Source organism: Phaethon aethereus, assembly GCF_964289735.1.
Source record: "Phaethon aethereus genome assembly, chromosome: 5".
Taxonomy (NCBI): domain Eukaryota; kingdom Metazoa; phylum Chordata; class Aves; order Phaethontiformes; family Phaethontidae; genus Phaethon; species Phaethon aethereus.
In genome coordinates, this window is record NC_138579.1 from 49742735 (window position 1) to 49814823 (window position 72089).

Sequence of the window (72089 nt, forward strand, 5' to 3'; positions counted from 1 at the left end):
ATTAATGAACAGCTCTATTTCTGACAGGATTTTAAAAAATAAACTTATTAAACTGTGCACTGTATGTTGCATCTTTATTCATATGGAGGGCTATACACAAGGATTAACTGATACAAGGACTGCTGTGGTAGTTTCTCTGTCTTACGGGTTTCAGAGTTGTCTCGTTTTTAATGAGGGGACACCATGTATCATATAGTCTCAAGAAGGCAAAGAACATATTTCAAGATAAAACTTCTGTTATTTATAGAGGGCAGTAATAGTTTTATTCATTAGTAGAAGACAGAGCTAGTGTAATCAGTAATAAACTTAAGTGTTCTCATGATCATCCTGTAATTTAAGACACAGCTTTGAAAAATACTGCACCCTCTCACCTTGCTGGCCACATCCTGCTTGCTTGTTGTGTTTGTCATGGCTTCAAACCCATAGTTTTTTGTTGTGAGATGATCAGAAACAAAAGCAGTTGCTCTTGCAGTAGGAGTATTAAGTGTTTACTTCATGTGAATCTGCTAATTTATGTCAGCCACAGAAGACATTCTGGCTCTTGTTTATTTTTAACAGTGTCTGCAGGAAGGGAACGCTTGATCTCTGACTCCATGCCCTATAGAGTGTGTAATGTTCAAGACCTTCAAATTCTTCTGAGGAAGCTTAGTGGTATTAGACATATCCAAACAGACTACAGTTACTGTCAAGTTAATTATGACTTTGTCTTTCATCCAAGTTGATTGTAATAGATAGGAAAGCATGCTCAGTTCTGTTAATCCATTTTTAATACTCCAAATTAAGTGCACTAAAATCTTCTTTTGATGAGATGAAGTAATAATGGCCATTTTTAAACAGGAAAAATAGGAATATGCAGCTGTATCTATGAAGGGAAAAAAATCAACATGCAGAAATAGAAGATGCCAGTAATATAAAAGTATGTTCATACCCATGTAAATACAAGTGTCTAATGTACCTGTGTATTTCTGAAAAAAATTGGCTTTGTACTGCTAAGCTAGGTGTGGACCAGGATATTCTAACTAAGTATTTTATTGGACAAATACCAGCTCATTGAAGTGACTTGACAGGAAGAACAGGTTTGCTTTAGCTGAAATCCTTACTAGTGTAAAACCAGTTGCTCTGCTGCCTTACTCATCCCCAAAAAGCCCCAAATAACCCAGTACTAAGGCTGTTCCATCTGGAAAGAGGAAACTCCTTGTGCAATTCCTTACTATACTGTCCTGGGCTAGATTTCAGCTCTTCCATGCTGCATCTCTCATTTAGATGCTGTGACTATTTAGCCTCTTCCAAGACAGCATATACAGAAGTCAACAAAACTTACTTACCAAATGAGCCCCAATGAGGGCCGAGTATGCTATTAACATGTGCAATAAATGCAAGGCAATAGTATGGGAGGCTAATGGACCAAAAGTAGTGAGTAGGGAAACTAGGCCTGTCTGGATGGAATGAGTTGATGAACTCTGTTGTACATTTTGGCTTAAAAAAACCAAAACCCCACCAAAATACCCAAAACCTACAACCAAACCACCCCATACCTCAAACCCACACTCATGCCTCTCGGGAAATTGTTGTGCTAGGAGGAAAAGTTACCAAAGCAAACACGCTTCATTGTCACCACTGTCTCACCCTCATCATTTTCCTACCACTGAGCCTTTGTCCACTCTATCTGGAAGGGGTGGCTTGACCAGGCTGGACTGAGTGGACCCTGGTGCCACCACCAGCCTTACAAAATCTGAGAGTCTTAGATCCTGAAATGTTGTATTCCAGGCCACTGCGGCCTTCATGTCTTTTTCCTTTAGTGGTTTTAATATTTTTTTTTTTTCAATTAAACCTAACCTCCTGGATAAAAATAAATGGCTGCCTCTGTGCTCAGAGACATCTGTTACTTTAAGCTTTCCACAGCTCAGAAAGTATGGAGTTCATGTGATTCCTGCAGTCTTTTTCAGTTCACAAACAACAAAAAAAAAAGCCAAACCACAGACGGAGCTGTGCTTGTTTCTCCTATTTTTCATTTCCTCTTGCCTGCAAGGAAGCAGGAAGAGATGCTGTAGTAGTAGTAGTCATAGCTTGAGTCCACCCTCGCTAATATTTTATCCCAAGCAGAACTGTTACTATCACCACTTCTCATCCCCTCTAAAAGACTGCAATTTTCTCTATTTGAAAAAAAAAAATTATATTGTAAAAATGAATTTACCTTGCTATTTGGAGGAGGAACAGATAAAGCCTGAGGTACAGCATCAGGAAGCTAATCTTTCTGCTCAAAACCTGGGGTTCTGCTTCACTATCTAGTCTTTTGGCAATCATATTGTTTGAACCAGTTGTTCCACTGAAAAAAGCACTTGGGTTTCACAGCTCTGAAAGGCTGTGTTTGGTTGGGTTTTTTCCTCTCAGATGGAATAGGAGAATTTCTGAAGCTCTGTGAGAGGAGGAGACCATGAAAGAGGAAGATAATTTCCCCATCAGCTGTAGTCCCAGCCTTGATCGATGAGCCTCCTTTTCCTTTCAGTTTGTGCTGACCAATCTCTGAGGCAATACAGCCCATGAAGTGTTCCCAAGTTTAGTTATTTGCATCCTGCTCCTTTGTCCCAATCAGCTCTTCATTGCCTCCTGGAGCTAGCTGCTCTCCCAGGTGATGTGGATGGTTATTTCAGCTGGCACACAGCCCCTGTGGAGCCAGTCACCCTGTGCTGAAACAGGGGGAAAGCCCTGGTCTACTCACAGTCACAAAGATCCTAGCTGGTAGTTTCTCACCAAGGTACCAGTGGGTTTGATTAGGCTCAGCCAGAGCTGACAGGTGCCAGCCTGTAGCAAGATTAATTCATAGGCCATACATATGTTTTCTGGTGTCTTTTGTCCAAGAGACTTATCCCACTCAACAATGAAGGGCCCAAGGCATAAATGGAGCAGTGTTTCAGCAGTTAGGTACTGGCAATTTTGGAAAAAAAAAGACTCCCGCATTCTTTCAGCTTATTAAAAGGTGAAGCGATAGCTTGCTAAAAAACTTGTGATGAACTGGCAAAAAAATTATGAATTTTCAGTTTCTTGCCCCTCCCTGATTTCCATGAAACACAGCTGATAATTGACACACTAAAAAAAAAAAAACAAAACCCACACCACAAAGACCAAAGCAACAAGATAAATCTTACTTTATCTCACCTGATCTGTGGAGAAGATGATTGTTTTCTGCAGAGTCCTGACAGTTCTCCTATAGGCCAGCACTAGTTACTTGTTGGTTTTCTCTTCTGTCTTCATCAGCAGATACTCCTCTCGCTGACTGCTCGCACAGCGGCATGGCGTCAGGCAAAGATGTCATATGCAAAGTCCATGAGTTTGGCTTTTCAAGTCCTGCAACAGTATGCCTAAGCTTAGCATTTTTGTTTCCGTATTGGTATTTATTCATGCATGCATGGACTTGTTTCTTTCCAAGATTTAACTTTGTTCCTATTACTGCCTTTAATAAAGTGGTAGTTCAGCCAGTGTAGAGTTTAGACTTACCCAAGCGTGTGCCTCCAGTGTGATTCACCCTCCTAGAAACAGCTCCTCAGGCTAACACTTAGGTTTCTTCGTGCCAAAGTCCTTTATATAGGCATGTGCCTGTCCTCAAACTTCTAGTTAAAATTCAGGAAGTGAATCAATATTTAAATTTTAACTCAGTGATCTGCTTTTTTTGCTTTGCTTCAGATATGGTGCCTAGACTTTAAAATAAAAAGTAGGTACAGAGTGTCATTTTGGATCTCCTGGAAATGGAAGAGATTTATACTTTAATGGTAGAAAACACAACGATCTCGAAAGGCAAGTCAGTACTGTTGGGAAAGGGAAGGTCAGACCACTGAACACCATGACTAAACAATTAAATAGCAGGACAGAGATGAATGCCCGCAGCAGATTCCTTGGTTCCTTGCACACTGCTTTCAGACAGCAGTGGGAGCCAGTTTGTGAATGCAAAGGAGCCATATTTTAACCTCTGCCTATTTCTGACTTTCAAATATTCTCAGTCCAGCTGTAATAGTCTCAGATAAAGATAATAAACTCAATATAAAAATAAAATCTAAATATATAAAATTAATTAAAATTGATAAAAGTATGTAATATTGATATAACATATTCAGCATATAAAAGTACAATGTACAATACAAATAGGTCATATATAACTATACAAAAGTATATATAAAAATAATTAAAAAAACAAATTATAATAAAGACACTCTCAGTCCAACTGCCCCCAGGACTATCCCTCTTTGAGGCAGAACTGCAAGTCCAACACCTTCACATGTCCTTATCAAAATCAGAAAGGCTAAAAGCAAGGGTAAGCCCTTTTGATCCATTTCTAACAGCCCAAGTAACATACTTTGTTGCAATAACAGAGCCAGACTGCTGGTGAGCATCAAAATGCATTTAAAGGTCCTGCACCTAAACTTTCCTCAATTTAATCGTAACCACTGGACAAGGCTTATTTTTCCTTGAAAATAGAGGTGAATAGGGCACCACCAGATCACACAAAGTGGGGATGATGCCCTTGAAAGAGGCCACCACAAGATACCCCTATGTGTGGGGTGCCAGAACTCACCCTCTTGCTCAGTCCCTCCTTCAATGAAAAGTTTTTGTCAGGGTACTACCTTTACACCCATTTTGGTCTAGGATTCCTATTGCAAAATTAAATTTAACTCTCAAAACTCAAGGAATGATAACAAAAAGCCAGAGCAATGAGGTCTTTTCAGAGAGAAGGCATCCTGGCATGCACATTGGTGTAGCAAGCTCCTAGGGTTCACTTGGAACAAACAATTATTTGTAACAGGCCAAGGACACCCAGCTCATGAACAGTTTTCTTTAGGATTAGACACAACATAACCCACAAAGCACAAGCTAACAGGTATTCATCCAGTTATTCACACAGAAAGCACAGCTGACCACTCCAGCTGCTGCTGACTGAATCATCAGTGCTTTTTTTATACTTATTTTTGCTGGGCAGTGGCGGGGGGTGGAACATGGCACAGGACAGGGAGGACACACACTATTTTTCAAACAAAATTTATGGCTGGGGTCTTCCAAAGTCAAGTGTCCTGCCCTCAGACCACTGTAATTCATACTGAACATCTATCTCTTTGGAAGACTATTTACACAAGCCTAATTTAAGGACACCTAAAACTTCCCTGTCTTAAGGGATCATAACAGGCCTGGCAAGCTCACCAATAGCTCCAGCAGCACTTTCAGAGGAGCAGGGATGACACCAGGAGTGCATGGCATAACCTCTCCCACCTGCCCTTATCTCCACTGATGTCAGAGAGCAAACAGAGACCTTCACTACTCCAGCTCATTTACCATGAAGTGAGTTACCACACCCAGGAATAGCCTCATCCAGCAGATGAGAGCAGGACAACCTGCTGGGAGCAGAAGCTTGTCCTGTGGTCACACCTAGCTAGAGAGGGGACATTTATTCATGGCCTTAAGCCAATTACGAAGCACCAGAACAGTGCATGTGGACCCAGTGCAGAAGATGTGGGGGGCTTTGCGCTGAATAACAGTGGGAGGTTCAAGTGCCTGGCCAAAACAAGAAGATCCCTTTACTGCAAAGCCACAGCTGACTTCAGACACAAGGAGTCTGTCAGCAACTCCAGGGCAGGCTGATGAACTGTGGAAGTTTTCACTTGTTCCTAAATTAAAGTTTCTGAAAAAACACAGAAACTAGTATTCAGGCAAAGACAAGTTAAAGCCTGAATTAATCTGAATTAACTATAAGCAACAAACTCATGCTCAAGATACTGAAATTCAGTAGCAAAATTAAGAGTCTTCATCGTAATCAGAACATAAAGCAGGTGAATCCTTTATATTTTGTATTAATGAAATTAAAAGGGCCAGCCAGACCAGCAGGTTTCCCCACAGAAAAAGTGGGGAAAATATCATCCCCAGTCCTTCTACCCACTCATTTAACAGGACTTCAGCAATCACCAATACTTCTGATGCAGACTTCAAAGAAGGGGTTCATGAATATGAATTATTTATTAAACCTCATGAGGTTGTAAGGTTCAACAAGGTCAAGTGCAGCATCCTGCACCTGGGTCGGGGCAACCCCCAGTATCAACACAGGCTGGGGGATGAAGGGATTGAGAGCAGCCCTGCCAAGAACGACTTGGGGGTACTGGTGGATGAAGAGCTGGACATGAGCCAGCAATGTGCTCTTGTAGCCCAGAAGGCCAACCGTATCCTGGGCTGCATCCAAAGCAGCGTGGCCAGCAGGTCGAGGGAGGGGGTTATGCCCCTCTGCTCTGATGAGACACCCCCCTGCGCCGCTGCATCCAGCTCTGGAGCCCTCAGCACAGGAAAGACGTGGACCTGTTGGAACAGGTCCAGAGGAGGCCACAAAGATGATCAGAGGGCTGGAACACCTCTCCTGTGAGGACAGACAGAGAGTTGGGGTTGCTCAGCCTGGAGAAGAGAAGACTCCAGGGAGACCTTATTGCAGCCTGCCAGGACTTAAAGGGGGCTTATAAGAAAGATGGGGACAGACTTTTTAGCAGGGCAATAGGACAAGGAGTAATGGTTTTAAACCAAAAGAGAGTAGATTGAGACTAGATACAAGGAAGACATTTTTCACAATGAGGGTAGTGAAGCACAGGCACAGGTTTCCCAGAGAGGTGGTAGATGTCCCATCCTTGGAAACATGTCAGGTCAGGTTAGATGGGGCTCTGAGCAACCTGATCTAGTTGAAGATGTCCCTGCTCACTGCAGGGGGGTTGGACTAGATGACCTTTATAGGTCCCTTCCAACCCAAACCATTCTGATTCTATGATCATTTTCTTGCAAGTCATTTCCAAAATTGAGAGGGTTTGATCCTTGCTTAATTTGTTGAAAGTTCTCTTACTAGCCTACAAAGATTACTTTCCTTTTCATTTAGGACTCAAACTTCATGTGAGGTCTTATATGTGGAGTTTTTATTTTGGTCTCAGCTGTTTGGTGTCCACCATAACAAATCTGTTTTCAGCTGAGACCTTCCATCCCAGCCTACCTCAGCTCACTGCACTGCTCCACATCTGCTGTGGCTGCAATGCCATGTGCTGAGCTCTCATCACACATTGCTTCTCCTGCAAGCTGGCACCCAGCAGGAAGATCCTTTTGTCTTCACAGAATTTCTTCAGAGTCAAGGCTTTCCACAGACAAAACCACACATTTTCCTCCCCACCTCTTTTTAAAAGTGGTGTGATTCTGCTCTGGAAAATAAAAGCCACAAACTTGGGCTTCATTCCTGTCACTTTTGATCCATCAGAAGGGTGATGTGGATGCACCTTCACACCTTTATTTTTAATCCCAGAGCATACAGCAACATAAACATGTACAAGCTCTATCCTTCCCCCTAGCCTTTGATCTCCCTCTACCCACAAACTCTGTGTCTCAGGGTGGGGGGAACATCTATTCTCCCAGACTTTCACTTGATGACTTTACTAATTCATTTGCTTGTCCAATTTCCCAGACACCATTTCTCAGACCAGGACTCCAACACCACAGCTCATCACTGAATGACGGTAAGTAGCACAGGAAGGAATGTCTCTCAACAAGCCATTCAGATACAAAGTAAGATAGAAATTGTTGGGTTTTTTCCCCTTCACAGTGTGACCCTCAACCCTTAGAGCTATCTATGCTTGTTGTTACACTCTATTGATTGTCATTCAGACATGCAAGCTGACCTGTTACACTTCATTTAAGCATCCTATTTACTTGCTTCCCTTCAAGGTCACAAGATAAACTTGCATCCAGCTGCATGCCAAATCCCTGAAAGGCCAATGGATAGTTTTCCCTCACAACAAAGTCCCTTGCTGTCCAGTGACCTAAATAATTGGCCTCCCCATCCAAGCCTTTAACAGTATGTTTCTCATGAGTGGCTTGCTAACAGAGCTGCAGGTTTTGGTATCCATCATCTGTGTCTGAAGCAAAAGAAGATTCCAGCATTAATGGCAGGACCACATTAGTCCCACTTCCATAGGTAGCTGCCCCCTTCACTAAGGGCTGCCCTGCCTGTTAGATGCAAGCCTGCTTTGGTGCTACAGAAACCACAGCTCAGCCAGCATTTTGGCACAGTTGTCTGTTTTACAAAGGTATGATTGCAGAGCCTGCTGGTAGCATTGGTAGCCATGATTTCTCAGGATTTAAAGGCACACCCAAAAAAACCTGAACTGCTTTAGGTTTCCCAGTTCAGACTTCACACACCCCTGCAGTTGGAGAAAAACTGCACGCTGGCAGTGAGCCCCATAGGGCAGCCATGAACCTGTTCATTGGTTTCCATGGCTACATTTACAGATACTTGGCTGGATAGAGCAGATCTGCAATATTGAGATAAATACAGCTTTATCAACTTCAGCAAGAAAGAGGACACCTGTTAGCAGTCTCAGGAAGGTGGAGGATAGGAGACAAGTTGAAAGGACATACTGAGTATTGGCATGGCTGTTACTAACCCAAAGGCTTCATCTCCTGCACACACACCTCGCTTTCACTACAAGCAGTGCCAGAGGCTGTTTGTAGTGCCAAGCACCTGGAGCCTTTCCAGGCTTGGCCCATAGGTTCTCCCTTCCTCCTCCTCAAAACACATCTTCTGCAGTAATAGCTCTCTTTTACTCCATACACCCTATCCAGCATTAACAAAATGAACTTACCTGCTTTCAGAGCCACTTCGCATCTCTGTGTGCAGCACAGCCTGGGCACAGCTCCTGAGCTAGATACACCACTGCACACCAACGCATACACAGAGGGTACAGGAGGTGAGGGGTGCCAGCTGTCCCAGGCACAGCCAAGGGGAAGGGAGGGCTGGTTTGCAAATAGGGTAAGAGACAGGAGACATAACAAAGGACAAGTTTCCTTACCTCTCATACTCTCAAACACCCATTTGAGCCTCCCCCTTAGGGTGCAACCCCAAAAAAGCAATGTAGGAACAACGCATCTGTAAAGTAAATATCCACTCCCTCAAAGGCCAAATTCTGCTCCACTTAGCCCTCCACAGCTCCTGCAAACAGGAAAAACTGCTGGTGAATGTACCCTCACTTTTTCTTTTATAGAGAATTGAGTCTTTGCAACCCCTGCCAAGCCAGAGGAGGTGTGGATAGAGGGCTGCTGCTGCCCTCTGAAGGCATCACTGTCTCTCCAGGTGAATCAGCTAATCATGACAATTAGGAAAAGAAAAAGGAGGGGTGCATATCTTAATCAATTTCCACTCCACATGCAGAGGAGGATGGCAATAATGATGCAGACAGCCAGTGGATTAGATTAAGCATTGGGGAAAGTTAAAGAAGTAAGCTTTTGAAGATGGGCTTTTTTGTTTGCTTGGCTGACAAGTGTGTGTGTCTTGCTCACACCAGCTTATACATTTTAATAAGCTAGGAGGGGGCTCGTGGCAAATGCTGTCAGGTCTCATTTACTTTAGCTTTTATTTTCATTTCAAAGAGCTGGACTTCTAAAAACTAGGGGACACTCTCTTTGATGGCGGAATGACTGGATGGTGGCAGTCGCTTTTTGCTGCAGTGCTGTTAAGGATGAGCCACTGCTTTTAACCAGGACTATGGGTCCAGTGGGCAGCACGCCTCCAGTCTGCCACTGGGCTTTCAAGGAAGAAAGATGTCTAACACTTAAGAGCCGGAAGAGAGAATGATGATATCCAGCTAAAGAAGAGCTAAAGAAGAGCACTGGATAAGCTTGGACGAGCACTATCTGCAGTATCAAATGCAGTGATGCTCAAGCTGTAATAGCTACCCACCACTATCTTATGAGAAAAAAATGAGGATTTTTTTCCTCCAATCAAAAATTTGATTTTTCCAAAATCACAGGAAACCCCCTCTTCTCTTGCCTCCCTAGCACTCACTCAAACTTGTAAAGGAGAGTAATTCTGAATCCCTGAGATTCAAAGTCCCAAATGCACATCGGAGCTCTTCTCACATCCCCACCAAAGGGGAAAAAAAAAAAAAAAAGGATTAGAGCAGGATGTTTCTTGTAAATAAAGTGCATATACCACCGAAGGGGTACTTTTCACAGGTATCATCAGTCCCCTCATTCACAGCAGCCTCTCTGACCCTCTCATCCCTTATATCCAACCACACAGCAAATAAATGATAATTCATTGGCCTGAGATGAGCCTGAAGAAAGACAGCAGGCTTAGCACTTGTAATAGTATCTTAGAGATAGATATGCAGGAGATAAGGGATGGCTTCTTGTTTCTGCTTCAAGAACCATTGATGTATGTTAGTTAATAAGTGTTTAGTGTGAAATGGATTAAAAACCCACACTGGAAAAGAGGGCTTGCTTACCAATAATGGATGTAAATCAGTCTAAGGACTAGAGGGAAGGTGATATATGTCACAGATTCTGTGGTTTCCCAATGACACTTAATATATATAAATTCTGTTACTTTCCAGCTAGTCATGGTGTAATACTGAATTGAAAGCTCAGCATCTCATAACTTGCCTGTCTGCTCTTTGAGGAGCCCAAGCAATTCTGATAGAACTCGCACTTTTGGGTAAAAAAAAAAGGGGAGGGGATAATTTTCAATGATGATAGCAACTGCAGAAAACTCCTGGGTGTGAGCCAATGCAGCTGTCTTCCTAAATTTCAAGATCAGAAAGAATGGTTCTGTGACTCCAATCTATTTTCCAAGGTAACACAGGTTGTTACTGCACAGTCTATAATGATTATGCCACAAGAATTACAAACTAGCCCTTGGCATAAGTGGGAGTTAGTTCTGAAGCCTAATGACAGACACTTCAAACAGTGACTCCCTGAATATTGCTGCAGTTCATAGCTACTGCAAAGCTGCTCTGTACTATGGTAGGAGTTTAGGGTAGGTGAAACCCTTCAAGCCATTGTATTTTTGAGGGTTTTTTTAAGGAGTTTGCTTTCCTTTTGTTCATTGAAAAGTCTGATGACCAAACTGTAATTAAGCCTCTACCTCACCTTCTGTTATACCAATTATCTGGGAAAAGATTAATCTAGTCAGCTATTTCCTTTACCTGCATATATTTCTTCTCCATTGTCCTCTCCCATACGTTCTTCCATACAGGTGTATCTCCTACATATGCACCCATGTTTGTGGCCCAGAGAGTGTGCTGGCCATATGCAACTACTGATTAATAATTACATTTTCAGTTCACTTATTTCCTTGCTGGAATTGCTATTTCTTTTTATCATTTGGACTGGAGACATGCAGCCCAAACTACTAAAACACCCTGAGTTGCCACTCCTTGTGTACTTAGAGCAGCTTTCACTAAACCTGGAGAAGTGCTTGGAGCAGGATTCGTCCCCTGGAAGGGATGAACTTAACTTACACAAAGGGGAGAGGTAAACTGGCACACAGCACTTGCTCTCACAGGTGGGAATAATGATTGGATATAACTAACATTGGTACTCAAGGTATCTTCAGGTGCAAGTAATGATCTTTCGGGTGGGAAGTGGCAGCTATTTTACTGCATGCAGTTTGAGCACTGTGTTAATGAGAATATGCTGTTCCTTTGCTGCTAAGCTGCTGTAAAAGCTGGCATTTCAGTTTTGAAGCTTTTATTTAGTTAAGTAAGTGCTCAGTGTCCTCACTGGGAGCTGTTGGGATAGCAAGGGGGACAGTAAGCACTCTCCAAATGAGTGGATAAGTAACAAAATCCCATTTAAGCTGTTGTTGTGCTGCCAGATCCACCTTCCACATTTGAAAAATGAATAGGATGACTAATTATCTCCTCTTTGCTCAGAGAGATACCAAATACTAGCCATGCTCTTCTCACTTTGAATTAAGAAGAAAATTTGCGGTGACTGTCTATGGAGCTGGAGTGTTTGTGAGAGAGAAACAAGCTGACTGCAGGCTGAATTTCCAGCTCGTGTTCCCCTGGGAAACTCCCTAGGCACCATGGAGCATCCATGCCAGGGCAAGTCTTGCTTTCTCATCCACATTCCTGAGCTCCACTGCCAGGCTGATCCCTGCGGGAAGCAGTGCTGGCTCTGTGAAGACCCATCCCACGTTGGGGAAGGGGGCAGCCGGTGAGCGCGGACAGCCTGGCCGCCTGCCTCTTTTGGGAGTTTAGACACCCAATTCACGTCTCGATATAACGTGTCCATTTCTTTCAGGAGCGGGTGGTTTACCACAAAGGGCAGGCTAACAGGAGGATGCGTTCTCCCAGCCTTCTCCCAGCCTGTCGAAGAGATGCCGCTAACCAAACCTCACGTGAGATTTGCAGGGCTGTGGAAGGGCCTGCCTCTGATTCAGTGAGGAGGTGTCCCAGCCTCATGTCACAGATAGGTGCCTGCTGCACTAAAATCACTGGATAAAACACAAGCACTCGCTTCTGCTGGCTGCAGTTTCCACAGCTGAATAGATCTTTATCTGCCTCTAAATTTCTGTTGTGACTGGAGAGAAGAGCTTGCTTCAACTTGTACAGCACCAGTACTTAAAAATCACCCTTCTTCAGCCTTTCCTAAGTATGAGAAAGACCCTCAGAGCATGGGAGTATGAACATGAGTCTGAGTGTCATGGCAGGGCCCTGCCTGCAGCCCTCTGCACAGGCAGCATCCTTTGCTCTTAGCACAGAACTCGCAGTTCTGGCTCTGGCAACTCGGTGCAAGTCAGTGCCATCAACTTTGCCTGAGTTTCTACACCGCTCAACTCCCCTTTCTCTTGCTGGAACCCCCCACACACAATAGAAGCTGCGTGCCTGGCCCAGGAGCCGTGCTGGCATGGGGAAGGAGCCAGGTCGGGAAAGAACAGGGAATCCCATTAGGGAAAATGGCTACTCTGGGTCCACAGCAGAATTAAGAAGTTCACATAACTAAGTACACCATAAACACTGCAATTTGTCCCTCGCTAGACACTCACTTTCTGCTCTCTGGAACACACAGGCTGCCTGTAAGTGCCAAGAGTTTTCCATTTGTTGACTCAGTGTTGCAAGCGTCAAAAGACCGTTCCTTCCAGATGAACCCATTGCCGTTTGGACCTAAAAAGGAAGGGCAATACCCTACCTAAGCATCAATCCAAATCCTGCAGCGCTCCCCCTGCTGCCACCAGTGCCAGCACCAAGATCTACTGCATTTCTCCAGACAGATGGAAAAAAAAAACAGGAAAACAAATGAGGTTGCTGCCCACCCAGCTGGGGACTGAAGAAGCTCCGCCTGCTGGCAATGAAACCATGCTGCTTGCATACAGGGAATGTCAGGAAAAAGGCCAGCTGTACTAAGAATAGCTTTCTGCTGAGGCCCCCTCAGTACGTTTATGACAGAATTGTATGGACATGGTGAATAAATCACTTACCTTAAGAAGAGGAGACAGAGTAAAATGAGAAGACAGATTTGGTGTGATGAGCAGTGATTTAATCTAGGTAATTATCCAGATAGAAGGTAACAGACTTCAGGAGGTCGTGAGAGAAATCCCTTCTTCCCGTTCTGATAAGCTCTCCCAGGAGGTTTTCTCAAGTGGATACCATGAGGGTAGAAAAGACCTGCCCTGTACCCCTGTCACGGCTGTGTGACATGGTGAGCAGCAAAGTGTAACCCCTGACCAGAACCTTGTATCCAAAATGCCAGTGTTTCTCACGCCGCGGCTCTGGCCCGGGGGCAGAGTCTTTGCTCTTCGCTTCCAGGGAGCTGAGCCTCCGCAAGCTGAAAGCACCTTCAGCAGAGAGTGGCCACTCAGCGCTGCCCCCCAGCTCTGCCCCCGCAGCCCCTCAGTGCCGGCCCCACGCTGCCGTCACCGCAGCTGCAGGGCACAGCTTGCCGAGCCCTTCGGGCTTTGCCCACTCTGCCTGTAAAAGGTATGGCCTTGCAGCAGCTTGCGCATCTCACACGTCTGTAAAAGTGATGCTCATGACCAGACCCTCGTTGTGGTTTACAGAACAAGTTTTGTTTACTTCAGTTTACAAAGTAAAGCCACCAGCTAAAAACCGGAACGACTGGGGAATCGCACAATTCAGAGTGGCTTGGTGCAAATTTTCGCAAAGTGACAGACAAAATCAAAATAATTCAAATTATACATAAATGTAAAACAAAAAATTCAAGTTAAAACCAGGTCTGGATTCCTGTTAGCCCTAGAGATGATCCAAGAATATGTCAGGAAATAAATAAATCATTCCCATTTTCACCAAAAAAGAGGGTGCTGCTCACTAATCCAAATGGTTTGGGTATTTACAGAAGGATGGGTTAGAGGAGAAATAGAAAGAAGAAAAGCATTCATAAGAGTGAACTGAATTGCTGCAGGGTGATCATTTCCTCACATGCCCCACTGTGACTAAAAGAAGGCTTTAAATCATTGCAAGGAGCTAAGAAATTCCTTTTGAGCAGGATACCATCATCTGCCCCACGCTGGGGGGATCATGCCAAGGTAAGACCAGCACAGTCTACTGGGTTTGGCTGTCACCACAGAGATTCTGAAGCTCCACAACAGCCCATGGCCACCCTAGGGCAGATGACAACAAATAAGTTGGCCTGGTCAGTCATGAATATTTATGGATAGGAAGGCAATTTATGCAAGAATCCATCTGAAGGGAAGACTGCTTAAAGCCACATCTTCCTGGCCTCTGCTGGACTGTCCATGCTCCAAGGAGGGAGGAGGCAGACAGAACAGCTAAATCTCTGTTCTTCAACATGTAAGCAAAGCTGGTGATCAGAACACTCAGCATTTCCGCAAAGGCAAATAGCTAGGGTGCCTTAGGTGACTGCAAGAAAAAGCAGGCCCTTTCAAGTATCTCTTTCAATATTTGCAAACCAGCGGAGCAGAAGATGCTTTTATGCCCAACAGAGGCAGGGCAAATTCTGCAGTTAATGTCACAGCCTGCAAAAAAACATCCTGAAGGCCCATCCTAACCTTCTGTTTCCTTGTCAAGACCGATTTATTTATAGTCAGTACCACAGGGACTAGATTCAAGCGGCAGTGGTGTTATATCCATATTTTTAATGGGATTTGACATTTAAGGCAGCATTTCAGTTCACCTCTAAGCCTGTAATTACACTTGCAAATCTGCTTAGCAAGACATCAGGAGAGTATCCCAGGGGACTGCTCGAACAGATTGGTTCTGTTCTCATAGAAGCAGCATTTGAGTACCAAGTGATGCTACAAAGCAGACACTGCAGACATGCCTGACACAGACACTTGCAAACTGGACCCACTCCTCAGCTTCAAAATAAAAACAAAAATGAAGACTGCAAAGAGCCCTGGCTTTATCTTAAAAGCAACACTGTGCTGAGTCAGATACCACTGGAGGTCAGGAGCACTTCATGAATACACTACCAAGCCAGGACTCCTTTCTACACCCCGCTGGCTCTCTTTGGTCTCATGAAATCTGCAAGTGCTGAAAGTACCAGAGCAGCCCAAGGATGAAATCCTATTTGTCACCTCCTGGTCTAGAATCACGATGGCCCAGTGCTGAGAAGCACCTTTATGTCTCACACACAACACAAGTGCAGACTCTGCCCAGTGTCTCCTTCCTGGAGGAATGCATTTAGATTTCTCCTTTCATTGTAGCCCTACCACCACTGAAATTTTGCGAGCAAATTGATGCCAAATGCCAGGATGCTTAGGACTATATTTTGCCCCCAATTTATACATCCCCCCTCCTTTACACCCAAAGATATGACTGGAACCAAATAAAGTACATATGAAGTACTCAGCTGGGCCTACATGTATACTCAGTTCTCTTCATGTCTGTGGAAAAAGTAGTCTGATTTTTTCAGATTTGGACTTTACATCCATGCCCATGGGAGGCAAAATGAAGGATCTCCTTTCACAAGCCACCTGAGCAGATCTTTCTGCACAATGCAAATGGTTTCATCCCTGAGTTCAACTTTAAAAGAGAAAAGTGCAGTCCTCAGTCATCACCACCCTAGCACAAGAAGCAAAGAGAACATTTAGCGTAGAGCTGTCTGCTGCAGGAGCAAAAAGCAAACAAGCAGCACAAAGCTGGGGAAGATGGAGAAAAGCAGAAAAAGGCTAATTTGTATCATACCAAAGAAACACAAACAAACCTGAGACCAAAGGGTTTGGACTAGTAAAGGAAGAAAGATTACAGAAGGTAGACTGCACTTGTTCAACAGCAAAACCTTTGCAGCCCAGAGTGCTCATTTGGGAGCAGCCTGGTACCTCCGTCAACAGGCAAGAAAAACAAATCTAGAGAGCATTCCCAAAGAGACACAAGATCTCTCAAGGACATTTCAATGACATGAGCAAAACTCAAATTTTCCTCTTTTTGCTCAGCAGGGATTACATGACACTGTCCAGCTTAGTGCATACAGTTCTCCTCTCCACAGCAAGACTTCTTCTAGCTGACCGACGTGCAGTTCAGCTCTGCAGGGTCCTGCCTACCTGCTGCCATGACTCCCTCTGGCCCATCCGCAATACTGGGTTCACTGGAGCACTGCCTGTGGCTGAAACTGGGCTGCAGGAGGCGGCATTTGTCGGTACTGTCTGACTCCTCGATCACCATTCCTGTGTGCATCATGGAGGCCATTGCCAGGAGCTGAATATCTGAGTGAGCATTGGCAACGGTGTGGCGACGGATGCTACCACATTTCTCCAGGTAAGCCTCACCCTCCTGCTCCGTCAGTGGGGTCAGGACCATCTCACTGGGCTGCCGGCTCGTCACCACATGAGATGAATAATTCGGTACACCAGTCTTAGGACGGGATCTGGAGTACCGTCTCTCTGGAAGAAAACAAGGAAGCAGGAACGGTCAATAGGGCACAAACAAATCATGACCCCAGCTGCTAGGCTGGCCTCAGGGGAACAGAGAGGACTCAGCATGCAGCCACAGAACATCCCACTGTTACCACTGGGGAACGGTAAGGTGGTCATTAGTTCATACTGCTGAGGGTTCAGAAAGGAGGTCTGCCTCTCCACTGGTAAGGAGACACCTCCCATGGTGCTCTAAGGCAAGGATGCTGCTGCCTGCAAAAGAAGTGAGCCAAAAAATAACAAGTGCAGCAAAGGGACTTTCTTCAGCATCCTGATAGTCTCGTCTTTTACCCAGGGGGTAATCAGTGACACCAAAGTGGCACAAGTCCCCAAAGAAACATTCAGTGAGGACCTCAGTTGCCATCCCTTTCTCTGGAAAATTTCTCTCAGGAGATGCTGTTAGCTGGTGTCAACATGAAATTCCTGATGCTTATGTTGCACTGCCCCTCCAGCTTCCTAGGGAAAGGCGGTTCTGCCAGTATCATCCCACTGTATTTTTTAAAGATTATGCAAGAAAATGAACATTTCATCCACTTTAAAACATGCCTGGTTTTGGGACCAGACACTGAAAACGTCTAGCTGCACAGCAACAGTCCACAACAGCCCACAACAGCCCGGGGGGAAAGGCGCGGAAGAGGAAGGCAGTACCTGCGGAGCGTGGGTGTAGGCGGTGACAAGAGAATTGACGGGTGCAGGGTCTACAATCTGCTGGGCAAAAACATTCAGGGGAGAAAATGCCTGGTTTAAAACTCAAGCCCATGGCACAGTCCCCAGCCCTGTATCATGAAGCACCATTTCAATTCTATCACTGAAAGCTTTAAGAAAAGCAGGGGTCTGAGTTTGTGCCTTGCCTCACCGTAATTCACTCCCCTCGCAGGCTGAATCAGACTATTACTTTTCACCTGCTGCCTTCCACTGCCGTGCAGCATTGCCATGTGGTGTTAAACAACTCATGTGGTCTGTCCCCGAAGCAGCTGATAAAGCTATTCCCTACCTCTATCTCTGTTTCTCACCAGCTTCCTTGAAGTGAAAGGTCTCGTTTCATAAAGCTGGAAGCCTTTAAACCATATAAAATACTTCCACCAAGACTGCAGAGTGCAAGAGACAACAGAAGTTAAGATAACAAAAGTTCTTGTTACTGCAAGAGTAACAAAATGACAAGTAAAGCACTTGTCACTGAAGGTTTGAAAGAGTTTTGGAAGCTTACATCAGGAAGAAAGGCAGAAAATAAACTCTTTGTCACAGGGAGGAATGGGTGAGCAGCCAAAACTCCACCACTGGCAGCAGTCAAGCTATGACAACACTTCACCCTGCTGCTGCCAGTAATACATTCATTCAAAATGGTTCATTTTGTGCAAATAACTTTTGAGGCTGGTTATGGTAAGTATACTCTTTAGGTGTCATCTGCAGCTCCAGCCACAGCAAGCTGTAGTGTTGGAGGGCACTGTGAAAAAGTAATTTAAGGGGGAAGCACGGAAGCATCCCTCGGCCCTCCACCCCTCCTTGCAGCTCTGTCGGCAGTGGTAGGCAGGGCAGCAGTGGGCAAGCATCCTAGTACAGCACTGGCATCACCAAACCCCATGCACCTTATTAGTGTTCTGCTGCTGCCTGCTCCTGGGTCTTGGAAAGTTACCCTGGCATAGACAAGACTGAAGTAACACCAGTGGCATTAGCAGTAGCTGCTTCTCTACCTTCACCAGTACTTATCAGGGCTTCTTCATTTCTGACTTCCGTGAACAAAGTGATACCAAAAGAGTGACACCAGTGTTGGGGACAGTTATATACTTGCAATGTGACTGACCCAGGCTGAGATCTTTAAACACATTTAGGTGCCCATCTCTTGTCTATGTTAGGAAGTCAGACAACTTTAAGAGCTGCTCAAGTCTTGGGCTGAGAGGAGAAAGAGAGCTCAGTAGCCTCTTGAGGTAATGGTTCATTGCACTCCCCCATCCCATGACTTAATATTTACACTATGTTTGTCCTGCGATGGCTTCAGTTATGCAGAAGTGTCAGCTAACTAGAGAGGTCTGAGGAGATTAAGCTGAGATTAAGCTGAACTGAGCCATGCAAAACACTGCCAATTTTCCAGACTCCACAGCTGCAGATTTTGTAGGCAGGGGCTGAATCTTTTTTCTTCTCTATTCCTATACAACACATTCAAAATGAAAACATGCTTCATTTAAACAGGGACAGATTGCAGCTTTCCCCAAAAGTATACACAGGAAAAAGAAAAATCATGGCCATGGCCTGATGTTCACTTAAATAGATAAACAAAAATATTCCCATGAGAAAAAAGAGCCAGTTTTGTATGTAAACTTTTAGTGATGCTGAAAGAGCCAAGCCTGATGACCTGAGAGATTAAAGTCCACTAAGAGCAAACATAATATAGGAAGCAATGATATAAAATTATTCCTGCCCAGCCTGGCGACCCTGCCTACACATGAATTGGCAAAGAGATCCTGAGATCCTTTTCTGTCACATCTTCAGCTGCTGTGGTAACGAGTGTCATTAGTTCCATCAGCTACCATGGTAGTTTGCAATCCAGGCAGTCTGTATTCATCATTTCACAGGTTTATACACAATGTATGTACTTGCATACATGTTTGCACGGGTGTGTACGTACACACACTCACTGACTAGCAGACTGCACAGAGCTGATGTATGTGCCAGTATTTCAAAGTCTGACATCATTCAGCTTTTGAATATAATCAGAACCTGGATGGGCAGATTGTAAAAACCTGCTGGTATTGAAGGAAACACCGACAGCAATTCAGAAGACCATACTCTTCCCCTCAGACCTGTATCAGCATGGGAACAAGAGCATTGCATCGCCTCCTGCATGCACAAATAAAGCAAAGGTTTGACTATACTGAAGCAACTACTGTACCCCAGACACCCTGCAATGCCCTGAGCCCAGAATTGAGCAGAGGTTGCTAACCCACCCAGGAATCTGGATGGACACGCAGGCAGTGTATGCCTGGGGCTCATGCTGCTGCAGCACAGCTGCTGTTTGCCTAAACCACGCAGCTGGTTACCAGCATGAGCATATTTATGCTAAAAGTAGACCTACATTTAGTCAGCATTTGCATGGCATGTTTTTTAAGTAGGCAAGCAGTCGATAGCAGTTTATCCCCAGTGCATACTTTAGTGTGGAGAAACCAAACTTTAACTCTTCTCCATTCTATTCTGTTACAGGCAAGATGCTGCTTTCTGTCCCAGAAATAGCAGCATTTCACCATACTCTTCTTGTCACCATGATCTTTTGAGATGATAAGGGTGCTGCTCAAACAGACACTGTGCTTCAGATACAGCTGGATGTGAAACACTGTAGCAGATAGCAGAAGAGTTAACCAAGTGACAGAAAAGGCCAGTTTTGAAAACTGCCAAAACTCCCCTCCACTTCCTCTTAACGCAGTCTTACCCCTCAACCAGGACAACACTAACACTTCACTGGTGGACTTGGAAACCCAACTGTCTTAAGTATCTGCATGCCTTTGATAACCTAGACCTTCATCTGTGTCAATCCCTGACCATAAATATTTCACAAAAGTTGGGACAGAGGAGGGAGGAGGAAGGTGGGGATGGTGTGAAATAAACTAAAGAGGTTAAAGGACAAAGTGCTCAAACTTTATCTGATGTAGCCACAGGAATTATTCAGCTTCACAGCAGCACAGGAATGATCCAGTAACCTGCTGTCACAGCCAAATGGGTAGGACTGCAGTGAAACGTGTATTGGAAGTACACATGACAACGCTGGTAGGGCTCAATGTAAGAAGTTAGAAGAATTCTTTGTTCTCCCCACTGCCAGCAAATGTTTTTCCTGAAGCTGTAGCTGTAAAAGCTGGGAAGGCTTGCCTGTGCAGTTACAGGAGGCCAGATGCTGTGTAACAAGCACAAGAAGAGGACAGGCAGTTTGGTCGCCATCTACTAAGGCTCGTTAGTCTTCAGCTTGACTGAGGAAGCAGGCCTGGCTTTTGACTTCTGAATTTGCTAATCCAGTTAAGACCTGATAGGTCTCTGTTTTGATTTTCTTCTTAAGACATTAAGCAATGATTTCTAATGCCAAAGGTGAGGGCTGCAAGAAACTGCACAGAGGAATTGAGGAGCTTCCCTCAGTGGAGGTTTTAAAGAGCAGGTTAGCTGTAGAAGTGGCTTACATATGACTGACCAGGTAGTGAAAAAGAGAGATGGACAATGAGAAATTTCTCAGTGTTTATTCTCTTCAAGTGAGGGACGACCTGACTTTTACAAGGAAAAAATATTCATAGATTATTGTGCAGCAAAAATAAAATCCTTTATGATGAGAATCGGGTAAAAATTAGGCTAAACTCTGAACACTCATTTATTGCTTTACTTTTCCCCCTTTACTTTCTTGGCCACAAAGACAGTGTCTTAAGGGAGTTTTCATGCATAGTTTAACTAGAAATTTTACTTGTATTTTGGTGCATTATGGCCAGGAACATGATCTGGGAGGAGTTTTTAAGGGATTTTTTGCAAGCAAAATCAAATCTTCAGTGATGTTAGGTTTTATACACAAGGGGAATAGGGTGAGTGTTTTATCTTGTTCCCTATTCCCAATTTTAAACATTGTTTCTCAGACAACTGGATGCCTTCAGCATACTCCATCCTTCCAATGCAGGTTATGGCTAATTTTACCTGGGCAAAGCAAGAAGGGTGGTAACAGAAGAGCAGGTGGGGACGCTGCCCTCTATGAATCCCCTCTGTGAGCTGTGCTGTCCCCTTTCATATCCATCCCTGCTGCACAACTCTCTCACTTTAAATCAACTTTAAGTTACAACAGCCTTGCAGGCTGAAGCCTTATGTGTATTGACAGCTGTGATCAGACACCTTTAGTCGCGTTTCTCAACAGTAATTCATCTTGAAGGCTCTGGTTCAGAAAGCAGTTTGGCCTCCACAGCACCCTTTGAGAATGCAAGCATACCCAAAGCCCAACAGTGCATTTCCAAAAAACTACTACAGGGAACCTACTGGGTTTCATTGTCATTACAGGCAGCCCAGTGAGAGAAGAGACTGGTTCTGACAAAGCAAAAAGGTGACAGAAAGAGGGAAAGAAGAAGAGAAAGAAGTTTGATTATGAGTGGGAGTTAAGGAAAAGAAACCACCACCATAGAAGCACTTTGAAAATAGCAAGATTATTTGCAGAAAATTGCTGCTCTGCTGTTGATGTCATGTAATGCAAACACAAGTTCATTCTTTCCTCCCACTCAGCACAAGGTGGAGAAGGCGCAAAAGGCCACCTTGGAAATACATTCAAATAAGTGACCACTAAAATCAAAGTAAATACAATGATTTTAAGGAACATAACATAAACTTTACAAGGTTAGTTTGTGTGAAATTTTTCTTTTATGACACTAATGCCTTGTTCAGCTGGTGGAAATCCAGGATAGCTAGAAACTTCAGTATAGGCAGCTACCTTTCAAACTATCCCAGCAGCTTGTAGATGTCCTTAAACAACAAAACAATTAAATTTGCCAAAGCTAAACTTTTACAGGGGATTGTAGTCTAGATTTAGCTTCAGGATCAGGTCTTCAAATCAGTGCCGAACTGTATAACTATATTCACTTGCATAAAAAACATTTAATTGCCCAGCAACCACAAGAACAAAAACCCTAAGCCATAGTTTGCCTGAAGTGATGCCATGAGTTTGTTACAGGCACAGGTCATCTGAGTCCTGATAAGTCCTTCTACTGCAAGACCATCTTCTTCCCTGTGCTGCTAGGGTGTAGTCCAAGACAGAATGTGTGTCTCCAGCCTGCTACAATTTGCATCAAAGCAAAGGCTAAAGGGTATGAAAACAGAGGGAGACTGGAGCTTTCTTGTTCTATTTAAATCTTCTTGACTATCAAATCAGTATCACTACACCCATTTCTTACATAGCCAATCTATTCTGGCTGGCCACATGTGTAAGCAGAGGTCCTGGATCATGTGTGGAGAAGTCTTCCCACTGTAAGCATCCCCTTCCTGAAGTGAAGTGCCAGTTCTCTCACCTAGGCTCATTTATCCACAGTTTAAACACAGATTATTTTTTTTTTTAAACAGAGTCCTCAGATGGAAGGAAGACTCTATGCAAAAAAACCCTCTAATCCCTCAGAATGAGCATCCAACAGTTTTGCTGTTTGCAAAGGCTGCTGGATGCAGCAGTGAACGTGTGAATCCAGGCAGCTGAAGCAGGCGAGCAAGCAGGGACAGACAGCAGGCAGAAAAGGACCAGGTGCAGTCTCTCACCAGGGTGAGAGCAGTATGTCAGGCAAGGACCAGGGAGTTTTAAAATTCAGCCCACCTCCAGAGAAAGAGGGGACATTTTGCACATGTGTGTGTGCAGTGATAAAGCCATAATAGTTCACTCCATCATGGAAAATAAAAAGCCCATCACAAAAATCTACGCTCAGAAACTTGTTAATCAGAACCTTCTCGAGGGTGTTTCAGCCTTTGTTTTCTGTCTCTCATGGTGTCATGCACTGTCTCCTTTTCTAGCACAGACGTGCACTGCCTCACATTAACCAACCAGTGTGCCCCAACAAGAGCTTCTCTATGATGCACATGTCTTACCAAGCAAGCAGGTGCTACCAGAGAAGCTGTGATCCTCACACAAACCCAAGTATGGCGATACCACCTGCTTGACCAGTTCTTCCAGCTGCAGGTAGCCCTCACTGGGACCAGCAGGCTCATGGACACTCTGAAATTCAAGCATAAAAAGTCAACATTACCCTTACAAAGTTTTGAGTAAGGTTTTTGAGTAAAGCCTGGGGTCTGCCAAATCTCTCTGCACTGGAATATCCCAGCCATATTGGTACAGCATTTGGAGGAGCACAACAGACTAGCCCAAATGGAGGTTTGGGTGCCGTTCAGGTCAACCTCCTTGTTCAAGTCATAGCCATAACCCTATGGACATCAAGCAACCAGCTGCCTTTTTTTCTGAACAAGGGATAGGAAGGTCCAAGATACACTCACACTGAGGATTTGCACAGTGTAACTGCAGTGATATAATTATACTAGGGCAGTTCTACCAGGAAACACCTCTTTGTAGAAAAGCTGTAACAGCCCTTGGGCAAAGCACTGCTCTTTTCTTAGGCAGGACTGCAGGAAAAGCACCCTCTGTAGTTCAGCTTACAGCTGTGAAGATGGTAGATAACACTAATCAATTTAACAGTAATTTCAGAAACTGTTCGCAGACTTAACTTCCTGCAAAGCCTCAATAAGTTTTTCTTTCTCAAATGCATCACTTTGAGACCCTCTTTTCCCTTAAGATTATTTTATTAAAATATTTCAGTGAAACTGAGTTATCACTTTATTATCTCTTGCTATTACAGTCTGGGTCACTGGGAACATCAGAACAGCGAGAACTCATACAGAAATATCAGCTTAGCCACTTTGCAATTCCAACTGTGCTTCAGAAAGTTTCATTCCCTACCACTTATTATACGGTATATTGGAGAAGAAATAAAAGTGAGAGGAACCCAAATAGCCACCTTTAATATGGTATTTTGCAGGACTGTCAGGCTGGGTGATATAAAAAGATAAAACAGCTGGTATAATTGGCTGTATGTGCCATGCTTGGCAAATATTCTCTTGAGGTCTGGATAAAGAAGATAGTCCTCACAGAAGGTCTGGGTCTCTTGGGAGAGGCCTTTGGAAGATGTATAGCATTTTGCCTGCTGCCAAAACGTGTTCCTCCTCTCATGGGCACTGCTCAGCATCCCAGCCAGCCAAGGGGCATCAGGCAGTCAGCAGCCACAGTTCATTCAATTCCACAATCCTCTGTGATGGAGACTCACCCTGTCATGGCAAAGCTGAGAAACCAGGAGAACCAGGGCACAAAGAAGCATTCAGAGAATCTGGGAGATGACAATTTATGTGAAAAAAAGAGTCCTGAGACTGATCCTAGCTGGGGAGAAGAGGCACCAAGAAAAATACAAACCGCAAAGAGCAGAACCTGGCCCTTTCATGGCAACATCCTTACCTGTTGCCAAGAAAGCTCAGGACATTAAACGTTCAAATTCAGTTCCTATGTCTGCATTTACCACTCCCAAATAAGCACTTATCACTTCCCCTTCATCACACCCTCTACCCTCCCCACTCTCCTATCCAGGGTTTGTATTAGTTCATTGAAGACCAGACCCGCAAGTGAAGTCAGATGAAGAAGAGCAGAGGCTCCCCACCTGCAGAATTAACAGCATCTGGACGATGGAAGCTGGAAGCTTTGTCTGGACTAGAGGAAGAATTTCTTCCAACTTTACTTTTAGCAAGACCAAGTCTCTGAAGCCAAGAAGAGCAATCTGACGGATAGACAACTCCTGACCCTAAAAAACACAGAAGGCAAAATCCAAGAGTTGGTAAAGGGATGTGTGAGCATTGTACCAATACATGTACACACACAGACAGAAAGGGTCTATCCTGCCCATTGCTGCTGTGGCAAAACACCCCCAGCTGCTCAGGTTGAGGATTCATGGTACTCTTTGGTTGGTTACATCTCAGTCCCTGTCCCACACAAATTCTGAAATGAGTAACACCTCTTCTGAGGTGCCACTAGGTTTGGCATGAAGTCAAAAATGGGACTGTATTTCACCAAAAGACTATGTGTTCATGAAAACCAACTGCCATCCAATTTGGTCACAAACATCCAAAGCCCAGGATGGATGCAGCTCATGCTTTTATCACTCAGAGCTGAGAAAACAGAGAAGGTTTGGTAGGGAAAGAGGTTGGTACTGAGTATTCCGTAACTAAGCCTACCTCTGGTCTGGATTTTTTTTTTGCTCTACATCTGCACTTTAGACCTTGCTGATATGACCAAAATCTACAATTCAGTCCATTACAAACTTTAGCATTTAGGCTACAGCAAAGCTAGTGAGACTGCTTGTACTTTGGTACATAATTTAAAAAAGCAACAGCTTTCATTTCCACCACAAGGCGCTCTGTGTCCTCTCAGTTACTTTTTTACATCAAGACCACAAGTGAGCAGGCTTAACAGAGGAAGATGACATAATATTTCTCAGCATATTGAAACACAGCTGGACTCATTCGGCATTCTGGTGTTACCGCCTTTCCTTCTGCTAGGCTTAATGTCCACATGACTTTCTCTTGCCCCACTGCAGCTTAACAGCAGAAATTTTCCTCCCAGCCCTCACCAGCACTTTCCAGCCTGAACAGTTTCCCTTGTTCTTCCCAGCACGTTAATCTCTGCCCTGCAGTCTGTTTGGGAACCATTTTATGGTCTCCATAACACACTCAACATGCGAAATATTTAGCTGGAAGGAATTAACAGCAGTTAATCATTAATTCATAATGGGTTTAATGTCATAATTAACAACATTATCAATACGTAAATATGAATTAAAGCAAATGGTCTGGAGGGCAGCTTGGCCATAATAAAAGCAAATCATCTGTCTTAAACCATCACTGAGTGTTTAGAAACATGGAAAAACCTGTACGTATCTCTGAATTTTATTTCAGCAGCTGCACATTTCTTATTTGTATCATGCAGTTTAGTCCCATTAACTTTATACCCCATTTCAAAATGCAAGCATCTTGCTGTGCCAAACAAAACAAGATTTGCTATTCTTTTTCCACACGAAGTAGTTACCAACAGCTGCAGCTATACAAAAGCCAGTGACCTGTTTACATAGTTTCCCTCTGTACAGCAATTTAACCAACTTGACTGCTTAAAGGTCATATTTCTACAACAGCTATGAGCCTCGGGTTTAAACTTAGCTGAGATGGGAAGTTACTTCCAGTTACCACCTTCGGTAACATATGCTCACACATCTGGCTGACTTTCGTTCTGAATGGGCAGTTGCTGGTATCACAGAAGAGCACAACTAAATAATCATGTTGACATTTGCAGCAAAGGATGGGGAACCAACAACAAATTGACATTCTCATCTACTAGAGTAGCACATGAAGAACTGCAGCTTGGTGAAAGAGATTTGCTAGGTGAGCTTTCTTCACATGTGGTGACACACCATATACATGGGTACATACAGTTCCCTATTTGTAGGAAGAGCCCAATCTTGTCATTAGGGCACTGGCCTGGGATAAGAGCAATCTTGATTCAGTTTCTTGCTGCACCAGCAACTCTCTCTGTTGTAGCCTAGGGCAGCTTACTCAGAGTCAGATTCTTGGATGTATTTAGAGGGTTTAAATCCATACATTTGTGTAGGACTCAGGTGCCTACAAAGCTTTAAATATGCTGTCTGTTACCTGTCAGTTCCTCATCTGTAAAATGGCAGTACTTCCCTAACTTAACAGCTTCTATGAAATATTTTTGAGTGACTCGGATATTGTAAGACAAATACAGGAAGAAAGTTATGCTTTCAAAGAATCTCAGCATTCCATAGTCACACTTTCACCACTACCACCAAGTTACTTCCAAAAGCTGCACCCATTGTGCAGTAACTTTTGTTGTTTCTCATTAGAGACATTTAATAGCAGGGGAGTAAATTTTTCTGATAAGTGGTAGAATTATTAGCATCAGTGGGTATGACACAGTTAGCTCAGCTGTTTCCACAGTGCACAGATAGCTGCAGTGTAGACAAACCCCAGCTTAAATGGATTAGGTCGCTCCCTGACTGAAAATTAGTTGCAAAAGGAGAGAAAGGGGGGATATTATAATTGCGCAGTTTTACCTGCCAAACACCTACCTTTAAGCATCTGCAGCAAGGAAAGAATAAAAATAAACACAGTAGAAAAGTTAGTGTTTGTCCTTACAGAAGTCCTTTCTCTTTTAGGAAATGCCAACTTTCCTGGGATTAGAGGAAAAGGGCAGCCTTTAAGCTTTACCTGCTGCCTTTCAAACAATACAAGGGAAAAAGAATTAAAAAAGACTCCAGAAAGCATGTCCTGTGGAACAGGCAAAAGTCAAGAGAAGCAGGCTAGCATTTCCAAGAATGTCAGTCTCCTCATGAGGTACATTTTTCTTTTCCTCTGATGGAAGAAAAGATCAAAATAGGCTGGAGAGGTAATTAGATTGCTTGTTTGGAAACCCTGACCAAAACTACATGAAAAAACAATACAGCTCAACACTCTGATGGGATACTCAGCTTTCAAAATACCCAGTGTAAACAGGTCTTACATAAAGGTGTTCATTCATCCTCTACCCATAGATTTACTTGTCCCCTTATTAAAGCTTAAAAAAAAAAACAACAAAGGAATTTTTCAAAGGCACAACTGGGACATAAGCCCTCCAAAAGTAGTTAGGGTAAGTTAAACACATTTGTTCCTGATCTAGCCTTCAGATTTGTCCTTCTGAAGACAAGTTGTCAGTGTTGTCATCTGTACCAACAAAGTCCCAGGAATTTAAAAATGGAAGAACTATAAATGCAAATGGCCCAGAGCTTCAGTCTAGACAAGTTATAGTCCAATAGCTTGGGTGTTCAAGCTGTGTTTAAGCACAGACAGAGGGTAGACAAATGGGAATAAATTCAGCCCAATACACTGTGCTTGCCAGTAGATTTTACTTGTCCTTCTTCTACAATTAATGCTGACTTGGGCAAACTCTACTTCCTGTCAGACTTAGTTGAAAGGTTTTGCCACCTATTTAGCCACCAGACAAACAGTGCTGCTGGAACAGAAGTTTCCACGTGCCACTAGCAGACATTGCAGTTACATTGCTTCACCTGACTGCATACTGAATTATAATTAAGATTACCTGGACTGGGTAGAATATTGCCTGGAGCGTAGGAATAGTCTCTGTAAAATAGTGATCCCAGATTTCAGACAGGACATCAATGCGATCCTCACCTACGAAAACAGAGATTGGGAGCAAGAGCTTTAGTGACAAGGACACTAAAATCAAGTAGGTGTCCCACTACTATCTACTTCCACAAATAAGAGTTACAAACCCACCCTTCACATTCACAGTTTCCACTCAAAACTGGACATCACTCAGCTAAGCTTCACCTTAACTGACAGAGACACAAGGCTGTGATCATAAATTGCTCTGTCACTTACTGCAAAGACAGCTCTGTGCAAAATATGAGAACAATTCCAACAAAAGAGTGAAGACCCTCTTCACCTGGAGGCTTTCACTCCGCAGCAAATGATTGTGTAATCTCACAGCCCACAGTTAGCATGCTCAACTAGCATGGGAGCATGTCTGCACACTAGCAGCTGAGTCTAAAACCAGCAGGTCACAGCTAACATCAACTGTTCTGCAGTAACTGAGTCAGGCAGACCATTTACAAGAGCTGTGCCCCTCTGGCATCCCCCCACTCCCAAGCACAGACACAGCAGTTAGGACCCTGATGAACCACAAAGCCACTGTGCTCCTCTCAAACGTGGCACTTGGGAAGGTTCCCGAAAGAAATCCAGTTGTGGCCACCCCTCAGATGACTCCAACTCAAACACACGTCCCCAAATATAAGTGGGTATTTAAAGTGAAGGCAGACTAAGTTATGCAACTCAAGATTCCCACAACAGGAATACAACTGTGGTCAAAAGCCTATTATTAAAAAAAAAAAAGCTTTACTGTACATAATTGTTTGAATAGACATTTTACATCATGCTCAAAGGCTTGACTTACAGAGCTATGTGTTCCTCAGAATTTGGGCAAAAAGCCTCTTAAGCTTTTTCCTATCCCAAAGGCCAAAGGTTTGCTATGTTTTTTCAAGTTTTAGATACATTCCCCAGAAATTTCAGGTGCAAATACAGACCCACGTTTAATAACACAAGTTTCTGACAAAAGGATTTTCCAGGATACCTTCCACAGAGCCTCAGCTGGAGCTCACAAGCAGTCAAGCCTCAAGGAGCAGTAATAGAAGAGGGATGCTTAAGGCAGCTTTGAAGTCTCAGCCTCAAGGCGACTAAAGGCCCTACATGGGGAACTGGAACACACATAAAATTGCAACTCAAAGGAGCCTTATCGCTATGCACTGAAGTGCTTTCCCCATCTAGAGACTTCCACATGGACTTTCATTGTGCTTGCCAGTGGGTAGTGCTTAGGGCATGGCCAGAGGGCAGACAGCCAGCAGGACCAGATCCTGAAGACGTTTTCTTTCAATCAGACAGCCCACCAACGACTGCAGGAGGGTTTAAGGCTTTGCTATGTCAGGTACGATGCTAGCTTCAAAACTAGAACTGCAGGCACACAAGCACCTACCCAACACTCCCATAACAGCTACCCATTACCAGAAACTGCCAACTGTAACTGAAAAAGACAACAGGAAACAGACTAACTGAATGTTTAAATTTCTCCCTCCTCTGCCTCCTCCCCAGGAATGCAACACTTTGGTGTGTGGAGCCAGAATGAAACGCCATAAATCACTTCTTCTGAAGTGGAAGGGGGAATAGTTTGTTTCTTCAAGAAATCACAAATCCTACAGGCATTGAAAGAGATTCTGACAGATCGTATCAAGAAAAATCACATTAAAATAAGAGGCTGTAATTTGAAAAACAGACAAAGTAAAACATTGCCATGCCCTGCAGCAGGAACATTATTGCATCTCTGAGTACTGGGACAGTAGAAATATTCCAGGAAGAGCTAACTGAGAAGCATGTACAAGAAGTTCTTGTTGCTGTGACCACAAGACCTGAAACAAGCCTACACATTATGAAAGAAAGATGCCCATGAGTCATCTGCTGCAGAGATGCCAGCCTGCATGGGCAAAGTGGCTCCAGCGTCACTTCAGACTAGGGAGGCATAGGAAGAGGGTTTTGCTCTCTGCCTGGGAAACTTCATCTTACCCAAAACACTTAAGCAGCTGCAAAGTACTCCTGAGCAGCTCTCAGCTTATTACAGACTGGAACTCAATTTTCATAACGCTAAAACAGATACTGGAATAGTCTTATGTGAACACAGAAAACAAAACTTATGACAAACTGCACAGAACTCATTCTGAAGAGCCGGCAGTGGCAGGGCAGGGACTCACATTCGGGAAAATGCATGTCTGCCCTTTTTCCTCCCCTACAGTGCCAGTGCTGAAGAAGCATACACCTAAGCAGGAGGCTGGCAACTGCACAGCTCCTTCAGGGTCCGAGTCCTACAGCCTGCTAGCCCGGTGGAGAAGTCACTTGCTGAAGAACAGTGCGGAGAAATCCAGCACAAACAATGTGAAATTATAAGCATCTATTGGCATTTAATGGCCCAGATACAGCAGGTTGGCAATTAGCAAGGGATCTTCCCTACAGGCTACAAAACTGGGTCAAATCAAATGGCAGACTAGTTTTGAATAAAGACATGTTCTCTAGACAGCTCGCTCTGCTTGAGCAAACTGTTAATAAACGTGACTAACTCCCCACACATCCAACGCTGAGAGTCGCTGCGCCATGCTGGCCTTTGTCCACAGGCTCTGTGGTAGCAAGCTTCTGTACCCCAGTGGTTTGAACAGAACTTCACGTGTGATCAACTTCTTTCCTGAAAGATTTCATTTCCATCCAAGTGACTGTTTTTTCTTTAAATTTACACACAGCCTGTTAGTTCAGCTCTCAAAAGCATGACACAGTAACCAAAATTGTGCTTACATTAAGCTGCAAATCACACTGAGAAACAAAAGGCAGAAGGCAGCTCTCAGCAGTTTTGCAACATGATCTAAGTCCAGCCCAGAACTGCTTTTGGCCCAGTTTCAACTGCCACACACGACCCACCTTCCTTCTCTTGTGGTGAAGATGTGGCTGGTGGGAGTGCTGCAGCTACGTGGCTATTCAAGCCAAACACCATCCCTTAAGCCTCACAAGGGCTACAGTGCAACCTGGCTCCTGAGAGGTTGTGTGACACTCTAAGACAGTACCAGAAAGGGCTGTACGCTTTCCACCCATGCAAATAAACTTGTCTGGACAAACATCAAAGCACAACTCCGTTCCAAAATGGGTTTCTTACTATACTTGCCTTCACACAGCTTAACCTTTTCCTCTATAAACAGCAAGCCTTTCGCAAGGAGCTGGTTCTGCCAAAAGAGAAGAGAAAGAGACATGTATTTGCCTTTTCTGAGATTTAAAATAAACATGGAAGAATACAATTTTTTCAGATTTTATCCACTTTGCATGCAGTTATCTAAGATGAGTCATATCATAGCACTTTCTCCCAGCACTGCCACCAGACCTGGTCTTACTGTGAGTGCTGCACATTCATTAACCCCCTCTTATTCAGCCAGACATGAGAACACAACAGACACAGCAGGTACTTGAAACACTTGCCAGAAGCGGGGAGGAAGGACCTGACCTGAGTTACAGGGAGGGAGTCAAGAAAATAAAACAGTTCTTAACATTAGTGCAGCCACATGAGCTACACTTCAGCCATATGATGAAGGTGATGAAAGGGACATATGCTACCAAAATGTCCCACTCTCTTCTTCCTTTGCAGCAGCTCAGTGCTCGCCTGACTGCACAGTAAGCCTGTTCAGATCCCTAACCCTTCCTTCTCTATTCCTACCTATTTTCTTTCTATGACATTATTTTTTTTGCTATATTGAGCAGTTGGATCATCTCAGTATGCAGTCTTAAGCTGCAGAAGAAAGTGGCAGGAGCTAGTCTTTCTAGATAAAATTAACTATCACAGACCAGACAGGTCAAGATATAGACGTGCCTGTTTGCAGTTCAGGACATCTAAATATCTGATAAGATTTCTGTTCCCATTTTCCCAAACGTAAGAATGGTGCAAAAACAACACCTACATTTTTGTTCTTGCAACAGAACTTGGAGAATCAGTTTTTCTAAAAAGCTTTGAAAATTCCAGAGAAAGGAGCTGCTATCACTACATAACACACTGTTACTGCATCCTAAAAGGTTCAGTCCTACCACACAGATCATACTGACAGAGGATAAAGCCTTCTGTCCCTCTGAAAGGCTTCAATATCAGTCGTGCACAATATGCCCAATCCTCTCTTCCTGTCTCTCATGTTCATCCTCCAGCCTTTGTTTTTAATGGTTAAAGTTGCGCCTTTCAACCTTTCCATCAGCTGAGGACCAAGGCACATCTGTTTTCACTCCCAATGGACACTGCTGTTACACCACTGCCTTGACAGCACCATGGCCTCCTGAGGAGCTGCCATACCACGCAGCTGCCCTTGCACTGCTGCTCTGAACGTCAGACCCGCCTCTTGTAACCGTGTACCAGGCTGGTTCTTTCATGACACACGAGCAGATAACCGTGTCAACCACCCCAAGCAAAAAGAGCAGCACACCTCTGCAACCTCCCTACAAAAAGAAGCAATGCTAAACTGGGGTAGTGTTGAAGGGAATAAGAAGAAGGAAACGTTTTGTGACATTCTCCGCTTGTACATGTACTTCACTTTCCAGAACAAAAGAAGAACTTTCCACTGGAGAGTCCTACTTGTTAGCATCAGGCATCACTGAAATGTGTAGAAAAGGAAGGGCTCTTCCTTAAATACTAGCTAATCAAACAGACTCCAGAAGTCTTTTGCAAGTAGATTGAGTCTGAGGGACTGAAAATACCACCATACATCACATCAGTAAGGAAACATCTCTGGATGCATTGTCCTGGCGGAGAATTTATATTCAAAAAGCTGTCAGGTAGGAAAATACTGAAATTAATAAAATCAGGGGCTGAATTCAAGACAGTCTTTTTGCTTTGGAATCTCACCTCATGCAAGGTGAGCTCTGAGACCATTTGGGGCTGGGTGCCACTGCAATATTAGAGAGAAATTTTTCCATTGTCAAGATTCCAACATCAGCGTGTGGAAGAAAGAACAAGCTGGGCATGGAAGAAAGAAAAAGCCACACAAGCTCACCAGCTGCCTCATGTGCAATGGGTAGCAGGGGGAACTTCCATGAAAAGGTTCATCTCAAGTCACAACAAGACTGTATGGTTATTGTCTTCTTAATGGTGTGAAAGAAGTGAGGTGTTATACAACAGCAAAGAAATGGGTACCTTCCTTTGGTTGTTGTTCCATCTCACGGCTACTTCATCCACATTAAAACATTAACTCATGTTTGGCTACAGTGGCTTGCTTGTCTTAAATAAGCCAGATGTCAGTAGTTTTCAGGCACTGCTTTGACAAAAAGAACCCAAAACACCTGCATACCCTAATGTGTATCCAGATTTCAGTCATGACATAAGGAGGAATGGCCATCCAATTCACCAGTGGTAAACTCTATTAGTAGCAGTAACAGTTAAATATTGTATAGTCCATACAAGGGAAAAAAGAATTAATGGTCATGCTTCTTTTAAGGTAATTTGGTCCTTCTAGCAGGTAGCTTTTTTCCAGAATTCAAACCCAAAAATATTTAATATGGTCTTATTCCCAAAGTAATGTAGAATTTAGGTTCCTTTTAAATTAGTTACACAACAAAACAAGAGCATTTTAGGAGCAACGTGTGTGATTAAACTGTATTTGAACCGCCCATCCAAGTCACACTTCTACTAGCTCTAGCAGGTGTAAAGGCAATCCTATCCATGCAGTACAGTCAAGCTTTAAAAAAATGTCCATACTCTACTATTAACCAGTCCTAGGAATTTCAGCACAGGAATCAGAGCTGACTTGAACAGTCCAGTTTGTCAGAGGAACATGCTAAAACTGCTAATCTGTACACAGGTGACCATGTGGAGACAGGAACCCAAAGCACTTTTGCATGTGACCTTCTGAACCCACTCACAAACTGTGTACAAATGACTCTCATTAACTGCAGTTGAAAAGCTGTGGAAGCCAACAGGTAAAAAGCAGAGCTTTCTGGCAATACTGCGGATGGCAAAGCAGCTGCTTCTAGACCGCACGTAGCGCATGGCTGTCAGTTTAGGAGGGCACACCTTGCTGACAGTCTTTGCTGACTCCTTCCACAACACCGATACCCACCCAGTTTAGCAGGAGTAGAGGGACCTCCAGCAGAATGTGCACCACCAAGGGCCTGGCAGCTCAGTCCATGACCTGTGGTATCTCACCCTGTTTACAACAGCTTACTCAGTTTTAGCCAAAAAGACATACATTTATTCTGAAAAAAAAGTCCACTTTCTGCAGTTTTTTGGACTCTGGAATTCACCCCAATAAAACCATGTAAATTTTTTTCCTACAGAAGCCTCTTTTCTGATTTATTCATTGCCACCAATGTGACAAAGGGCTGCCAAAGGAAGCTGTGGGGAGCAAAGGGAACTTGTCAGTGAAAGCTTTTTCAGTTGGGCAGTGGCTGGGGGGCTTTGTCTAGGGCTCACTCCTCAGTTAGGGTGAGTGTTAGGGTTGAGAGAAAGACAAAGCCAGAGTTCCTAGAAGAGCACAGGAGGTTCAGGGCTGCCAAAGGATGGGTAAGATGCAAAGAGAATGTGCCTGGGAGACACTTTTAACCTGGGTAATGACAACAGCAATTAGCAAGTTGGATAAATATGTTCACACAATAAAAAAAATTTGCAACATTACCAAACGTTGTTATCAACCAATGGAAGGTGACTATTTTGCAAAGATTCTCTAGCTGAAATATAGGCTTTGGAGGGAGATATTAAGTTGATGAGATCTCCATGCAAAGTTTAGGCTTCTTCAGCAGAAATAAATGACTACACGTCAGGCTCTAGACATAACAACAAAAAAAGACTTCCCAGGAAAAAGCAAGTAATGTGAAAAAGGAGGGAGGAAGAAATCTGGAATGGAAAAAATTATGGGGAGGGGAGAAGTGAAACCCACTTACACTGTAAATATTTTTCTGGCTGAACAGTAAGATAAAAGTTTGGAGTGATATTGCACTGTAATATCACTGTAAAGGACTTCCAAAAGTACTTCAATTCTTTGTTTTTCAACCTATAGCTCAAGGTAATTACCTCTTATATATTGCAGGGAAAATTTACAGCTGGTCTTTAATACTGTGTCGTTTTTAAGTATCATATAACAAAATAGTATATACACAAATACCTGAGGGTGTCACACTTATTGTATTTCTCTCAAGAAGTATGAATTCCTTCTCTATTTGCACTAGAACATTAGGTTTCAACTTACATAACTCTTCCTGAACACCGTGGATACAATTTTCCAGCTACTTTGCTTATAAGTTAGTATTATTGATGCCTTCTACTTTCAGGGATTTTTTTTTTGCATTTTACAGCTATGTCAGCAAATAAAATACGCATTTGTACACCCTTATGGGCAGCACAGTTCTATCTATTAAAAATAGATATATTAATCATTACCCTGAAGTAAAGATTTTATAATGCTCTTATGAATGTATTATCAGTAATTCCATGTGCAAAATAGATTCCATCATCTCATTCTTAAGGTTTCTTTAAAAAAAAAGCTTAGATCCAGATAGTTACTGCAGATATTTCAATTATCCTCTCAAATTTTCCCTTTTCCTGTGGAAGAGAGAGACTTCAAAAAAAACTCCGAACAGCCACCACACTTCATTTCCCTTCTCCCCATCTTAAAAATATCTGGAAATTTTATTTATCTGTCTTTTCTGCTAAAGTCACAGGCTTAGAAATGGATTCAGTCTGAACATGAACCCCTGAGATCAAGCCAGACAAGTAAATTTTCATCTAAAAACCCTACAGGGTTTGCCGACAAATCAATACAATGTAATAAATGCAGCCACAGCAGAGGTGCGTATCAGAGCTTGCCTGGATTACACGTCTCACTTTACTGCTTTATCCCTGGCTGCCAGCGGCAGCGCAGAGGCACAGAGCTAAGACGAAAAATAAATCTTACACCAGCAAACAAGACCAGGTAAAGACTCACACCAAGTGAGCTTGAAGGGTGCATTTGTTTGAAAAAGTTTAGGTGCCACCTTCTGTCTCTTCGCAGTTACCGCCGAGCCGGGCGCCGGGGGAGGTGTCGCCCCCTCCCCTGGCCAGCTTTCCCCGGAGCCCGCGGCTGAGGGCCTCGCCCTGCTGCGGGGACACCCCCGGCTGCTGTGCGCTCACCCTGGCTGCTGCAAACCTGCCCTTACCCTCGGTGTGGTCAAGAACACGCTGCAGAGAAATAAAGCCCTGAGTTAACCCCCACAGTCAAGAAATCTGGGGAGAGGTGTTTTGCAGCAGATGATAGAAGAGAGCTTGTGAAATCTCTCAGGTTGAAACCCCCCTACTTTTCTCAGTCCAGAAAACCACAATAGCTGTTTCAGGTACACCACCAAGAAGTGCAGCTAAGAGAAAGCCTTTAAGTAAGTTTTCAAATGCCCCGAGTTTTGGAAGACAGGATTCAAAGCTCCAGAAAAATCAGTTTTCATTTTTTTCCTCAGCAAAGACCATCCCACAAGGTGCATGTGCTCGCCACTCTTGCAAAGTAAACTGCACTGAAATCATTGGGACTAAAAAAAAAATCTGAAAGCAGTCACACACCATGCTGTAAAATGCAGATACTTTCCAGGTAATTCCTTCTTTTTCCCGGCACAGATATTTCCCCCTTTTCCTCCCCTGTTTGTTAGAGGAATTGAGGCGAGTTTCTCCATAAATAGCCAGAAGAGCAATTCCAGTTCCCCCAGCACTATGACTGAAGGTGGAAGCTGTCTCAGGCACAACAGCTGGGCTCCTCTCTCAAACCAGCAGTGCCAGCAGTGACGGGCACCTTCTCCCTCCTTCCACCTTGTCAGGAGCTGGTCATCCCCAATGGGAGCCACAGAGGCCCTTCCTGTGCGGGCTCCTGCTATGCTCCGGGCAAAATGGTACCCATCCGACTTTGCCAGTGGCAAATTACATGTTGCCTGTCGGGAGCTCTCTGCCAGCACCATGGTCACGGTGACAGCCTCCAGGCATAACCAACAGGAAGGATTTGGGGGTGACAGCCCTGCCACTAGCATGGCTTGGTCTGCTGTGGGTGGTACATTCAAGCAGAAGGGTGGCAGAATGCAGCTAAGTAGTCTTGGCAACAGCTCCACAGAAAACATCAAGGAGGCTCAAGCCACCACAGGTAACTTCACATCTCATCTAAAAGCCATGTCTCTGCAGTGTAGCAAGGCACAAAGGAATTCAACTGCTAATCAATAAATATTACTATTTCCCAATAAGCCACTGCTCTTGAGGGGAAAAAGTTTACATGAACATCCATTTAATTACAGACAAATTTTGTTTTCCTTTCATGTCTTCAAGCCACATTAAAATTAACAAATTAATACTAATTCATCAAACAGAAACATAATCTTGGAACAGGAGTAAAATGGTCCAGAGCAAACTCAAAATAATTGACCCCATTTCACTGGGTGAAAAAAAATCATGTTTTCTTCTACATATCTACACATTACAGCATTTCTTAAATGCAGCCCCCTCTTCTAGCCAACGAAGCCTTTGTGTTCTAGTGTTAAACCACACTTTTACAGGTTCTAAAAGCACATAGACACTTTTTCTTAGACGTTAATTTGGGAAAAAAAGCATCACCCAAAATTATTTGGCAAGTATTTTCTACAAAGTTTTGCCAGTTGCACACAAACACCTACCTACCACTTGGCAGTGTTTTACAAAATGCAAATCTCTGTGAGCTGCAGCATCTCATACCTGGAGCATCCCCCCCCCTTTTTTTTTCCTAGAATGAGGGGAAATAGTGACAGAAGCAGAAAGATCATTTCAATCCTACATAGAGAACAAACTGCAAGAAAAATATGACTCTAAAATGACTCTTCTAGAGACAGCTGTGTTCAAAATCAATTGGAAAAAAATCCCACTTGAAGAGAGAAAGTGAGGCAGGGAGGGTAGGAAGGAGAGCAGACCAGGCAGCACTGCTACAATCTAGACCACAACATGCCAGCGAGGCAGCAGCTGTGAGAAAACCCCACGGCCAGGCGCCCCGGCTCTGCACCGGCGAGTTACCGCTCCAGGTGGGAGCCCTGCTTAGCCAGGGCATGGCACACCATCCAACACCACACTTTGACTGATAGCAACCAGGCACCGTTTCAAGTGCATCACACATGTCAACAGAGCTGATGTGCTCAGGGCCTGAAAGCAGGTGTCCCTGCTGCCACTGTCACCCAGGACTAGGTCCTCTGCTTGGCTCACAGTAACGGGGCTGAGCTGCTGGGTGACCCCATTCGTGACAATGAAGTTGGGCTGTTGCTATGGTCTCTCTGGAGCTGGTCCATGAAAGCGCAGTCCTAGAAAGTGCCATATGAAGCAGAAATAATTAGCAGACCTGCATGAACAGGGGTTCCCAGCCAGCAAGGAGAGAAATGCAATAATAAAGACCAGCTTGACCCAAAAGGGTATTGCAGACATACGGCTGAGCTCTGCAAATCACTAAGTGTGAATTCTTTCCCCTTGTTCAGGCTGCTGCAAGCCCTGGCAGCAGGCATGAGACAACACTTGGCCAGAGAAGAGCTAGCGCTGCCTTTATCCAGAAATAACCATCACTCCAATACCTACACAACAATTCCCTTGCCTTGCTGCAAAACAGGTAGAAGTAGCAACTTGGTGCCAAGGAAAGAAGTATCATAGACACCAGGTTTTTCTCTTTGAATAAGCAGAAGAGAGGGACACGGGGAATTTTCACCTGTTAGCATGGCTTTACAAAGCAGCCTTTCAAAGGAGAGCAAGCATCACTTAGAGATGCTGGATAGGCTGGAGTCCCAGAAAGAGATGCAGCAGGGACTTAGGCAAAGGCTGTATGGTGCTGCAGTAGAGGGAGGAGTCCATGTTTCTCCATACCATTGCAGCTGCCTTGCACGGGCGACTAATCTACAACGAGAGGGACTCTGACCACAGGAAGGTTCACCAGTCGCACTTCTGACTGCTTTAAAGGGAGAGGACAAAATCACTTTTGGCTTGGATCCAGGCTTGCCTCGTCACTGCTGCTGCTTACTTTCACAGCTATCCATTATCATCTTGCTATTTTGACTTTGCTCAACACGCCAGCAACATGGGTCCTTGCATGTTGTGGTTTCTATGGTTTTGCATACAAACAGATAGCTGGGCCTAATTCTGAGTCAGGGCTTCTTGCCTCCCGCCGCTCTCTGCTGCAGCTGGCTGGAAATTATGTAACGGCTTCGCTTCTGGTTTTAAGACAGCGAAGCTCCCATCAGATTAAATGAGGAAATACAGTCCACTCACCACCCCTCACCCACGAGCTCCGCCAGTGCAGGCAGTGGGCGTCAGGCTGGAGAGGTATCAACTCCGGGCACCTAACTTTCTGCATTTGCAGCACGTGGGTGCTGGGAGAAGTTGCAGTGCCTGGGAAGGGATCAGGTCTCTCCGCCTCGGGAGGAGACAGTTTGGAGTTAGTATACATAAACCAGGCAGTTCTGCTAAAGTGGTTAGCTGTGAAATAGCTAGCATTTCCATTTTCCCCCATGAGTTTCAAGATTAACAAGCCCCCAGAGAGTGAAAAGAAACAGATCATCCTTTCCAAAGGTTTTGTTTCAGGCTGTTTGCAGAATCAGGAAGATAATGCATCAATTTATCAATACTCACTAGTTTTAGGTTTCAGAAATCTTCTCCACAACCACAAGGGTAAGACAGCATGAAGATGAAGGGAGGTTATCTGAAAAATCTTACAGCTGTCCCAGAGAAGTCTCAATCACCAGTACACTCTGTTCTCCCAAATCCCGGCCTCTTACCTTCCATGGTCATAGGATTCCTCCCTGTTGCAGTTCAGCTCACCACCAGAAAACTAACCCAGCAGTGAGAGCAGATGGTGCCTTGCTGGGTTTCTGAGCAGAAGGATGGGAACAAAGTGCCCTTTTTCAGCAGCAGGAAACTATCGGATCAGTTCATGGGCAAGTCAATACTGCAAAACCTGGAGTGTGAAGCATTGCTTTAAGGCGGATCTGCAGCAAATATTACAAGTCCCAGCTATCTGGCATTTACACTCCAATCCAAGGAGATGGCTTGTGTATATAATAGGGTTGCTAAAGCAGCAGATTTATAAACACAGATCTCCTTCAGAATTAAATATCTGAGTTCCCACCAAAACCCTTACAGTAATTACATTTCTCTTTCAAATACAAAATAGACTGAGTAACTCTGGTATGATGAAGGTATGGTAGCAGAGGAAGACTGCCTAAACCCCATCCGTTTCCTAAACATTCCTTTAGCAACTTCAGGAGCTGGAAATTGGTAATTTGCATGAGAATTTGTGAAAAGTACTTGTGAGTAATCAAGTCAAGTTGATCACAAAGGTAAATTTGTCTCACCGTAAAAGCTCTGCTCCATTTTAATCTTAAATGTAAGAGCCAGAACTCTTAAAACAATGGAAAATGTGATTTAAAAAATTATCTTAGTGGCTCCTGTTGCAAGTGCTGTGGCATAAGAAATGGAAAACATTTAAGTCAATTTATCACATCCAACTATTACATGATCCAGTTAGTTACTCTAATTGCTGCTTGGATATTTAAAACTGCCTGGTTACACATGAGAGCAGATCCTTCAGGGTCCGTTTCAATCTTAGAGAACAGTAAGCCTGGTTCTTGGGATAGCTTTTAAGTGGGCTTTAACAAATAGAGGAGGAAGTCTCTGCCACAAGATGCACTTCCACTCCACTCCCCTACTGGTGATCCACTCCCACCATCTCCCCCAAGTCAGAGCTTAAGTCAAAGGAAGTAGCTGAAAACTCTATTTTTTATTTCAAGGTTATTTTGCAGCCAGATCAGCAGCCTGATTCAACTCTGCTCATTTTGGTGGCAGCAGTATTGCCTTAAATCAGCTGGCATCAGCAGTGAAACTGAACCCACAGACAAAAGAAATAATGTTGTCAGCCCTTCTTTGGCACATGAATAGTCTTTCCCCACTCCACAGCCCAACGATTTTTGAGTAAAGACATTCAGGAGGGAGTGGTACCTTTTATCACCGCCATGCGCTGTCAGTGTAGAATCAGAAAAAAGTATGCATCTTATCTCACAGCAGGGAAAAAAAAAAGCTTATTTCCTACACTAACCTTTGTCTCACAGTTTGTCTCATGGCTTGCCAGCACCAAGAGTTTTATTTCATGCTAAGTCTGATGGGTGCCAAGTTACTCCCTTTAACATTGAACAAAAAAAAATCCCGGAAATTAAATTTGAGTCCCAGAGGCTTCAGTGGGAGAACAGCAGCTGCAGTTGAAGCAGTACATATATGCTGCGGTATTTGCACATGTGTGAACAAACTCACAGAAAAACAAACTCAGAGGTGAGTGCAGCCAAGCCCTTGCACTGCACGCTCTCCGAGGCAAAGGCCACCACCCTCTTGGCGCTACTGCAGTGCTGAGTACCTACACTGCGGTAGAAGTAGTAGGTAGTACCTACACTGCGGTCACTGTGGCTGAAGTAGTACAGCCCTGCCGTTAGGGTGAAAGAGCACAGTTTTTGCTCCTGCTTTTGCAGAAAACAGTGCTGGTGATCAGATCCTTCTCCCAGAACAAGATCTGCCCTCCGCTTGATACGAGGGTTGCAACACAGATATCCCAGCCTCCAGCAGTCAAAGCAGTCTCTTCAGTCGTCAGCTCTACTCAAAGAGATCTAAGGAGTCTCAGCGAATGCCACTAGCCCCAGTGTGACTGCGACAAGCTTGAGGTTTACACATCCAAACCCCAGTACTGGGAGCCGTCTGGTCCCCAGCAGTCATCGGCTCCTCTTGCACAGAGACACGATGCAGCTGTGTCTCACTCACTGCTGGAACTCACCCAGGCCTCTCTCAGTATACTCTGAGTTTTCAAAACCAGGTAACAGTCATACGTCAGCACCTCACATCCCTCCGGACCGTGCCCAGCTCCATGTTCCATTCAGGCTTACGGGTGCATGATGTTGCCTCTGGACATTTTCTGCTTATTCCAGCCTCGCACACCATGCCCAACACTGTACCTGGGTACCTGATGAAGACCTTTCAAATCTTAGTTCATCACCTATATTTAGTTGCAAACTTTCATTTGCCTGTTTTTAAATTAGCAGGAGCAGTAGCAGATTTCCACTTAAGCCAGGCACTTTGCGCTACAGGCTCACAGCCTTTCTGCCGGGCTGCCACCAGACCCCACTCTTGGTCTACAGAATGTCCCAGCATTCGGCACCAACAGCTGCCTCTTTCCAGTAAGGGAGTTGTGCAGATAGGTTCTAAAGAAATGAAACGTAACTACCCCTGGGGCAGGAGATTGCTTCTCACTTGATAGCACAGCGTGGGGGATTTTTTAAGTCATGTAATCTAATACTGATAGGAAACAACACTAGTCTTCTTTTTCCTCTTTCTAAGCTGTTAGTACAGTACGCAGAAGCATTAGCCACTTCAGAAAGGATGAAATTCTCTTTCGCATGTGCTCTCTCTCTAAGGGAAGAAACCCCTCTTGTTTTCAGTAGCTTCCTCCTTTTTTTAATCAACCGTACACTGAACAACTTAGAACACTGAAAGCCATCACTGCTCTCTGAAAATCACCAAACACACTTTCATGTGGTTACATTTGAACCACGGTCTACCTGGACAGTATCAGTAAAAGGCAGTAACATTTACTAATGTTTGTGATTGATCAAGTCTTCCCTCATCCTTTGTCTTTCGCTTTTTCACCAGCTGCATTTATATTTGTGGGACCAAAAGACAAACAGTACCCAGGTTGATTTCCTGCTGATACGTACTTCCTTCTCTGCACACACACTCCCCCAGACAGACAGCCATTATCTTTTTCTCTTCCCCTTTCTTGGCCCCTGTTGCAGTAAACCTACTCCTGAATTCTCTATACTAGAGAAATAGAGTGAAAAATACTATGAAAAGGTATCCCATCTTCTTTAAAAAGTTCAAGTTAATTCCTTCTTGATCTTGGCAGGCTACTAGCAGCCTTTCTTAAGTGCAAAGGAAAATTATCCTTAATTTAGCACATACACCCATAAATATGATTACTCCCAAGGCTATATGGCCCACATTGAAAAAGTCCAGTACCTCCATCATCTTTTGTAGCAAAACAAAAATGAAACTTGTAGGCTACGGGCACGTAAAAAAGGGTCTTAATATTTTTATAAGCTAAAAAGCTGAAGACAACAAATGTCAAAAGAAAGCATGCAAATCATGTAATACCTGAAAGTAATCTGTGATGAAGGATCCAAGTTCACTCTTCAGCAGCCGCCTGTAGACAGAAGGAATACAGCCATGAAGTAACAGCCATTTCTGGACATTTCTTACAGGTATATCCTCACTTTACTACCAGTCATACCAAAGATATCTGAGTGTACGTGAATGTGTCATTTTGGCCACAGTTAGATTTCTTTTACATGAATGTATATATTCCACAAATGCCCACAAAGGCTATTCTTAAATTATGAAAGAATGAAACAGTTTCCCTGAAATTTTCTATTTATAAGCCATACACTTAGAACAAGCAAAAAAAAAAAAAAAAAAACAAACAAAAAAAACAAACCACACTGTCTCCCCTGAATGCACAGAAAGTTGAGGAGACAATTTATTTAGTTTGAAATTAATCATTTTTTCTGCTTTTTCTTTAAACGAAGATGCCTTTCATTTCACTGAAAATAGCGTATGTCCCTAAGGCTATACTTCCTTTTCTCTTGAAAGTAGAAGGTAGAAGGATAAGGAGAGGAGCAATGAACACACAAGCAGAAGCTGTGGCTTCCCCATGACTATCGCATTAAAAAAAAAAGCGTACTTTTTAAGAAAGAAATTCTAGAAATTTAACAAGAGGTATTTTAAACACATGCAAGCAGACGACACTCTAAACAAGTATTTCTGAATAAACCCACCACTTTTTCCTAATCTTTGCTGAAATTTGATTTTGACAGCAACCTTCCTCCCTATCCATTTTGTAATACTTCTACATTTATTCGCACACCAGCATGCCTTTACTCTTTCTCCCTCAGAGTGCTTATATTCACCCGGCCCATCTCAAAGCACATTTTTATTTCTATGAGATGGATAAACCAGGTAAGTCTTTGGGGGCTTATTTGCCAGCAGCTCTTCCACCAGCTGATTGACAAGCCCGCGGCAGGACTTTGCCTCATGCAGGTAGACCAGCAACCAGAGGCTTGCACCCTAGCGAGAACCCAAGGGAGGGGTCTCCTAATCAAGGCCAGGTTACCTCCTGCTTCCTGAAATCCCATCTCCCAATGGCATTTCTTACATTTCCTCTTGCTGTGACAACTGACTTTCACAGCATTAAAAAAAAAAAAAAAAGTAGCCAGTGAGATAATTTCAAATTACAGCAAGATAAAAACTTGGTGGCAGCAATCCAGAGCAAAATGTTACCACCTGCTCTTCTCCTGGTCCTGTCATTACTGTCCTACTTTAAAACTCTCCTGCATTTTCCATGCGCAAATAACTAAGTGCTGTGCAGGATCTGTGAGTCTCTTAAAGCACTGCGTTTGCAAACTTCCACCAAGGAGCTGAATGGAGAACTGCAAACAAGGAAAATGCACCAGCTCGACCTAACGGCACACAAGAGTTGGCTGTCTGACAGGTCTGGCTTTTTGCCCAGTGTCAGGCTAGAGATTCACCTCACGCATGCAGAGATAACATTTTGTTGGGAGCTACACCAAGTCTCACAAGTGTGAGGCTGCAGGTGCGCATACAAACACAGATGCAGATGCATGTCCTATGCTCCTTAGGCAGACATAAATGAGCTGCTTGAATGTTAAAGTGGCCTATTTAGAGAATGACATTTGGAGATGTAACCAATGCTCAGGGCACCTGCAGGAACATTAATCATATATTTCAAGGTGAGTGCTTCCAAGTACTGCCCGGGAGTCCCTGTCCACGGAAGAGGGCATTCCCCCTCCCACCATCAGGACTGCTTACAAAGCATACACATTTCACAAAGAATTTCCTGTTCTTCGCCCAGCTCTTGACAGTCTAGATCCACTTCAGTAACCAACATGAAGAGAGCATGATCTAGCCGCTGGGGCCAAGCCCAGGCAGCACAGCGATTCTGCCCGGCGTGCTGCCTCCCCGCAAGGGTGGGAAGGAGCGCCTGCTCGGACGGGGCAGGAAAAGCAGGCTGCAGCCACTGCAGCGGGCAGCAGCCTGGCAGACAAGTCACAAAAACCAAATCTGGTCCCCAAGTCTGCCAACAGGCTGTGGGTTTGAGTATTTCCAAAGTCTTATGACATTTGTTTTTCTTTTCACATACAGAAATACTCATCCCATGGAAAATTAAGACTGCTCCAAGTACTTAAACCTGAGTTGAGGACTTCTAACCTAAACTTCTAACCTGAGCACACTAAAACACCATTAAAGCATGAGACACTGCCCTCACGCAGCTCTCAAAAGGAATTACGTTAAACTTTCTCCTTTGGGACCAGATCAAGTAGTACAGTCTCGTGCCCTCCAAGCTGCATTTATTTTCAAAGTAGGGAAGTGGGTAGTTTGGACTGCTGCTTAGTACGTGCTTAGCCCGAATTGCCGTTTGAACCTTGGCGCTCAGGAAAAATGCAATAGTGATGGAGGCCGGGGCATATAAAAGGGGAAGTGGAGACTTGTATGGCAGCATCCATGATGGATGAATATGGATGTAGTGGGAAAGAGAGAGGAAGGAGGAACTACATCCATGAGCTCAGACAATAATCCTCTTAGCAGCACTTGGAACCAAGGCAAGAATAAATTGTTCTTTATCTGCACTACAGTCCTATCCACTAATAACCAAACTTTCCAAATAATCAGAATGAAACCACAGATAATCATGAAACCTGCTAAAAAAAAAATGATACATTTAATCATCACTAGCATCAGTACTAGAAAATGTTTGTTAGGCTTTTAGTTTTTTATCTTCAGGGTTCATATTTTCAGGTCTTGCTCTGCAATTATCATGTGAAGATTAAGCTTTTAAATGAAATGCTGTGTTTTTCTTTCATTTTAAACACTCCATGGTTCTGAGAGGCTTGGGTTTAGAAAAGAGATGTTACTACCATCACAAATGCCCTGATAAAAATGTGTAAAAAACAGCCAGAAGAGGCAAACTCCCTAGGAGGAGACAAAATCCTTATAATCCAAGTCAATACACTTCCTGTCTTTGCCAAAGCTTCACATCCACACAAATCAGAGAAAAGTTATCCAAGTGCCCCATGCCATTCACTCCACCCAAGAGCAAAAAAGAATTCAGTTAGCCTGAAACCCCAAAGCTGTGCTTAAATTTGCTTTGATCCCTGCTCCTCCCACCAATAGCCTCTAACTGTGGTTCTGCAGGGGAAGAAAACAAAGCAAACACCAAACAAGCAGCAACAAAAATCCTTTTGCATGCATTTCAGCAACCTACCTGATATTTTCATTGAGGGTGTAAAGTTCATTGTTCTGCAAGCCTCCCCCTTTGAACACATTTATCACTGCTGTTTGAACACTGCCAAAGAAGAAATAAGACAGTGTAACGTCCATAAATAACAGCCACCAGTACGATTTAACACAGAGCACAATGTGAGCTAGCCACCAAAACCTGAGTGGTTATAATGGGGTGGAAGAGGTTAATTGCACTTAAATACTTCCACTCTTTCTCCCCTGGAAATCATCACTTATTTTCATAGATCTCTCATGGGAGACAGAGCAGAACCAACCTCAAGCTGTGCCTACAGCAAGCAAAGAAAAGTTGTTACAGGGACTGTTCACAAAGAACACGTTCACAACAGATATATTTTTAACTTGACTGTTTAGGGGATCTCTGCTGTGTGCTACAGGCTAGATGCTATGAGGATACACAGATTTTTATCAATATCTGCCAAACACATCACATCATTGCATTATCCAGTGATGCTCGCAGGAACCACCCAACCTGCAGTGTCTGGCAGGACCCTGGCTGTGCTGGAAGATGTTCTGCAGCCACCATCACCTCAGTCACAACTTTAAGCCCTGTTACTGCTTGTAAGATGCTATTGGAGGATTTTCTAACTCATACTTCTCTAACCAGCACAGAGGAAGTCATGAAGTGACAGCATACAAGATGGTTTAGCAGGTCTAAAGGCTTGCCAAGACTAACGAGAGGAGGTGTCCTTCTCTTAATGGGCATTCCCTTCTGTGGGCCAGCTATGGCATTTGCACACTTCATAGACCTCAGCTCGCTATTATGGCACAAAACTGCAATGTTTTTGCTGGGCTGCTCTTTGTGCAACCTTAGTAGGCTGAGCTAGGTCAGCAAAAGAGAGGGGCCTGTGGAATGCAGAGCTGGTGCAAGGTGGCAGAAGGAAACATGGGAACACCCACGTTTGGTAGCAGCAGATCATTAGATCAGATCAGGACATCTCACTCTTCATGCTACATATTGTTTTTCCAGTTGCCATTGCAGGATTTGGTTGTCAATAGGAAATGCTAATAGAAGCCACAAGTTTAGTAGTTGTCAGAGGAACTTGACTGTGGCAAAAGCTTCATAATATGCAAATAAATGCCTGCTGTGTATTAAGAAACTGGTGTTTATTACATTACTATGAATGTGTTTTCCTAAACAATTCTTAAAAATGCAACCGTTAACAAAGAGCAATTCTGTTTTACTTCAAGCCAGTAACTCTGAATGTTGGCCAAAACCAAGGCTGAACATCAGTAGGTCTAATTTTGTCACCTCCACAGGGTCTTTCAATGCCAGCAAAGTCTGGGCATGCCAAAAAGTCATGCATGCTAATAGACAGATGAGCTTAGCCATAAATGGTTTGAAGCACAAAGATCAGGCATGCAACAGCCCTTATCACAGGGCTGCTGCAGAGCGGCAACTTAGCCTATGCAGGTCCTGCTCACCTGTTCCAGGCAGAGTTGGAGCTGAGCTGCAGAGCCTGCCGGGCTGCCTGGAACCGCGGCAGGTCACTGAGGACTGGGGAACTCATGAAGCGAGGTCGGGGCCTTCTGAACGAACCCATCTTGTGAAACTGGAGAGCAAAGGATGGAGCTATGGTGAACACTCCAGTCATAGGGTCAGGTGGAGTGGAGCAGGGCTGTCAGAAAGTCTGTTCTCTTGAAGGTCCAATCATCAATCTCAGTGATGTCAATGAGTCTTCAAACGCAAGACTTCAAACTTCAACCTGCAGCAAAAGCAAAGAGTCAGCCTTGGGCTAGCAGTTCCCCACAGTGTCAGGTTGTACATGGACACGCACTGCAAGACGATGAAGAAATTGAAGCAGTCCTGCAAAGTGAGGAGAAAGGAAAAGAGCAAGACAGAGAAGGAAGGGGTGAAAATATCCTATCCCATTAACAATAAATTTGGGGAAATCTTCCAGAGCTCTTCAACAGCAGCCCCCTTTCCCATCTTGCCCCTTAAATAATGACCAAACACAACCAGGCAAAAATACAAGCATGGTGTCTCTTTCTGTTTCAGTTAGCAGAGATGGAGGAACAGAGGTGCCTAAACTCTTCTGCCAGAGGCACTTTACAAATATCTTTAAATACAGTTAGCCAGTCAGCCTGTATAAAACAGTAGAAAGTGGAGAAGTAGAAAAGAAAACTATTTCACCAGAAAGGAACAAAGATGAACAATGGAAGAAAAGATGAACAGACAAACACAATGCTTTTTTTTTTCTTTTGAGAAGTGTTGTGCAAGGGAATAAACCCACTTGTTACCAGTCCATTACAAAAAGTATACAATAAGGAACTTCTGCAAAAGAGGTCTGACAACCAGATATTTTGAGAATAAACAGGACTTTTATGTTTCTTTTGTTTTCTACAGCACGAGAAGTAATTGCTAGGCCAAATACGAAATGCCTGTATTTTCCCCTCTGATCATCATCTCCATATAGATGAATATATAGCCCCAAGTAAACCACAGAAACAGAAGTAGTTAGCTTGGATAAAAACCACAAAAAAAAACTTTGGCAAAGCTTCCGTACTTTGAAATCTTCCCACTTCAGATGAAAACAAGCAGTAGATGTAGTTGGCAGTTTGGACAATGGAGATGTGGGAGAAAGGAGAGAGGAGGATAAAAACTAAACAAAAAAGTTGTGTAACTGAAATGCACATAGAAGATGTAAAGCAAAATCTTCTCTTTTCCACTACATTTTCAGCATGAGGTGAAAAGAGAGATGATCAGCCAAAGAAATGTTGTGTATCTGCACAATGCTTCTAATTTGACTAGTGCTTATCTTCAGGAAACTCTTTCCACTCCCCAAACCATAACTAACTCTTTTACATGTAAGAGAACAGCTTTCTTCCCGCTCGGCCAGCCCCATTTCACACTGAGCTCACTTTGCTACCCTGCTTCTGCATCACCTTGCTGAATTCTGATCAACGACTGTGAAGCCCTCGCATGCCCTTGCTGCGCCACAGACACCACGCACCCTGCTGCTGAGGAAGTTAAATGAGAAAAAACAGAGAAAACACCTCATTTTTTAGGCACCGAAACATGTGGTACTATCATTCGTGGTGCTACTCAAGAAATAACTACGGTTGTTATTCCCCCACAAGCTAAATATAGTTTGCACAGATCTTTGTGGAACTGGAACATGGCTACAAGTGCAACTTTCTTCTGTCTTTAGACAACTCTTGGCTGTTTTTAGAGATGACAAAGCCCAGACAGTCTTTCATGACACAAGCTTAGCCTTAAAGGGCAGCAAACAGTTGATTCTGTGGCTGCTCTGTTCCAATATAAAAAAAAAAAAAGTCAAAACTTTCACAAATTAAGAATAAAGGTAAACTAATATAACCAAATCAGAAGGGTCTTCTGTGTGCATTTTGAAATAGCAGTTCATTTGACATTGCCCACACATTTTCAATCTGCCAGCAATTTCTCTATTGGCAACTATAACCACATCAGTAATCATCAGAGGAAAATAGCTTACAGTACCTTGGAGAGCCGAGGGCAGATTTTTCTCACAACATACCAAAAGGTGTCAGGGAGGCAAAGCTAAGTGTAATGGATGATTCTGTTGCAAAAGAAGTGCTTGTGCCAGTGTTTATGGTCTCCAAGTTCCAAAGCTGACAGCATAAGGAGCTGAATGAGTGACAGCTCACTTCTCCCAGCAGTGCAGTAAAATTTCTAGCTTAACAATTTTTACACAGGGAGAACGGCATATACTTTTCAGAGCTATGAAATGCAATACAAGTCTTACTTTAGGTCAGTTGTATGCATTTAACATGAAAAGAAAGCATTGGTTAAGATGCCTGTGCTAGCTCACAAGTGTCCTTTTATCACAATTCCAGGTGCCGTAAGTGTAAACAAGTATCTCTCTCCCTAGTAATGAAATAATTTTATAAAGCTGCATTTATATTAATATGAGTTAGATTAAGTTGCAAGCTTAGATTCAGAAATGTAAATCGGGAGAACAACCTCTGTGCCTTAGAATACATATATTTAAACTTTGTGTAGGAAATTCTTTGGCCCGTTCTGTGCAAGCGGTAAAATAACACAATCAGGAAGGTCTCACGTGAGCATGGGCTATGGATTTACACAAGGCTGATTCCACAGCAGCAGAACCATGACATTACATAGGGCCCCACGACAAATTTCCTGAATGCTTCTTACCCAGGGAATGTGATTGTTTCTTCTCATGGAAACATAATCTTTTTTTTTTTTCCTTAATCTCTGTTAAAGTCACCTGGACAGATAATAACAAGCTCTGCCAACCCCAGTCTGCAATCCCGTGTTACTGTCAAATCAACATTACATTGGGTTCTCATCGGGAATTTAAGACAAGATCTTCAACTTTAAGACCAAATTTGGAGTCTTATTTTCATTTCGTCAGGATTCAAAGGTACAAATCCCTCCTATCTTATCTAAACTGGTAACTGTTAAATAGCAGGCACAGCAAACTGCAATTCTGAAGGCAGGCCAGTCACCAATGGTATCCAAACATAACTGACCCTCATGTTATCAGAACTGGAAATGACCAAGTCTGTGAGAAGGACCATCCTCTCCCCAGGCCCACAGCCTTTTTAAACTATTTCCAGTTTCATAAAGCTTGAAGTAAGAGAACATTTACTAGAAAGCAGACTTTTGGCACAAGTAGTTTGCACATCCTGCGCACCTGAAGGTACAACAAAGCACCCAAACCCAACCAAACACTTCATCAGACCAGGTTTTCCTTTCACAGCAGATAGTTTGCACTGAAAGTTTTCCCCAGAGCAAGGTAGCCTTGTAAATATTGCTTCATTTTCACAGGGAAGTTGCATTAGTAGTTTGTTGGCAATGATGTCCATGGTGTGCATTCTGCAGTGTGCAATTTTTTGGCTTTTTACTAGGAGAAACTACCCTTGTGGCAAGAAAGGCATTAACATAGTTATAGGTTAGTAAGAAACCCTCATAGTATTCAGGCTATTTTAGTTATTGAGAATGAACAGTATTTAGCAAAATGCTGAGGACAGCAAGGAACAATTTTCCTCTTCAGTTTGCCATGAAAACTCTCACAGAATTATGCAGAAATTTTCAGAAACAGATATTGTCCTTCTAGAGACCTTCAGTCCAAACTCCCTCACATCTACAGTTTCCTCTTTCTAAGATTAAAGTGTTTTAAAAGACTACAAAATAAAGCCTACTTCTAAGAATCATAGTCCTATTATTTATCAAGCACGGAACTAGAAAATGCATTACAGAGAGGCAATTATTATTTTTCTGCTTTTATACAGAGAGAAGGGAGACACCAGGGTGCAGCATGTTCTAGCCACCAAGCAACACTCTCAGCATTGATTATAAAAGGCACAGAGACCTGGAGACCGAAGTGCAGTGGCTGCATAAGAAATACAGCCGTACCAAGATATTTCACTGCTGGGGCAACTCTTTACATGGCATCAGGGCATGTCAGACTGCCTGACAGCTGATATATCCTAAAACATTCCCTACTTTCTTCATCTCGCTTAATGACTCTGCACATCTTTTTTGGCAAGAAGCTTGTCATAAGTAAGTCAGAGACAGGTTATTGCTCTTCCTTCCCTTCCAGATGTCCTACCCCCCGGTCTTTTTTTCATTTATCCTTGATTATCATCTCAAAACCCAGCTATCAAAACCCTCTAGATCTCTAACAAGTGAGATATGTCATCTCTGTAAAACCCAAGTCTTTGAGTAAGAAAATGGAAGCTCTAAAGAGCTGGAAGTCAATGTTCTCAATGGGGGGAGCAAAGCAGGATGAGTCAATCTGAAAACAATATAATTTCATCCACTTGTAATTCATCACATCTGAGTAAACACTTTTAGGATTAATCTGACTATTTAAACAGAAGAGTCAAGCATGGAGACAAATCCTTTTCCAACACGCACAGACACAGGCATTTATAAAAACATTACAGTCATCAAGCTAAGAATTTTTTATCATTTATTTTCTGTTAGCCATGAAAATCAACAGAGAAATCATTATAAAAAGATTTAATGAAAAGACTTTTCCTCCCAACAGAACATAATACACCTGACTGTCTGGAGGAAAAGCAAGATCAGGCGATATACCTAGATCTCGCTCTCTATTGAAGAAAGAATAACCCAAAGAAAAAGTTGGCAGCAATTCCTCCAAATTATGAATCTTCGTGATAATCTTGGGCCAAACAAGCAAAAAGCCCAGAGCAACTGAGACTTAATAAAAGAACAGACCATTTTAAATTCCTCTGATGCCTTCTCTGCAAGACTCGGAGCAACAGCTGCTAATGAAAGTGACAGGGCACCAAAAACTACAACTGGTTTTGCTTCTTGGAGGAAAACTTGCACCAAGACTACATCACACCAAATTCACACCAAAAACCCACAAGTTAAAAAGTAACTTTAAACCAGGTAGCAAGGGAGGGAAAGGGAGAGCAAAGAAATCAGAGGATCCTCAATTTACTCAGTCAAGCATTTCCCAGGTCTCCTGAAACAGAGCAACAAAGAATGAGGGATTACCCAGATATCAGTGATGTTTTGCCATTTAAACTTCTTTTAGTGGCAAAAACCCCAAGAAATCTACTTTCCCCTTTTTCTCTCCTTTCTATGCTTTGCACAATTGTGACATTGATGACCTATGACCATAAAATACCTCGGCTGGATACTGCAACATTCACCACTATTTTTTGTAATGATTTTGGGTGTGGAAGAAGCATACTCTTGAGAAGAATCCTCCACTATACTAGACCTACAGACCCATAATGAGTGGTTTCATAGAATCATAGAATCATTAAGGTTGGAAAAGACCTCTGAGATCATAAAGTCCAACCATCAACCCAATACCACCATGCCTACCTCAGACACAAAAAATATGCAGAGAACTATCTGGATTCTTGTTAGTCGATTCTCCTTCCAGCCCAGTAAATCCTTAACGAAGTATGTGATTGGCAACATCCTTGATTCAATTTCAACTGACAGGATCTGACAACACTAATTTCTGACAAAAATACACCATTTATTTGCTATGCAGCCATACTGAGAAGTGGAAAAGCAGCCCACAACTTGTAACTTCAAGTGTTTTAGGCCATCACAACTACACAGGCAGATGCATGAACTTTATTTATATTCTAAGAAGACACAGACAGCATTTGTCACTGTTAAATTTACAACACATTCAGTTCCTCTTACAGCACCCAATTGCTCAGTTTCTTAAAAATAAACAAGGTTTGTTTTTCAGAAGGAGAGAAGATGATCAAATTGAGATTTATTCAATAACTACCAAAGGTCCTTTCTGGCTAACATTGGTCAGAAGCTGTGTCTTGGATGTATGTCAGAAGTTATTGAAAGCAAGAGTGTTAAAAATTTTGGAGACAGTCTGGGACCCAGTCTCAAGGCATGGTCCTTCTTACACCCTCATCCTTTCATGCCTTCACACCTTTGGAAATCTGACTTATGAAAATTTTAGTGCTTAATCTACAGCCCATCACAAAAAAAGGAATGTAATTATTGGTCTTAATATGGTTTAAGTCAAGCCTTGAAACAGCAAGGAAAAGTGCAGATACTTTCTTTTGTGAGCAGCCCTTCACATTCAGGTGTGCTCATGCTAGCACCAGGAGCACAGCCCATGCTAAGAGACATTCCCTATTCAGGAAGGTAAATGGAAGAGTGTAAGACCAGCCTTCAGGATTGATTCAAGTTACAGACTTTAAAAGACAGCCTCTTCCACATGCACATTAATGCCACTTGTTTCTGAGCCAGCCAGCTCAGAAATTTTGCAAGGGGAAGTGCTAGTGAAGCTATGATCAGGGATCACAGACCACAGGCACACGCAGGGGCCCTGGCCCTACTCCTCAGGACAAGGGCAGGACCCAGGCGGGAAGAAGAGTGCTCCACCAGCACCTCATTGGGCTGTTCCCCAGATGCTGCCCACTCTCAGTGCAGGTTATGAGCCAGCTGGCAAACACAGGACTCCAGATAGCCAAAGCGCATTACCTGCAGCCCCATCGCACACCTCCTGCCAGCCCCTGGCTGGCCTCAGCGTGGGCAGTGCCAAGTGCTGCCAGCGTTGCCTGCCTGCCCTACACCTCCAGCCTGACCTCCCCACCCTGCACCATGGGAAAGCCCTGAGGTATCCCAGGCAGGCTCAGCCCTGGGTGGATGGGCCACTCAGTCCTGCAAAACGCTCCTTTCATCAAGAGCTCTTGGAGGATTACTAATAAGAGTAAAAGCAATTACCCCCATTTTCTGGATGAGAAAATTAAGTTGCAAAGCCAGTGAAGTGACTCACCCAGGTCTTCCACCTTCCAAGCCAGGATTCTATTCACCAAACAAAAATATCCCTTTAAGCTCCTTTAATGAAGCTTTTCAAATTATTCCATGGAGTTGGAGAGAAGAAGGATTCATCTGATCTACCTTTCCTTTCCAAACCTGACTCAATACCAAAAGGTCTCGATTTTTTTTAATTATTATTCTTTTTCTGGGCTACCCCAACCATGAAGGAAGAAACTTGGTGTCTCATAAGTAGTCTGGAGGTGTTCTGCTGGCCTCACCTATTGTTAATTAAACTTCATAGATTTTAACTATCGAGATGAAGTATGTAAAAGAAGTGGCATCTACAGAATATGGGAATACAGCCCTCTCAGTACAAAGTGTTGACACTTTGGTATGCACCCGTATATCCAACAGTTTTCCTGCTACACTTTGACTACCCAAAACAAGTTCTTACTTTCCCTATTGTCCTAGTACACAGCCACCTCCACCAATGAGACCCCAGCATCCCTGCCTTCCTCCCCCATCCTTTGCGTATTCCCTCTTCAGATTGGACCCACATCATGACTTTATTCATAATACACCTCAAACAAATCCATAAACAGAAAGATCTAACTTGGCTTTGATAGAAGAGCCATGTAACATTTGAAAAGAAACTCAGTGGTTTCAACTTAGTTATGCTTTGAGTTCCTGAGCTTAAGGCAAACCTGAAACTCAAAGTGAAACTCTGCTTAGAGTGAGAGGAAATATATGAGAAGAGGAAGGGGAAAAACCTTTGCTTATACCCCACCATGGTCTGAGAAGCTTCTCTGTATTTCGGAAACCACTACAACCCCTTTGGAGTTGATGGTCAGTTAGAAGCAAGACTGCTACTTCACATCTGTATACATGATAATATAAGTCATCATTAAAAAAAGTAAGAAATTAGTAATGGCACAGAGTGAGCCAGTTCAATGTGAACTAAAGAGATCAGGTCATAGTAAAGACCATACAGAAAAAAAAATATTTTGTAATACAGGAGCAGCATATAAGATAACCTAAGTTATTTTGTTCTCTACTACACGTTTTCTGTGTTATTTCAAAAACATTACTTAATTCTTTGGACTCACATCATTCAAAAATGGAGAAAATTATTATGGCTGTTAAAAGGCACCACATGTTCACAAAACACTCTGAAATGCTTGGGTGGAAAATAGAAAACACCTCATTAGAATCATTTAGTTGATCAGTATGAAGCTAGAGACAAATTTGAATCGGATGCACTAACAACTGATTTAATCTGGTTGAAACAAATTTTATACCCTGTATAAGCAAGTACTGCACCAAAAACCTAGCTATGAAAGGGAAGAAGCAAAAACATAGGAGGGATAAGGAGGGATAAGAGTGAAAAAAGTGGAGACATATCACCATTATCTGATTAACAGAAATCTTTAGGGTTTTTTAGGCATTCCGTGAAGTTGTATCCATAACAGCTACAGTAACTATCCTTTCAAAAGGAACTCGGTGCAATGCTGTCCTAATCCATGGCATCTAGCACAGATTTTTTAAGCAGCAAGTTTATCTCAATCTCTCGCTTGAGTTTCACCCACCAAGACATAGCTTGCTTCAGACAGCAGAGTTAAAATCACCATTGCTTTGTCTCCAGTTCTATAGCAAGGCTTTACTCAAGCTGTTACACTCTAAAACCCACAACCAACTTAAGAGTAAAGTAGTACTCCAAGGAGCTCAGGCCCCCAGTTCAGTGGCCTATATTATTTCCAGGCCTACAAGTCTTAAGCCCTGTTGATTACTGGAATGACTTCTAATCAGTACAGCTGTATGGGAACAAGCTATAGCATGAAAACAAGGAAAAAAGATGACACGCATATAGTTATTTGCTTCCACTGTTGGGGACAGCATTTAATAGATGCACTAGTAAGTGCATCTCTGCTGGACCAAAACAGACCAGGAATGTATCACTTTAATGACACAAGTATGAGTAAGCTATCAAACTTTTTTGCTGTAGAAAAGGTCTTTGGATTGAATTGACAAATGTGTTTTCAAACCCAGAAACTAACTTAGCAGCTTCAACCTGTTTCCAGTAACTCCCAAGTAGCATCTGCTGCAAAAATTAGGAAATAAGTATATTAACTCATTCACAACAACAAAGTACATTGAACAGAACGTTGTAGTTCTGTGTAGAACACATCAGTTTTGCTTACCATACAGAGAAGCTGTTGGCTTGTATTTAAAAGGAATAAAAGCCATAGCTGCTCAACAAATAAACTGTTCATATTCAGTAGTTACATGAGCAGCAGAACTAAAACAACCCTGCTCTCCCAGATCACGCTCCCTTCTGAATTTCACACATGCAGGAGTGGACAACCCCCACCAAGAGCCCTTGCTTCAGCATGGGCTCTAAAAACATTTTCACAAAGCTCAGAGAAACTGTCCTTTCAGACCTTTCCTTCCTTGGTCAAATTTGGTGAAATTCACAAACTAATTCATAAAGTTACAAGAGGGGAACAGACAAGGGAGAGCCACGGGGATGCTTTCTTAAAGATGTCAGGCAGAAGCATGGCAGGGGGCAAAAGCAAAAAAGTCGTATCAGTCTAAATGTAATGACATGTTTCATTTTCTAGGAATGTTAATCAGAAAGCATACAGGATACACGTCATCAAAATCAAACAAAATGTCAGCAACTGGAATTATTTTAGGAACTATCTCTGCTGCAACTAAAATTAAAATCTATTATCTTTGTGCTTTCTTACACTTCATACTTTTTCCTTTTTGTTTGTTTTTTGTTTTCACATTCCTGATGTTGTTATTAAAAACATAAGTATACTCCACATTTTTAACCCTGGGGCTACAAAACATGGCAGTTAAGTAGCCTGTTTACACAACAGAGCCCACCCTCAGCCAGCTCTAGTATTACTGGGTTTTTGCTAAAATCCTCAGCACAATCTTCCATCCTCTGAGTTGTACTTAGCCCCATCTTGTGTAGTAAGAATGGGTTACTATACCTGACTGAATAAGCACATACTTAGTCAATGTATATTTATGCTTGAATTCACATCAGCAGAAACAATACAAAAGGCCATAGATTGTGGGAGCAAAAACACACAAATACTACAGGCATCCAGAAAAGTCACGCAGATAAACAGAACTCGTTGAAAATGAGTTACCAAAAGCATACAGTTCTAGTACTTATTTGCCTGGTACTTCTAAGACCTTGATGATACATTCAAGTCCCATTCCTCCACTCTTTCCGAAAAAATGGAAGTTACATCTACTTATTTCTCAAAAGGCTAAGTATCTCACCTATTCTGTGTCTTTGGTTGCTGGAAATTTAAGGAATTGAAATTTCTCCAAAAGGGATTGAGGACTCAGTAAACACTACCTGTGTTCCAGCTGAACTTTGAAAGTGAACATTGGAAGTCTTATCAGAGTCTCAGCTGACATCAGACAGCCAATAAACACACTGCATAAAGATTATTACAAAGAATTTTGTCTTGAAGGCTGAAGACAAATGCAAAGCTGTCACCTTAACTCTGCTGTGAAACTGCCAAAAGGAAATATTGCTATTAAATTGACATAGCAAAAAAGCCTTATGGGTTTGAGTGCGCTTGAACTTCCCTGCCCATCTTTGGCACTGCCAACTGGCAGGTATCATCCATGGAGAACTCAATGCAATGCACTGTACCTGACTTGACAGCTATTTCAACCAGAGCCTCAGGACACCCCTATCATAGACAACCAATCCGCCTCTGGAAAAGTTTCTTCCTAGCTTCACCAAAAAGCAGCTGTGTTTTGACCCAAGGCCAAGAATTTTCCTCCCTGTGATAGAAGTCCATGGCACTAAAATCTTAGCAAGAATGCCATACGTTGTCTATGAACTGTGTATCAAGAATGTACATTGTCTTAGATTACTATGAAATTTTCATTTACTTGGGATGAACATTTTTTCTTGTGTTTTGGAACACAAGAGAATCTTATTTTCTTTTTTTAGTTCAGTACTTTGGTAGCACTGTTAAGTTCATGAATCTCTTACATGTTACAGCTAAAAGAAACGTCACAAATCTTCTGCAGGAATCTCTCAGCACTCTGCACCCTGTGTGACAGGTCAATCAATCACAGGGGTCTCTCTTGGCAGTAAAAAATATAAATAGCTTTAACAGAAGAAATTGAATCTAAACAGCAAGAAAAAAGAATGCAAGTGCTTTCACATCACTTTCTCCACTTACCTACATAGAAGTGCTATCTTGCTGCCACAGATCATGTTCTCAAATCTAACGTCCTTCACACAGCTGTAAAATAGCTGGCATAACTTACTGCACGTATTTTCAGCTATAGGTCATTTTTTGTTGCCAAAATGCAAAAGTTCTTCACGGGGGTCAGAGGACAGGATTTTACCCCTAGTTAGGTGGTTTCCTGGTTTCAGGAAAGTCAGTTTATCAGGAAAGCGTGATGTCTTGTCTTCACTGATCTATCTATACCATTAGGGACTACTGCACAGTTGGACTGTGGCATCTGTTTTAGAAGAAAACTATGTAGCCTACATATCAGCTTCTGTGTCTTGTGCACGCTGCCTCACCATGAAGTAAGATCTATGGGTATATACGTTAAATATGCATGCACACGCAGCACCATATGCAAGATGTAAACAGCTTTTGCACACTGATCCAGGTACCGATGACTTCTGCATAACTGAAACCTTTCATACCACAAAATTGCAGCATTGCCTATAAATATGCTCAGCACTTGCTGCTGACAAACAAAAAAATATCTCTAGTCGAGACAGCCCACTTAGATGAACAAATCATCATATGACTGGAAAAGGCAGGAAAAAAAATAGCTGTGCTTTGGACTATTCTTTCAGCATGGACAGCTAGGAGCTGTGTTGACTGGGGTCACTGCTGGCATGACGCATGGCTGTGGCTGACGTCCTCCAGAGAAGGTGGCAGGGGATGGGTTTGGCAGTTGAAGGAACCAAAAAGCAGATTATGTCCGGGAAAATGTAAATATTCCCAGGGCAGAGAGGCTCTGCGTGCTTGTCAGGGAAACGCGGGTGGCATCACCACGGGGGAGAGGCCTGGGGGATGAAAGAAAGGGACGGTGCCACACTTCACTTTTCTAAACGGGCGGCCTGCTTTTTTCTCCTCTTGCAGCGGCTACGTGCTAATTCAATTTATTTAAAGAAAGAGAGGAGAAAAATCTCTTTACCTTTACCTCTGATTTCAGAATTATTGTGTCTCCTGGGGGGAAGGGTTAGACCAAGGCATTTGGTTTGGAAATGACTCACTCGGCAGCGCTATGGAGCCGGAGGGTCTATTTTTAATGTTTTTTTAAATGGAGAACTTACCAGGTTTTATGCCTGCGCTGTGCTCCAGAGGCACTGCCGGGCGAGGGGAGCCGGCTCAGACCGCTCCCTTCCGCAAGCCGCCCCCCGGTAAACATCCCCTTCGCACGGCCAGCGGCGCCCTTCTGATGCCAGCATCGCTGCCAGCTCCGCTGCCTCCGCGGGCACGGCAGACCCGCCCGGCCGCCGCCGAAACCCCCGCGGCCGCGCAGCCCCCTCCGAGCGGCGCCCGGCGCCCGATAGCGCCTCTCGCACTCACCCCGCCGGGCTGCAGGGCGGGCGGCTGCAGGGGGCGCGCCGCTCCCCGCCGCTCCGCGCCCCTTCGCCGCTGACCGAGGGACGTGCTGCCTCTTCGCCGCGATCTGGCGAAATTTGCCACCAACCGGCCAGGATTTTACACTTCCTGGCTGCCGGCCAGCCTTTATTTTTACAATCTGCCTCTTGCTGGCTCCTCCCAGCAGAGACAAAAGGCGGCCGGGCCGGGCCGGGCCGAGCCGGACCGGGCCGGGCCGGGCGGCGCAGAGCAGAGCGGGGACAGCCGGGCCGGCCTCGCAGGGGCTGCCTCCCCCGGCCTCCCACACCGCTGCGGGGTGGGGAAGCCCGCCCCGACCCGTCCCGGCAGAGTCAGGAAGTTTAAATTCTTCTGACCTTTAGCGAAAGAAAGGGAAGGGAAAGGATGGGGGAGCTCCGGAGGCCCTTCCCGGGGCAGGGCGGCCGGCCCGAGCTCCCCGGGGCGCCTCCGCAGCCCCGGCGCGGTCGCTCCCAGGCGTCTCGCTGGCTCGGCCGGGAGATGCTGGACCTGCCGCCGGCTCCTCGCAGGCCTGGGTCGGGGCGCGGAATTTGTCTTCACACCGAGCTACAGATAAAGAAACGGGTTGTTATGGCAAATAAAACGTGCAGCACGGGGGAAGGGGATGTGCCGTTTAAAGATAGGGCTTATTTTATTTTGATCTCACGGTTCAAGGTTCCTCTGGCAGCCGCAGACTCGTGCAGTTTGCTCTGTTCAGCTGTCACAGTCTGCAGCAGGTATGAGACAGGAAACTGCTGAAAAAAAATCATGTGTAATTCGGGGTCCTTAAGGAGATTAAAAAGTCACAATTAGTTGCAACCAGCGAGCAATCACATGAAACATGTAACTCAAATAGTGACGCCGACTTTTGGAGAGCTACTCATTAATTTCAAGCGCTGAGATTTTTAAGTGTTTAAAGAAGGCAGACCAAATTTGTAAAATGGCATCGTTTTCTCTAACTCTTAAGAGGCTTTTGTGAATTAGTTTCTGCACGGTACTGCTGATGCTTGGTAACCCAATGCACTGCTTGTTAAGAGAATTCAAATAGTATCTTGACAACTAAGTTGCGTCTGGTCTTAAAATAAGAAAAGTCGATGCTACTCTGTAACCAGTGTGTTAATCCATCAGCCCATGCTGGGATCCTCTAACACCATTATGCTGTTCTGTAGGTATATATAGCAAGCTTAGATGAGAACATTTGCTGTATGTGTTTGTACGAGAGGTATTCTCATGTCTCTTCCTCCTTTTCTGTCTCTAGATCTGTAAAACAAAGACTCACTGAGGTACTGTGAACCTTACCTGCTGTCCATTGCTACTGCTAGTTATACAAATAGGATTTACTATTACGAACATGAAATCAGTACCTGGGGCTTGCAGACAGGACTTTACTGCAAGCTATATGAACATAGACAAAACTATGTTTTCTGTCCCAGACTGATGTGGCATATGATGAGAACTGATACCTATCCAGCACATAAAATTTTAGTGCATCTGTTAACCTACTAACAATTAAAAGTGCATATTGTAATTTATTCTGCACCTGCTTTTCAAGCCAACAGTTACTAATTTTTCAGAGACAGCATTGCTGAAGTGGAGTTTGAGTGGTGGTCTCAAACTGTGGCCCATGATATAGCTGGGAAGTGACCGCCACTGTAGGTAGCTTGACTGCAGAAGCAAGGATGTGAATTATCGTAGTTGAACTGTTCTCCCTGGGCCAGCAAAGATCCTAAGGAATTTGCAGGTGAAGAGAATGGTGACCTGACATACCTGGTCAGGTGTTGTGCTCCATCTGAGAGAAATTCGGTTTTCAAAAAAACCCAGCACACAAGCCAGCATCTTTCCCCAAATTTTAGCTCACATGGTTATGAATAAAAACTTGAGAATATGCTTCAGGTGTGGGATAAATACCTGAAGTTGCAGAGTTGTGGAACTCTGGGTTTATGAGGGGGAAGCTGTTTGCCATACCCATGTGGTTCTAACTTTAGGACTACCACCAAGGGACATCATTGCCACAACACAGGCTTTCTGTGACCATCCTGACATATGGCTGGACTCCTACTTGTGGGAGAAGACGGAGGAAAGAGCTGAAAAGATCCCTGCCACCACGTCAGGAGGAAGGGGGAGGTCCTCACTGATTTCCTCATTAGGCAGAAGTGAGGCTTCTGTGGAAAGGAAAGAGTCCTTGTCACTGGGAGTGAGGGCCCCCACTTATCTTATGCAGGAGCACAGGTACTGGGAAGACTTTAATATACAGCAAGGACAGACAAGAAAGACAATTAGAAACATTAGCCCAGCAGAGAGAGAGAAAAGACTTAGGTGGGATTCATTTTACCTAACTTTAGCTATCTGACATTATGCAAAACACACCTAGCCTTCAGAGATAGGTAAGGTAAATCCTGCCCTACATCTTACCCAGGTGGAATAGGGTTGTAGTGAAAGGTATGTCAAGAGAAAAGAGTTTTGTTCAGACTGACAGATGAGAAAAATGACCTTTAATAGCTCATTTTTCCCTTTTAGCTTTGGCTAGAGCAAAAAGAGAAGAATATGGTTTCCAAAGAAAACTCCTTGCTTTACACAGACAAGTGATAATTTACAGACATCTGCTCTCAGCACTGAAGCAAATACATGGTGCAAATGGACTGCCGTGCACTTCATGTCAGAGGAATCAACTCTTCTGTGGCCTTGTTCAAGTCTACAGCATTGCCTCAGGGAACTGAAAAGCAGGCAGACTGACAACATCAAGGATGTTGCTACAGACATTTATATAATGAACGGACATGGGAAAAATAGCTACAGCATTAATTTTGTTCTTGACACTCTGCCTCAACACCACACATCCTCTCTGCAGCACACTCTATAGCAAGACAGCCTGAGCATGCACACGTCCTGCTCTCACACAGCCTGGTGTTCAATAAGAGCCAAACCACAAGAGTTGTGACTAACAGATGTGACCTTTTATTGGTTTGCTTTATAATGCACTTGATGATGGGATGAATCCACAACATATCGCCTTTGCTTTGGCTGTGTGATCCAACAGGTCTTCATCATCATGTGCTTCCCAGAAATGAGTTCTGGGAAAAGACCCACAGTGTGTCTATGAGGAGTGCAATGAGGAGAGCCATCATTTCTGAAGAGCATTCCTAATTCTGGCACTAATTTTCAAAGAGCTGAGGGTTGCAGCTGAACCAGGTTAAGAGGTCACCATCCTTCAGTTTATTCTTATCCTATCCACCAAAGATTTCTTTCCCTTTCCATCTGCTGGGATAGCATGTATTTGCTCCAGTTGTCCAATGCGAGGCGGGGGGGCACATATAAGCAACCAAGAAAAAATTGACTTCAACTGAAGTGGATGATTTTGACAGCAAAGGATCAGGCAGTAGCTACGCTTGAAGTTACCTTGCAGATTCTAGCAAGGAGTGTGGGGCAGACAGCTGGGGATAAGCTGGGAGCAGTAACCTTCTATCCCAGCTCAGATGGTGAGGACAAGAAGTCTGGCAGTCCTCAGTGACATTGTGCAAATTATTTAACAATGCAGTTCACCTTTCTCTTGGGGCTGCAGTGAGAAAACTGCATGTATTAGTGATGCTATGAAGCTTAAGCAACTCTTGCAAAGAGAACACAAAAATTTAATTTTTTTCTTTAGTTGTCTTTTAATATTCATTTTTATGGTTTGAAGCTTGGGGAGGGGAAGGGATGAAACACCTCCAAGCTATGGGGTTGAGGGTGCATTATTCTATTAATTTTACAAGTCAAAGCTCTGTCACAAATGATATTCAAGAAACAAAATGTAATTCCACAGGGAAAAATGCAACTATACTACATCTGGTGAGAAATAATTCAAATCACAGCTATTCATTGGGAAGAAGCATTCTCAGAAACTGTTAATGCTGAAAGACACCTAAAATAGCAGGAGAGTAAATTAGACGTGGCTGTAATTTGAGATGACAGGAGGGGGAAAAAAAACAGAAACAAGAAAACAATGGGATAGTAGAGTTCATAGACGGAAGCTGTAACAAAAGCCTTTGTTAGTGGTACTGTAGTGTAAACCCCCTGGAATACAGTCCTGAACATCTTCTCATCAAAAAGACATAAGCAAACATAAAATAATCAATTTTTTAAAAAGTAGAAGTAATGAGGATTGATTTAGAGATGCTGTCACATAGTGGAAAGTGCTAATTAGAGCTGTGCACAGTGTGTAGGACACAAAGCTACAAAAAGTAAGCATCGTGGGAGAACAACTATTTAGGTTCGCAGAAGTGAGAGCATTATTCTTGTGAGGAAGGAGAAACTAGTATGAAACGAGGAAAAAAGATTAACATGAGTTCTGTTACAATGGCTTGGCTGTAAGATCCGCTGCCTGGTGGAGCAGTTGCGCCAGGAGACTTCTTCTTGCAGTATTTTAGATAAGCACAACACTAGTGTTTATCCCTTGGCCTACCAAGCACAGTGGGCTAGTTGATCTTTTACAGAGGAATTTTCCATCTCTAATTTCTGTGTTTCTAAACCTTCCTTCTCTGTAGAGGACTGTTTGTCACATCAGTGGCAAACCTCCGAGGAGAAGACAAACTAGTCCACAGGGAGAGAAGTTCTAAATGAAAAAAAGAACTAAAGCATGTTTGTGTGTGATACTTTACAGTCACACCACAAATCATAGCCAGGCAAAGGCAGTGGCAACCAGTCTTCCTTATATTGACCTCTGCTAGAAACCATAATATAAATTTGCAAAGGACACAAGCAAGCAGAACAGACCCTTCTTTCCATCCTCTTGCTTTAGTTCTTCCCATCCCACCCCTGACTTCATTTGTTTCTCCAGCATCCCCATCCTCTCCATCTCCCTCTTGCCTTTCATCCCCAAGGTCAAGTAAACTGAATGTTAAAATTCATTACTTGGAACACTATACATCCATCCTAAACCCTCTCCAGTCTAGTTTCTACACCTTAGGCAACAGAGTGGTATGTCACATTTTCTAAATACCACATTTCAGTCAATCCTCAGAGCCATTTCCATCTTCTCTGATGCATCAGCCATTTTTGAAAACACACGGCTGCCCTTTTGCCTTTTGTTTTCCCTAATGGTCCTGTTATGGTTTCTTCTACCTCCTTAATTGCTTCATCATTGTATCTTCCTTCAGCTTCCTAAGGGAGGGTTTTTCCTTTGGTCACTTTTCTTCTCCTTCATCTTGTCTCCAGGCAATTTCACATACACAAAAACCGTTTAACTACCAGTGCATTGTTGTGCTCTCTACTCCAGTTCTCTCTCTTCCTTTTCCAGTTTACCATACTACAAATGCCCCCCCCCCAATTTATTTGGGCATTGTTTTTAACTGAGGCCTTCCTTTCTGTATGTCCTCATACTCAGGCAATGTCTAAATTCTGCAGATACTTTCTGTGTGTCTTCTTTCAAATAATGTCCTTACTTATCCACAGAGCAATATATCTCAGTCTGACTTTAGTCACTTCTTATCAAAATTACTGTGATATCTTTTCCTCCAGCTTTCAAAAATATAATCTTCACTCATATCTGTGCAGAACAGTGCTACAAATGTCATTGCCCTCGCCTTTCACATTGAAAGTAATACCTTTTACTTTCTATCCCTCTCTTGGACCAACCTTCTCTACTTATAGCCACAGGTCTTAGCCTGTCTTCATGTTACTGCAGTTCCTCACATCATAGTTTTGCCAAAATTAGCTGTGATTGCCACTGAAAAAGGCCATCTCACACTCACACTGGCTTTGGCTGTTAGCTCTGCCCAGCACTGTCCCTCCCTTGTGCCACAAAATATCTGTGTGACTGCACAGCGAATTGGATCAGGAAGATGAACTGGGTTACAAAATGACACTGCCCTTGCTCCCTACAGGGAGCTTGACCTGACTCTGTTCTGTTCATGGCATTGGAAAAACACAACTGGACCCACTGTTGCGTGAATCATACAGTGATACCAGCCTAAGAGGCCAGGAGAACTTCAGTGTATGCCCTTGTTGTGTGGAGAGCCCGAAAAGCAGCACTGCAAGCTTCTCTGCCATGTGTGCTGCCTTGTTGTGAGTCTGCTCCATGTGGCTTGCTTTCAGGTCATTTAGGACCCGTAGGCTGTGCCAGTAAAGAGGTCACTGCAGTAGGTAATTTTGGCAAGGCGACCAACAGCTCAGTTACCAGCTGCAGAGAGGTCTGATATTTCGTGTATCAGCTGTCTGCTGGCAACGACTTTGGGTTATATTGCCTTTCAAAGTTGCACACCCAAAAGAGTATGCACGTGGTATAAGACATCTTTCTTACAGCAAAACAAGTGAATCACTAGGTGTTAGATGACTCTTATTGGTGAATAGATGCCAAATCACACTGTTCTAATTACAGGAGGTTTCTAAGGTGCCTTCCTTTATTCATCCCTGACTTGCTGTGATTCATCTGTTGGTTTTCAGTCTGCCTTTTCTTCATTTCCTACACCACTTGCTGACCATGCTATGATCTGTGGGACAGATGCACTCCGATGCTGTGGAAGCCACTACTGGGGCTAGAGTTCTCTTAGTGAGAAAAAACAGGCTTTCCACCTTAAAATACCTAAATGTGTTCAGCACCAGCACTTTGACGTAGATCTCAGAGCCAGCTGAAGTCAATGAATCTGTGTGGACACAGAAGAAGGACATGTTCACTTTCTGAGCTGACTGGCGCAAGAAACAGTTTAGTCAGAGGCCAAGAAGAAATCATGTGTCACACCAGAAGTGATCACAGTGGCTCTGCCTATATTTATATTCAGAGAGAATGTAGGAGAGACTTGAACCCTCCCAGCCATCCCACAGTCAGTGAGATGATGAGCTGACATGCCTTTTCCCCTCGGAGCAGGTTTCTCATTTATTATCCTGTGGCATTTGCTGCTGATTTGGCGCAGTCACTGACAGCTTAGCCTCATCTCCCAGGGGTGACCCTGCCTTCCGTGATAAAGGGAGGAACAGCAGAGTGCAGCTGGGTGCCATAGTCTGAATTTATGGGTTTACAGCTCCATGCTTATTTACTCTTCTGCTTTTGACTCCCACTGCAAATGCCAGGTCATTTCTTCCAGATGTAGCAGTGCTAAGGTTGAGCCAAACTGGAAGATGCCTTTGGTAGCTAAAGGATCTTATTTTGTCAGTCCAGGAATGGGGTTGCACTGTGGTGGAGAAATCTGGGTGGTGTTAGGGGGGAGAAGAAAACCCTCAGCCATTCAGAGTTTATCTACACAAAGAGACTGGCAGAATTACTGAGTTATAACTCTGTAACTTGTATCCCTCTGTCTTGACCAGTTAAACACCTTGAATAGATGCTTTCATCTGGCATAGGAGTGTCAGTGACTTCTGGCACAGCAGTGATGTATACAGTAGGATTAAGCAATGAATGATCTATACCATAAGATTAAACTACAGAGATTGACAAAGCTTGGCAGACAAATGGGGACATTTGAAAGGTGGACTGCATTTGAATATACAGAGTAAGAATAAGATGCAAATACCCAGAATACGCATGGCTTGTCATAGTTATGCAGATGGTGAAGTGAAGGACACCTTCATGGAGTATTTCTCCATGTTATGAGATGCCTCTGATCCCAAATTATTTATTGTTATCAGATAGAGCCTTTGTACCACAAAGACACCATAAAGTGGGAGGAAGGAGATGCTGGAAGTGCTGCTTAAATGAAGGTGTAGACTGTGTATCAATCTTCTGCATAGGATGAGTCTTTGCAAGCCAGTAGGGCCTGTGCACTTGTGGAATTCAGCTTGTGATCACCAGAATAAATGTATTTAACTAGAGAGTCCCATATGCACATGTTCGTATTGCTTACAAGCGATACTGTATGGTGGCCACATGGCTGTGTGTACAGACATGCTCTCCTCCGGAGACCTAACATGAGTGTTTGAAGTCTCAGCTGTGGAATCTGTGTCTAGGGTTCTGCGTTTATGTGGAAGAGAGTCATATCTTAACTGCGTCAATATGAAGCTGGGCAAATTGGTTTGACACACGTCCAGTTCTCAGAATTTTTCTCAGTCTCTCAGGTTTTTGGTTTATCTTCAAAAATGCTCCACAGAGACTGTTCTTTATATGGAACTTACCCTCTGCCAGGAAAGACTGGAATTTTAGCCATTCATAACGTTAATCTTATGTGCGTGTGTAGTGCCAACTCACTAGAACAGACACAAGGCCAACACTTGAACTTTGCAGATAAAAAAATTCAACAAATAAAACAGCCTGCCTCTTTTCCTTCCCTTCCTCTTTCCCTCCCTTCCCCATAATTTTCACACCTTGCTGAAACATGTGAAGTCAAAAAGGCAAAAGCATTCCAACTAAACAGTAATTTATTCTGAATTATTACTCACCAGATCCATGTGCACCATGCCCTGGGCAGATGCCCTCTCACATTCTCCCTCCGCAACAGAAAGTGCAGCTTCTAGGTCATGGCTAAGGAAAGGCACAGTCCTGAACTGTGGAGAAAAATAGCTTTAATGAGACCTCAGTAAAGCAATGCCTGGGCTAGCACTGCATTACATCATGGGCCAGGAGGTCTACTAAATGAGGCATATCATACATAATACAAAGAGCAACAGACTGTGATGCTCACCTGCAGCTGGGGAACATGCCTTATAAAGGGACTCTCTATTAGGCTGCACCTAGCGCATGGGATTGCTCAGTGAGAGACGTGATGTTCAGACCTAGGCAGGGGATTTTGGAAGTGAGTGGCAAAAGCAAGTGCAGCTACATGTTGTCTGACGGATCCATTTTCACCACGAATGATAAATCGGTTTAAAAATGAGTAGTTCTACCACTGACAGACACTTGCTTAGCCTAATTGTACAATTGTTCCAAGCAAGTGGAAATAGGGAAATAGGGAGCCTGTTGCATAAATTTCGGCTCAGGAAAGCTAGAAGGGACCCCAGCCAGCTTGCGTTTGGTTACCAGGCAATGTAACATACTAACGGCCAGAATGGGTCCCTTTAGCTCAGTTTTCTGTCTCCAACAGTAGCCAAAAGTAGATGCCTTAGATGGACCATAGGAACAAGAAAAGCATATTTAAAAATTACTTCTCTCAGTCATCTCCAGAGCTATTTTTACCTGTATTAGCTAAGTTAAAGCTAGCAAGAGGTGCTCCCTGCACTTCGATCACTCCTTCTCTACCATGGCAGATGTGTTTGAATTTATTTTCACATCTGTATTTTCCAAAGAGTGCAATGGGCAGATGTCTTGCTGGGGAAAACTCCATGGCACAAGGATGGCACATGTTCCTGTGAGAAGGCAAAGAGAAATAACTGAGTTAACATGAGTTAAGCTATGTTGCTGCCAAATATGTAGCCACAGTCTGAACTGCAAAGTCAATGAAGTCAATTCTAACTAGCCATAGTCTGATTCAATATTGTCCCCTTCTCTACACACAGTGGTCATAAAATTAACCAAAAAAATAGTCTTCCTCTGTTATAAATACATAAGTTTAAGCAATGAAATCTTCTGTCACCACCATCCAGATATTTTGCTGACATAAAGGTATTTTTTTCATCCAATGAAAGTTGCACTATGCAGCAGTACTCAGGGGAATGACAGTCTGTATGCACAGGATACAGACTGCCTGCACCTACTTTCTTGCATGAGCCTTGCAGGAGGGAAAAGAGGGCAGAGAGAACTAAGATTAGCAGCTGACCTGGGAAGATGTGGATTCTTGTAGCTGGAATGCATTATTACCACTGCAGTGAGCTTCCAGTGTTTACTGTACACATACAGATTGGTATGCAAAGGAGATGGGCTGTCTGAATAAATAAACAGAAAAGGCCAGGGTCCAAGTTTAACAGAACAATAGACTGGGGAGAATGTGAGCCTCCTCTTTAGCTGGACTTCCCTCCAGGAAACTCAACTAATAAAATCCTCCGGTATCCTGTGCCCTACTCTGGGGGTGTTGACTCAGTTCCATCTAATCATGTAGATCGTATTTGCAGAAGAAGGTGAGTGCAGGCTGCTGGATGCAACCAACAAAGTACTCTGAAAGAAACCTCCCTGCTCTAGATGGGAGGAGAGTTGGCCTCAGCGTTTTGAGAGAGGTTCATCTGTTCAAGTCCCCCCAAACATGACTGCTTCTTTAGTAAAGTCGCTGGTCATGCGTCAGTGCTAATAAATTCAAAAGTCTTCTTCTGCCTCTGTATCTTGAGACATGGGAATGGTTATCCAAATACAGCGATTCTCATGATTCCAGCAGGAGATTTTTAGACTCAGACTTCCACTTCAAGATGCCTGGGGTTTGAACTGCACAGTATTTGAGGCTTACCTATTTGGATGAGTGAATCTTTTGAACATGAAGCTTCTCTTCAACATATGAAAAACTAAGGCATCTATTTTTCAAGCTGTGGCTTTAAGCTGACCAAGAGAGAAAGTTGGGAGAGAAGGTTTCTAACTGAGGATCAGTATCCAAGCCCAAACCCAGGCCGTAAGGAAAGCGGTTCTCAATTTTTTGTAATATAACAAACCAGATAGTTTTCTGGGGAAAGAAAAAAAGAAAAAGTGGGGACTCTCTGGAACATTTTATATACTACTAGTGTTTGTCAATTAGGAGCTCAATAAATAAAGCATCTCTTAATAAAATGCTGTAATTTTAGAAAAATTAAATTATGTGTTATAATCACAGCTATTTTAACTGGAGATTTTAACTGGAGTACTGATACTGGTCACTGGCTTTCAGCAGTCAGAAATCAACAAGTATTACATTGCCTGTACTCTTACATTTTATGTATCAATAGTGGTTCATAGTTCACAGATTGATTGAATTCATTGACACTGTTTTTGAGCATGTGATAGCAGTCTTGAAAATCAATGTAGTTAGGATCCCTGTGTGCTTTTGTGTTTTCAATGTCACTTCAGAAAGAGCTTTTTTAATATGCTGGATATTCATATCTAAAACTGGTTAGGTCATTATACTTGCCTTTTCCAAACCAAGGTAGAGCATTTTTTGGCAAATAAATGAGATATTTTCACTTCTTTTAGCAGGATTTGGAAGTGGACTATTCCTATTTTTACATTTCCTGTTCCAGGAAGGAAAGAAGGTTTTCTAATATTTATTTTTTTACTACAGACTTTTCTACTTTGAATCAAATCCGAATCAATGGTAATACTGAAAGAGTTATGCTTCCTGTTTGCTTCTGCTTAAGAAAAAAAGTTCTAGTATGAACTCTTGAAAATGCAGCATATTTTTCTGTAGCTAATTAACATCCCACTTTCTCCAAACACTGTTTAAAATTTACTTATTAATGTAAGTCCTTACATTAACCAGTGTCTCAACTGCCTTTCCTTTTAGAAATGCAGACAGGAAAAATATCAAGGATGCTGTGAGTACTGCTTGCTCCACTGTAGAAATAATTTTTCTCTAGGACTTCATCCCTGCCTCAGTTTACTGAGTCAGAGCATTTCCAGACTATATTTCCCAAAGAAATGTAGCTGGGAGGATCCTGAGTACTTAAAAGTCACACATTGAATCTTATCATAAAAACAGAGGCAAGTATTAGTCCAAA

At 43.4% G+C, this 72089-nt stretch overlaps 1 protein-coding gene across 1 annotated transcript; it reads right to left on the bottom strand.

Annotated features, from left to right (window-relative positions):
• Positions 1 to 16259: 16259 nt before the first annotated feature.
• On the bottom strand, positions 16260 to 48322 carry PRR5L (proline rich 5 like; the record flags this gene model as incomplete). The annotated part of the gene is made up of 8 exons (XM_081999864.1): positions 16260 to 16642; positions 23243 to 23369; positions 24853 to 24993; positions 28338 to 28429; positions 31503 to 31569; positions 43509 to 43557; positions 46693 to 46773; positions 48153 to 48322. The coding sequence occupies 8 exons, from the start codon at positions 48320 to 48322 to the stop codon at positions 16260 to 16262; spliced, it is 1110 nt and encodes a 369-aa protein (XP_081855990.1).
• Between the last annotated feature and the right edge of the window lie 23767 nt (positions 48323 to 72089).